The 72,089-nt window shown below is 38.9% G+C and overlaps 1 protein-coding gene across 1 annotated transcript; it reads left to right on the top strand.

The window, feature by feature from the left end:
- The first annotated feature begins 40,694 nt into the window (after positions 1-40,694).
- Positions 40,695-62,036, top strand: LOC122046976 (metal transporter Nramp5-like). Its single transcript, XM_042607962.1, has 14 exons — positions 40,695-41,205; positions 59,186-59,396; positions 59,480-59,558; positions 59,644-59,684; positions 59,772-59,850; positions 59,943-60,047; positions 60,114-60,223; positions 60,300-60,481; positions 60,562-60,631; positions 60,701-60,874; positions 60,977-61,081; positions 61,163-61,294; positions 61,396-61,491; positions 61,572-62,036. The coding sequence occupies exons 2-14, from the start codon at positions 59,250-59,252 to the stop codon at positions 61,899-61,901; spliced, it is 1,650 nt and encodes a 549-aa protein (XP_042463896.1). The 5' UTR covers positions 40,695-41,205; positions 59,186-59,249; the 3' UTR covers positions 61,902-62,036.
- The last annotated feature ends 10,053 nt before the right edge of the window (positions 62,037-72,089 follow it).

Here is a 72,089-nt window from a genome sequence, read left to right as displayed (position 1 = left end):
TAATCTAAACCTGATGACATTTATTAAAATTGTTTGGTTTTTGAAACAATGGTGAAATCCATGCATTCAAGTCCTGTGCAATTTTTAATGTAACTAAGTCCTGCTCCGAATTCATATGCTTTGTTAAAACTTGTTATAGTTAGATTGTAGGAATAGTTAATTATGTTTACCGGTGTTCTTTATCGTTCATTTATAGGTTATATGAAAGGAATTAAATTATAGTCGACAACCAAATGATTAAAGCATAAGAGGTATTTTTTTCCGCATGTGTTTATTAGAAATTAATTCCTTATCCCATTATAATAAAATTATCATCCTCTAATTAATTGAATATTTATAAGGATTAGAATTCATAATTAGAGAACAATCCAAGTTACAAGTTATTTTCATGACTCTATAGCATAGAATTAGGATTTTTGATAATTTTTAGTTTTATGCTGGATTTAGATCTATTAGTGTAAAATAATCTTTTTATCATTGAAGATAGAACAAGAAAACCTAGTATCAAACACTATTTTTGAGTTTCTTGTATTGTTTTTTTTTTGGCAAAGAACACAAAGAACTGAACAATAACGATTTTCTATAACTTTTGTCATTTTGTAGGATAATCGCTAAGTTTGATTGAAAAATTAAAATGCATCTTTATCAATTGACCGTTGTAGTGAAGTAATCGATTGTTGTGCCTAAAATAACAAACAAAAATATTTTGATTCAATTGTGACACTTGGCTGTTATTATTAGTCGATTATATATAATAATAGTTGACTATTGTGTATAAAATTATGTATAATTTTTTTTAAATCGATTGAGGCACTTGACTGGCTCAGTCAATCAATTATTATACAATAGCAATCGACTAATGTGTCCGAGATTATGTATAGAAAGTTTCTAGATCGATTAGTGTATTTGACTACTAACATCAATTGACAGGTGTTTACAAATAATCGACTGTTAGTTATAGATTCAGACATAGAAAGTTTACCCATCGACTAGGGGGTATGTTATTTTGTAACAAATGAATTTGTTATTAGAGACACATCTATTAAGGGATGTCAATTGCGAGTTTGTAAAACCTGAGACACATAGAAACTCTCTACATATTTTCAATGTACTAAGCAATTAACAGGTTTTACAAATAATCGACTGTTAGTTATAGATTCAGACAAAGGAGCCAAGGTCTCTCCAACGATCCAAGCATGTACTAAGGAAGTATCACCTCCTTAGAGAGATTGTGACATCTCGATAACAATATTTTGAGATTTAGGTTTTGCGGTCTCTTCCTCCGCTATCATTGTGTTCTAGGAAATAGTGTTCCCTTGGTGCATTTTGTCAAACAACTCTCGTGCATCATCCAGCATGTCCATCTTTGATAGCCCACTAATCATAGATAGTGATTCCTTGTCCTTGAAAAAAGACATCATTTCCTCTTTAAAATAGGTAGTGCTATTAGGAGGAACCACAACTAGTTCCTGCTTTGATTTGGTGGAGCCATATGCATATTCAGGTGGGATATTAACCAAGGCAATTTCTCCCTTCCTCGTGGTTTTAATTCCTTGATCCCATCCCTTTATTACTTGACCTTGGCCGAGCTTGAACTTGGAGGCTGTACCTCAATCGTGGCTGGAATCAAACTTAGTTCCATTGAGCAACGTCCCAGTGCAGAGCACTTCAGCCTCGTCTCCAACCTCGGGCATGTCCCAACCTTCCTCCTCCTTGACAAGCTTCTTCTTGAGCCCCTCTTTCCCAATCTCCTGCTTCTCCACCTTGAGCTACAGGTTAAAGTTCCTGATGAAGATGGTCTTGGTGGTCTCAACGTTAGCCACCTTGGCCTGGCGTAACCACTCCGACTTCTTCACGGTGAGTTGTGCATTAACAGCTGCAACCTCTGCCTCTCACTTGGCCGCCACCTTGTTACCCTCCCCCTCCTTCAGCATCGAGTATGCTTGTTCTTTAACCCCCTCTTCACTTTCCACTCAATTATCATGATTTATCTCTTTCGTGTTGGTCCTGAGGCGGATTGGCGGGGGCACTGGGGACAAGCATGATCATCTTTTACCACATGAGTATGCTTTGGCCTGCAAGTCAATCTTGGTGGCATTCTGCCATGTCTAGCCGTCGCGCTCCTTGGACCCCATCTCGTAGGAGCCTAAGCTTTATAATTTTGTTTTGACTTGTCAAAATTGTTTGTTTGAGCTAATTTTCTATTTTCCTTGTTATAAAAAAAATTAGGAAATATATCACATTGTTTGTTTTCATATTTAGAGGACAATCTTTCTTCTTTTGGCTATCCAATCCATGATTGACATCCACAGCAACATAATAATTATCTGTGAATAAACTTTGAATATAATTGGAGGGAAGAAATTGACTTTTCATCTTCTCCCAATCCTTGGTCTTAGCCTTGCCCTGCCTATCTCGTAAGCGCTACAAGTGCTCCCACCACGATGATGCTAAACATCTTCTCCTTCCACTCGCATATGACATTGAATCTTCTTTAGAATAGCTTCTCAGATTTCCTTGAACCCTAAGAGAACTCCAGATTGGGGATCCTCTTAATGGGGATCAAATCAACCTTTTATAAGCAAAGATGAGTTCCCCGACACAGGCCGTGTCGGCGGGCATGGGTGCCCATGTCGGATTCAGTGATTGTAGGGAGGTGTTGGCCGAACGGAGCACGACTTGTATCGGTGGGCATGGGCACCCATGTTGGGTTTGGTGATAGCAGAGGGATTTGGTTGAATGGAACACAACTTGTGCCAGTTGGCACATGCACCTGTGATAGGCTCGAGGCTTCAAATGCTTAATCTTCAATCACAATTTTCGCTCCATTTCGCGCTTTAACAAAAGAAAATATACAAGTGCAGTTCTCCGAAATAGAAATGTATTAAAGTGAAGTACAAAGATATAATATCGTGAAATATTTCATGTAAAGTAGGTCAAAAGATGTATCAAAACATATCAAAAATCTTATATAAAATATGCATATCAAAATCTCCCAGACTAATCCTTTGCTTGTCCTCAAACAAACATCAATATATAAATACATGTGAATAACTCTCTTCCTAAACTTCAATAAACTCATTTAACCCTATCAAATAATATGATTTTCAAGCGAAGGCTCTTAATCAGTTTCACCAAGCCTACAAGATAGTTACGTGCTCAATGCATGGTTTGTTCCTATATAAGGTTTCAAATTCCTTCTTAGTCAAGCCGTCATTCTATCATGTTCTCAAGGTTTTCAGTGTTAGGCACTTACCTGCCATTCGTGAGGTGTGCCCCCTCATCCTAACACAAAGTCTCAAAGGCATGCTCCGTGTTGAGAGAAATGGATAAATATTTTTCTAGTAACTTAACCCGGACTCAAAGGGGCATTTTATCCTTTCCATTCATGACAACTATTTTCTATCTCGTTTTGCTACTTTTTTCTTTTCTTTTTTATTTTCTTTTACTCAAATATTTATTGTATCTCAATTTTTATTCAATTTTCTTTTCTCTCTCTTTTCACATGGGATTTTAATTTTTCTAAATGGGCTAACACAACCCAAGCATAATTCAGTAGCTAAAATATTGAGAAAAGGGTCATCTATGTTCACCAAGATACTAGTCTAATACAATGAATCATGAGTATTGTACTAAATTCACCTTTCGAAAATAAATCATAAGTGAAGTGTAAAGGTTAAACTATCAAGTAGGCTTATGGTGAAACCAAATTAACTCAACAACGCTATTGTAAAATTCTACCATAAGATAGGAAGATATGAATCACCAAAATTTAGAGTACATTCACATGGCATCATCAAACACTAATCATGTAAATCATGCTTCAAAGGGCAATATCATGTTTAATATACTTCATCTCAATTCCAAAAGATCAATAAGCAGAAACAATTTTGATGAAAACTAAAAACAAAATCTTACTGAATAAAAGGAAATGTCTAAAGCAAGCATCACTAAACCATATTTACAAAAGAAAGGCTCACCATAAACCTCAAAGTGTAGGTGGAGGAGGAAAAGGGGGAAAAGGAGACCCTTGGCCACTCTCAAAGTTTTAGTAGTTATATGTTGGTGCCAAAGGTATATATGCTTAGTTTGAGTGGCTCTCGTCTCCTCCCTTTCACGATGGTCTTGTTCCCATTATCATTGGTCCTTTTTCTCACTCATGCATTGCCTCACTTCGCCTCAAAATTTTCTTTGATCTTTCCACTCAGTTGACTCTTCTTGTCTCCTCCTTTCCTCAGTTTGAAAGTACAACTTAACTTCATCATAATGCATCTCCACCCTCTAGAAGTACTCTATGAATCCATCAAATCCACTAGACCAAGCCCCTCCCTATCTCTCTAAATATTACCTTATAGCAACTTGTTCTACATGAATAGTATCAAGACTATAGTGAAAGTTAGAAAAATCATATAAATGAGATCCTGTGGGTTGCTTAACATGAGAAAAGGAGGGTCCATTCGGTTTAGTATGTAGCTCATCCCTAAATTTTGACTGCTCCTCTCTACTTAGGTGAAATGCGGGGGCATGAGGTATATTCGAAGGCGACAAGTTTGACTCTCTAGCTTGAGGGATAGGTGAGATTTGTGCTAGCCTCCAATTTTCATGGTTGGTTATAGTAGTGTATTCAACAATGGGTAGCCTAAATGGTGTCCGATCTTTAACCACAAAATCAAATGAATCTCTATCGTGGACAATCATCCTAATAGCTAGACACATCCCAATATCTAAACTCGAACTTCCCTCTATAATTTCCAACCTACTCAAGTCATATCCAAGTTTTTTAGTAATATGAGTTTTTTAGCAATGAGTAATAAACTCACCAATTATTATTGTCCTTGAAATGGTTTTCCCAACATTAACAATGTGCCTAACAAAATAAGACCCATAATCAATATCTTCTCTGTTCAGTATACATTATAAGCATAAAAGTTCACTAAGTCTTACAACTCCTTCATTATAAGCACAAAAGTTCACTAATTATTATTTTGGATTTCCTAATAGAGGAGAAAGAAGAATACCTAAGGACTTTTGTATCATGACCTTTTGGGAGGAACTGATTGGGATGATTAAGTATGACCCCTCAAGTGATAAAGTGTCTCATCTTTAAAATCTTGTCTTATGGTTAAAGACCGTGTTGGAGAACACGGATACTTGTGTTGCTTCAACAAAATTGGCCACGGGTCATGGCAGTGAGCCTGATATGATTCATATCAGGCCTAACGTGGAGGTTTTTTGTTGATTGTTTCTTCTTATATCTTAGCACATTCTAAAAGTTAAAATAAATAATCGATAGCATATTTAAACTCCTTGCAACATCAAGAATCCACAGGAACTGAAATGGGTACAATTGGAGCTCTCTAGGTCCATCAGTGGATTTTGACCGAAATCCACTAATGTACCTAGAGACCTCAGATTACATCCATTTCAGTTTTTGTGGATTTCTGAGGTTACAAGGAGTTTAAATATACTATTCATTATTTATTTTGGCTTATTAGATGTGTTAAAATATAATAAGGAAGAATCGATAAAAATCTCCACGTTGGGGTTAATATGATTCAATATCAGCCCCAACGTGGAGAGAATGAATGTACAATGCCTATTAATGGGAAATTCTATTATACTTCTTTGAGGATTTTTAAGAATTATGCTGAATTACTAACTAACCAAGGGCTTTTGACAACTGCATCGGAGTATTTAAAACTTTTGGAGCCAGATGAACCTTCATGCGAGCTTACCATATTGAGAGATCGGATTTCTCTAACCACAGAAGGTTTCTTTATAGATATTTTATAGCTTTTTATGCTTAAATAATTTTGGTTTATTTGCATAATTTTGTTGTTTTGTTGATACCCACCCACTTTTAACAAGTTGCTCTTATCTAAAATTTATGCCATTAACCCTTAGTGGACCATGAGTAATTCTATAGTATTTGCTTTGCATAAAATTTACAATTTCAGCACAAACCTGTTAGCTTGGTAGTTTAGAGCATTTCATTGTCAGTTAATTGTCTTTGTTTCTCTAATGAAGAACCTTATATTTGCACTTAATTCTTCCATACTTCAAATCATCATGGGTCTTAGCTGGTCCAGATGATAAACCTGTTGGTTTATTTAAATAGAATTTTTCATTATTAGGAATTGTATATTAATTCTCTCCACATTAGGCCTGAATCATATCAGGCCCAATGTGGGCCTAATATGATTCCATATCAAGCCCACGTTGGGCCTAATATGATACATATCAGGCCCAACATGAAAATTTTACCGGTTATTTCTTATTATATTTTAACACCTCCAATAAGTCAAAATAAATAATGTATAGCATATTTAAACTTCTTGCGATCTCAGAACTCCATAGAAACTGAAATGAGTGCAATCTGAGGTCTCTAGGTCCATTAGTGGGTTTTGACCAAAACCCATTGATGGACCTAGAGAGTTTTGATTGCACTTATTTCAATTCCTATGGATTTATGAGATTACAAGGAGTTCAAATTTACTATTCATGGTTTATTTTACCTTCTCTAAATGAATTAAAATGTTATCAAAGAATTAACTAAATTTTAAATGTCATTGGACTGATATGATTTGTATATCAGGCCTATGCTATGCATTCATGCAAATAAAAAAGAGGAAAAAAAGAAAAGGAAAAATAAAAGAAGCTGCATGCATAGGAGAGATGAGAGTGGAGATAGGAAAGAGAAGAGGGAGAAAAGAAAAATGACAGAAAAAGTTAGATTTGTCAGAAGGATAAAAAGGAAAGTGCACTTGACAAAATGTGTTCTTTGGTAAATACCAAAGTAACATACGCCTTTTGGTCAATTAAGATTTCTAGGTGCGTCATTTGGTAAATTGCCGAATTATCTAAATAAATTATTTCATATAATTTTTATTGGAAATTAATTTTTTCTTTAACTTTTTCAAGAAAGAGGATTTCATCACTTATATGTAGGAAAAATTTTAAAATTTTCTGATCCTTAAATTATTTTTTATGAATTTTTAAACAAAAATTATATTTTTCAATTTAAAAATAATTTGCAAAGTAATTTTTGCAAACTTTATTTTTTGTGAAAAGTTCTTATGTTATCTTTTCAAGAAAATATTTTAAATTTTTTTTGACTATTATTGAATTTTATATGAATTATTTATCCGAATGCTACCTTTTAATATTAAAATTCTCAAAAAGTAATTTTTTTGAAAATTTATTTTTTTGTAAAGTTACTTGTTATAATATATACTAAAAATTTTCAAGATTTTTCGAGCTTAACACTATTTTTAAGATTTTTTTTTACGAAAATACATCTTTTTATAGAAAATAATTTATTACTGCTCAAATTATTTTTAATTTTTTTAAAAAATTTATTACTACTTTGGATATGTCTGTTTAACTATTTTAAATTTTTTAATTAAAAATAATTTTAACATTTATTTCTCCAAAAATGAATTATTAATTATAAAAATTCCGATTTTCAACATTTTAAGTTCATAATATTTTCCGAATGTTAGTAAATTTTCCCTTAGCTATTCAATTTTCCCTTAGAGACTGCTTTATATTTATTTCTAATTCATTTTAAGATCACTCCTATTTTAATATGATCAAAGGGGGAGAATTAGAGATTAAGTATAGGGGGAGAGTATATTTTTTTTGAAAATAATGTACTTGCTATTTTTACTGTTATTTATTTTTATTTTACCCTAACTTAACTTGGGTTGTTCACATGAAAAAGGGGGAGATTGTAAGTACCCCGTGGTAGTTTTGATGTAATCAACCAAGTCAAGTTAGGTCATGTTATGGTTTGATCCTTATGTCTAAGTGTAAAGAAACTTAGGAGCATAAGAAGTCGAGCGAAACACGTAGCTAGCGAGAAGGATGTCACAGGAGAGAATCGACAGGCTTGGTGCATCCGAGGGACGAGGCGCTGTGGAAGAGTACGCTGGTAGACGAGAAGGATGCGCGCGATGTTTCCAAGGGACGAGAAGCCGGAGCGGAAGGTTGCTCGAGAAGGCTAGAAAATGAGTTCGGGTGAGCCCTATTCTGGCTGGCCGAAATCACCCAAGCGAGTGGAGTCGGAGCGGAAGATCCGGACGGAAGTCAACCTGAAGTTGATTGTGATCCGAGCGCTTGAACTAGTTTGGTCTAGCCGAGGGTGCCTTAGCGAGGCACCCCTGTGCGAAGGCGGTTCGGGCGCCCGGAGCTGAGCCAATTATGAGATGATTAGGCTTATGGAGTTATTGGGTTAATTGTTAATCCAATATAATAATCCAACCCATTAAAAGGAAAACAAAGAGACGTTTAATCCAAATTAGACTCATTGAGTTAGACTCAATTGGATCCAATTCAAATTAGATTCATGGAGTCAATTTGGATTGATGTTCATGGAGTCAATTAGGATTGATAAGGTTCAATGAGTTAGACTCATTGGGTGAACTTGAATTCACCAAGGAAGAGGAAAGGTCTTTTACATGATTTGATCATGTAAAAGAAAAAAAAAGACTAAAAGGCTCTTTATGGAAGATGAAAAGCTTCTTCATGAAAGATGACAATTCATTAAGGAAGATCAAAAGTCACAAGAGCTTTTGGTATTCCATGAGAATATAAAAGGTGGCGTGTTGATGATTTTTTGGTGAGAAAAAAATGAAAGATGTTCATTTGGTCTTCTTCTCCTTCCTCCTCTTCTTCCTCTTGGCCGTTCCTTACTCATGGTTGAACCTTCCAAGTGGCTAGCATCACAAAGTTGATTCTTCTCTGAAGTTGTGTTTGTGTGACAAACGGAACGTGTTCATGTGGATACCATAGAGGCGTGACCACTTGATCACGCTGAGATCTGCATCTGAAGAAAAGTTGTTGTCGAGATTGTGAAGGGCACACAATAAAGGTATACTCCCTATCATGAAACTTAGTATATCTATTTGTATTTCCCTTCGCATGAATCTTCTGGAGAGGAACTAGAAGTTTTCCGCTGCGCTTTAGTGTGTTTAGTGCCCTAGTTACCTACATGGACCACATAAAATATTATCTTTCACCCATTGCGTAGCCGTTGCGACACGAATAAACTTTTATCCACACCCAGGCGCCCAGAGCGTGCCATGTCAGCAACGGTCAATTTCGACCAGTGGGCTATAAATAGAGCATTGGTCTTCTCATTTCAGGACAACACACTCTGTACTTCAATTCTCTTTCAGTTTTTTCATTTCTGAGCATTATTTTTTGTGTATGAGGCTTCTTTGCCTCCAAGGTTCTACTCGAGAAGGAGATCTTGATAGTGAGCTTATATTCCTTGGAGTAACAATCCGCTGATTGCCAACCAAATAAAAAATTTGTTTGTCTTGTTTATTGCTTTATATTTTATTTAAGTGTGTAATTGATAAAGCCCGATCGAGTTGAGAAAGGTATTGTTGTTTAATTTTTTTTTACAGGGCAATTCACCCCTCTCTTGCCGACTGCAAGGGATAAAAAATCTTTGTTTTCCAAGTATCATATCAAGATTTTTGGAACTTAAAGTGAATCATTCCAATGATTCTTTAAGTTATTTAACTTGACTTTTCAAGAGAGAATTCTCTTGCTCAAACTGTTGGACTTGAGTTAAGGTTCCCTTTTGAACATGGTCAATTGAGGAACTTGGTTAGTCTTCTTTAAGAGATTCAACTTCCTTAATGAGTGACTTGACTCGGATATTAAACTTAGCCAATTTTCTAGTTAAGTAAGAAATCATGCTATATAACTTATCGACTAAAGCAGACTTACAGTGTGGTTTGGAACTTTTGAACTGGATACAGATCCATGGCTTGACTTGGACTTGGCCTCAGTTTTAGATCCGAAATCTAGCTTGGACTCGGTCTCGGATACTTGAACTTGTGCTGGTATTGACAATAAGCTTGCTTGAACTTGTTCTTCCTCATCCGACTCTTCCGATGATTCAGACCACATCATTTTCAAGGTCTTCCATCTTCTTTGCCTTTTGGTTTCCTTTATGTTTAGACATCCTGGCTTATAGTATCTTTTTTAATTGCACTCGTAACAGATCACTTGGACTTTGTGGTTTGATTTAGACCCGATTGTTTGTTATTTGATTGAATCTTCTTTTTCTTAAGCATTTTCCGAACAAGATTGACTAGTTCGAAGGCGATCTCATCATTGTCTTATGATTTCTATTGATTTTTGGACCCTGGCTCTGTTTGGGACTTGTGCCTTAGCTTCTTTGTCTTGAGTTTGGATCGAATCGATCGAGAACGGATAGGTAGGATCGGATCTTTAGGGGTTGAGACCTTTGGCAAAAAAAAAAGTCCTAAGATGACCCAATTTAAATGTCAACAAAATAACCCCAATAAAAAGTGTAGAATCGTTATAAGGTAGAATTGTATCGATTCTTCCGATTATACGATCTCATCGATCATGCTCCGATCCAATCGCAAAAAATGATCCAAGAGAGTTTTGGTACTTCCGGGTCGTATGATCCAAAAATCCGGATAGCAATTTTGTAAACTATGCTACAGTATGTCAGCCCAGGCCAGCCCAGCTCAGCTCAGCTCAGCTCACTGAAGTTTCACGGGCAGAAGAAGACAACGTAGTTGATGATGATCATCATCACTCAGAAAGCACAGTGGAGAGGACGGCGCAGCGTCCACAGCAAAGACAATCCAGCGGCCAGTAAACAGTTAGCAACCATCGAAGGAAACAAGGTGAACTGGCCGCCTCGAGCAATGCCATAGAGTCTCATCTTGTTCTTGTAGTCCTTTCATAATTTTGGGCACAAACTCTTGTTTCGTACTTATCACGAGATGCATTTGTGTGATTTAATTATAGTTTTGTATGTTAATGGACTAATTGAAAAAATATCAATTAATACCTCACCCACCTTGTCCCACTGACTCCCATCGTCGTCGATGGCACAGGGTAGATACCCGTCGCTGTCGCCACCACCTACATCGAGTCGTCTCCCTCGACTTATTCCAATACCACCACTATCACTTATCAGTCATCATTCCATCTTGGCTCCGTCCTGCATGTTGCTGTTGATGACATTGTTGTCAATTACATTGTGGCCTACACTATCCTATCCTTTGGATTCTTGTCTCCATTTTTTTGTTTTTTAATTCAGATGTCCAAATTTCAATCAATTAATTCGGGAAGTAGACCACCTATCACTATTCATCTATTGAATAAATTTGAAATATAATTTATACACATTTATAAGTCGACCTCAAGATTATTCATCCTAATTGACGAAATTCAAAACTTATGCATAGCTAGAAGTGACCTCGTAAATATTCGTCCAACAACCATTGCTAACTGAAGTAGCAACTGTCGTCTTCTACTGAAGGAGCGCCCACCATTGATAGTAATAGTCACGCCCCCACCACAATTTATGTGGTGGTCAAGCATTAACAAGCTATGGGACCAGGATAATGTGACATTAGTTTCAAGGATTAGAAAAAGTATTCTGTTTACCCCTCCGAGATCAGAGGTGTAGTTACAAGGATATAGCTTACTCATAAACCTACGCTTTTGTAAGCTTAATTTAATTTCTAAAAAAATGATCCTAGACCATTTACACATCAAAGGAAATAATTTGCTTTCCCTTCTCTCTCTAGTGTTATTAATTTGTAAACTTAATTTAATACACTTAGTGTTATTATGCAAATAAAGAATATAGAACGTCAATGTGACTCGAGTAATTAACTTTGATGTGTCATATAGATATATATCTCTTGGATTTTATTTTCATATTAATAAATCTCATAATAAATAGCTATGGTTTACAATGAAACATCAATATTTTGCTGCAATTTGTCCACTAGGCCGATTGTATTGTATTGTATTTCATTTATGATAATTTGTCATATTCCATTGATGTGGTGACGAGGGGTCCATTCGGTGGAAGGTCATTGTCACTGTGAAGATTAAAGGTCAGAGTCAGGGCGGTCAACGCCCATGTATTATCGACCGGTTGGGCGGCCCACTCGCCCGACCGGGATAGAGAAGGTCCGACCCAACATCATCATAGCTCGACCACATACCGAGCTTTTGACACTCAGAGAAGTGTCTGGGGAGCACACGCCGAGCGACCAACCCCGCTCGGATGTACCTCGGAATTAGCCCAACGGAGTCACGACCGAGTAGATTACATTCAAAGCAGAGCTCGGACAGTGGGTAGTTGACCGATCAACAATCCTGCTCGACCCGAGAATGATAGTGTCCGGACGACTGATGGTTGGTCGAACGGCTTACTCGCTCAGCCCAGTAACGGATAAAAGGAGGATCTGTGATATCTTTCTGGGAGCCCGTGCCACCGACAGACGGCATGGTCAGGCAATGCATGTATCGAGGAGCGTGCACGTCTCAAGGAGCATGCACGAGCACCCCTGAAGCCCTATATAAAGGGCCCCAAGCTTCAACGGAGGTATGCTAATTTTCACTGTAGCCACACTGTTACTCTGCTTCCTTGCTTACCCATCACCGGAGACTGACTTGAGCATCGGAGGGCCATCGTCGGGGAACACCTCCCTGGCTCGGCACTGACGCTGCTGTGGTTGCAGGTTCCTCTAGCGCGGAGTCCACGTACGGTCAACAGGAGCGCCACGCCCCCAACACCCATCGTCTCGACTCTCAGACAGGATCAAATTTAGCGTCGTCTGTGGGAAGTTTACCTACATCCGAGTCGAGAAAATGGAAGATACTAGACGCCCATGTTTTGCTCCTTCCACCAGTCGGCGTCACAAAACACACGTGATTATCTCGGCTTGATGCCGATCGCCCGACCAGCCCCGAGGGGCTATCATCGCCGATCTCTCTCTCCTGACCGGTGACACAAGCATCAATCCGTCGGGCGGCGGGAGGATGCAAGAAGATCACCCGAGCGACAACGCCACCATCAACAGAGGGAAAATATTGACCATCTCCTAGCCTCTAGTGAGCAAAACAGGTCATCCACTCGGGAGGAGGAAAATAGAAGCAATACCACTCGGGGAGAAATAAACATCATTACCGGCGGACCAACCAGCGACGACTCTAACTGAGCCAGGAAGTCATACGCTTGGCGGCTGGAGATTCACGCCATAGGCTACAGCCGAAAGAAGGCAAACGAGCCCGAAATCACCTTCGGGCCCCCGGACCTCGAGGGCGTAGAAGTCCCCCACGATGACGCTCTCATCATCCGAGCGGTAATCGTAAATTATACCATTCATCGAGTTTTTGTTGACACAGGGAGCTCGGTTAACATAATCTTCAAGAAGGCTTTCGATCAGTTCCAGATCGACCGAGGCAAGCTACTGCCGATGACGACTCCACTGTATGGATTCACAGGCAATGAGGTTTTGCTGATCAGCCAAACCAAGTTGGCCATATCGCTCGGAGAGGAGCTGCTCAGGAGGACCAGGACCATAAACTTCATTGTGGTAGACACCCCTTCAACTTACAACGTCATCCTAAGCCGACCGATCCTCAATGAGTTCCGGGTAGTAGTGTCAACATACTGCCAAAAAATAAAATTCCCGGTAGACAACCGGGTTGGGGAAGTCAAAGGTGACCAGTTGGCCGCCCGATGCTGCTATGTCGAGATGATCAAGACCGAGGCCAAGTCCACTCGGAAAACTCCCCGACTAGAGGTTAGTGCTATTACTGAGAAACCTCCTACGTACCCTAGTCTACGAAGAGAAAGAGGAAGTCCAGATTCACTCCGATCGAGCGGAGGCAATAACTTTCATAGCATTTGATCTGGAAGCCACTTAGAAGGCATAGCTAATCGTCTGCCTCCAGCAAAACCATGATGTGTTCGCATGGTCAACACACGAGTTCCCCGGGATTTCCCCGAGCATTGCGCAACACGAACTTCAAGTCCGACCGAATGCTCGGCCAGTAAAGCAAAGAAAGAGAGACTTCAACGCCGAACAAAATATGATCATCCGCGCAGAGGTAGAGAAGCTGCTGGAGGCCGGCCACATACGGGAAGTGTTGGTTAGTCCTAGGAAAACATACCGGTTCCACTGTACAAAAATTTTGTATAAGTGTCGAACCTTTTCTTAAATAACCTATTGTGCTCTTTAGAAGTTAAATTAGGAATCGCAGACGGAACTTAACATCATTGATTCCAAATTTAACTTATCTGTTCTTAATGGTTTAGATTTGAATCTCAAGCGGAACTTAATACTATTGATTCAAATCCACCTATGTTATTAATTCCATTAAATATTAATTTCCAAAATTGACTTCCAGGACTGCATGGCGAGACACATGACCTTCTTGGATATGGGAGCAACCATCACCGCCTAGACAAAGCCTTTTAAGGAAAACTAATATTTAATTTCCTTAAATAACTCTAGGTTAACCAAAAAGAACAATAGAATCACAAATTCGAAAAAGAAGAAAACACAAACTCGAAAAACTAATTCGAAAAAACTAGATCTAATGCCTCTTGTGTTTGGAATTCATACAAAGAAAAATAACTAGCATGATGCGGAAAACAATTGCTAATTATACCTTCTCTTTGTATGCTAATGACCTCGAGATCTTTTGCCGTATTCCTCGCCTCGCCTTGGACGTCGTGTGGGCGACGATCCTCCAAGATGAACACCACCCAAAACCTTTCTTCCTCTTCCTCTAAAATCCGACCACCACCACCACCAAGGAGAAGAGAGCAAAGGGAAAGGGAGAAGAGAGAGGGCCGACCACCAAGAGATCCTCCAAGCAAGAGAATAAGAGTTGTGTCTCATGAAGCCTCCTCACCCCTTCTTTTATAATACTTGCCCAAGGCAAATAAGGGAAGAATTTTTACAAAAATTAAAATCTTTCTCTAGTTTTTCCTTTTCCCTTTTTATTTTCCTTTTCTTTCCTCTTGATTGAATCAATCACCAAAAATTAATTGATGATTTTATTTTTTTCAATTTGGCCGGCCACCTTGCTTGGGCACCAAGCAAGGGTGGCCGACCCCCTTAAAGAGGAAAGAAATATTATTTTTTTTATAAAATTTTACAAGAAGAAATCCTCTTATAAAATTTTACAAGCTCTCTTCTAATTTCCTAAAGTAGGAGTTAAAAAATGAAAGTTCTAAAAATTAAAACCATGTTTTAAAATTTAAAACTTCTCTTATAAAATTTCCTTTTTTAACATGGTAATAGAAAATTTAAATTTTAAAATTTCTCTTCCTTTTTCTTTCTAAACCATGAGGATGGTTAAAAAAGGAAAGTTTTAAAATCTTTTAAAACATGTGGCCTAACTCAAATAAGAAAAGTTTTTAAAATTAAAATCTCTCTTTTAAATCTTATAGTTTTCTACAAAGAGAAGATTTTAAAAATTCAAAACAACCCTCCTTGTTTGATTAATGTGGCCGGTCCCTACTAGTTTGTTCATCAAACAATTGGGCCGACCCCCATGGAAGAGGATGTAGCCGACCCTTGCTTGGTCACCAAGCATTGGACCGACCCCCTTCTTGGACACCAAGATGGGCTTATATTTGGATGGACTTGAGGTTTTAATGAGGCTACGACAGGGACCTAGAGAAGAAATTGATTTTGGCCTTCCGATGAGCTTGAGTATCTCGTGCTCGCCCCGAACACACAACTCAAGTTCATCGATAATAACTCATTCCACTAGAGAGTTATTATCGCACTACCGCACCAATCCCAAATTACATTATGAGTTTCTTCTTATCATGAGTGTGTTAGTCTCCCTGTGTTTAAGATAACGAATGTCCACTAATTAAGTAAGGTACTGACAACTCACTTAATTAATATCTAGCTCCAAGAGTAGTACCACTCAACTTCATTGTCATGTCAGACTAAGTCTACCTGCAGGGTTTAACATGGCAATCCTTATGAGCTCCTCGTGGGGACATTCTCAACCTAGATAACTAGGACATAGATTCCTTCTATAATCAACAACACACACTATAAGTAATATCATTTCCCAACTTATCGGGCATATTGATTTATCGAGCTAAACCTCACCCTTTGATAAGTCAAAGAAATAAATATTAAATATATGTGCTTGTTATTATATTAGGATTAAGAGCACACACTTCCATAATACTAAGGTCTAGTTCTTTTATAAAGTCAGTACAAAAAGAACTTACCTAAAATGGTCCTACTCAATACACTTAGAGTGTACCAGTATAATTTATTAATCAAGATAAACTAATACTTAATTACACTACGACTATTCTAATGGTTTGTTCCTTTCCATTTTAGTCGTGAGCAACTGTTTATAATTTATAAGGTACTGATAACATCATCTTCTGTGTGTGACACTACACACCATGTTATCTACTTTATAAATTAATTGAACAACTATATTCAACAAATAAATATAGACATTTGACCAATGTGATTCTTTTATTTCAAAAATAAATGTTTACAAAAGCTAGGCTTTTAGTATACACTCTAACAATCTCCCACTTATACTAAAAGACTAAGCTGCCATATCTACTATCATACATCTGATTCCCATCCCCTCCACATGCCGATCAAAAGCTTTTACGGAAGGGTCTTAGTGAAAGGATTTGCTAGGTTATCTGCTGATGCAATCTTGGCGACGACAACTTCTCCTCGCTTGACGATGTCTCGTATCAGGTGGTACTTGCGCTCTATATGTTTACTTGCCTTATGGGCTCATGGTTCCTTCGAGTTTGCAATTGCACCGCTATTATCACAATAAATTGTGATGCTTTTTGGGCAAATCAGGAATCACATCTAAGTCCATTAGAAAGTTTCTGAGCCATACAACTTCTTTGGCTGCCTCAGAGGCTGCCACATACTCATCTTCCATGGTTGAGTCCGAGACGCATTTCTGGTTAACACTCCTCCATGCAATGACTCCACCTCCTAGAGTAAACACATAGTCTGACGTAGACTTACTATTGTCCCTATCTGATTGGAAATCCGAATCCGTGTAACCCACAGGGAGCAAATCATCTGCTTGGTAGACTAACATATAATCTCTAGTCCTTCTCAGGTACTTCAATATATGCTTTACAGCAGTCCAATGTCCTTGTCCAGGTTTACTCTGATATCTGCTAACCATGCCCACGTCAAAACAGATATCAGGTCTCGTACACAGCATTGCATACATAAGGCTTCCTACAGCCGAAGCATAAGGAACTGCATTCATATCCTCCATCTCCTTTGATGTCTTCGGAGACATCTCTTTATATAAGGCTACTCCATGCCTAAAAGGTAAGAAACCTTTCTTGGAGTTCTGCATGCTAAAACGAGCAAGGATCGTATCTATATATGAAGCTTGAGATAGACACAACATTCTTTTCTTGCGATCCCTTATGATTTTGATCCTAAGAATGTGTACACATTCTCCTAAGTCCTTCATATCAAATTGTTTGGACAACCATACCCTTACGTCTGATAATACCCTGACATTATTGCCAATTAACAAAATATCATCTACGTATAGTACAAGAAATACCACCACATTTTCGTTACACTTCTTGTATACACATGACTCATCCGGACACTGAATAAATCCATATGACTGAATTACTTCGTTAAACCGGATGTTCCAAGATCTTGAAGCTTGCTTCAGTCCATAAATGGACTGATTGAGCTTGCACACTAGATGCTCTTTGCCCTTTTCGATGAACTCTTCTGGTTGCTTCATATGGATGTTTTCTTCAAGACTTCCATTAAGGAAAGCTGTCTTGACATCCATTTGCCAAATCTCATAATCCATATGAGCGGTAATGGATAAGAGTATCCGGATAGACTTAAGCATGGCTACCGGTAAAAAGGTCTCCTCATAATCGATTCCCTCTTTCTGAGTATACCCTTTCGCAACAAGCCTTGCTTTGAAGGTTTCTACCTTCCTGTTTGTCCCTCTTTTCCTTTTGTAGATCCACTTACATCCAACGACTTTTACACCATCAGGTGGTTCTACAAGCTCTCAGACCTTATTAGAATACATAGATTCTATTTCAGAATTCATTACCTTTTGCCAAGATACTGCATCTATATCTTGGAGTGATTCGTCATATGTCCGGGGATCAGGTTCATGTTTGCCTGGGATCAAGTCTGAAGACTCTCCCAAAAACATGAATCTCTCAGGTTACCTTACAATCCTCCCACTACGACGAGGCACTGTCGGTGGTTGTGTATCATGTGCGACACGTGTTGCAGTCTCTTGTGGTACTTCATCTTGTACTGTTGGTACTAAAGTAGACATGTCCTCTCTAAGTTCTTCTAGAACAATTTTGCTACTAGACTTGTGGTCCATTATATAGTCTTTTTCTAAAAACTGGGCATTGGTGCTAACAATGACCTTCTGGTCTTTAGGACTATAAAATAAACGACCTTTCGTTCCTCTGGGATAACCCACAAACATGCGCACTTCTGTACGAGATTCTAACTTATCAGCATCTGAATTTAGCACATGTGCTGGACTACCCCAAATCTGAATATGTCTTAGACTGGGCTTTCGCCCATTCTACAATTCTGTGGGAGTAGAGGATAATGATTTAGAAGGTACTAAGTTCAGAATATGCGCTGCCGTTTCCAGAGCGTATCCCCAAAACGAATTTGGTAATTCCGAATAACTCATCATCGATCTAACCATCTCCATAAGAGTCATATTCCTTTGTTCTGCCACACCATTCTGTTGGGGTGTACCAGGGGCGGACAACTGGGATTGAATCCTGGTCTTTGATAAGTAATTCCTAAACTCTCCTAAGAGGTATTCACCACCACAATCAGACTGTAGTGTCTTGATACTTTTACCAAAATATTTCTCCACACCAGCCTTGTACTCTTTGAATTTATCAAAGCACTCAGACTTGCGGCGTATCAGGTAAATGTATCCGTATATTGAATAATCGTCTATAAAAGAGATAAAATATTCAAAACCACCTCTTGCCTGGATAGACATAGGACCACACAGATCAGAATGAACCAGTTCTAAGGCTTCTTTGGCTCTATACCCCTTGGCCTTAAAAGGTGTCTTGGTCATCTTACCTTCCAAGCAAGATTCACAGGTTGAAAAATTTTCCAACTCCAATGGACCCAAGAGTCCATCAGCTATGAGTCTTTGAATCCTACTTAAGTTAATATGACCAAGCCTTAGATGCCAAAGATACGTTTAGTTCATCTCCGAAGGTTCTTTTCTCTTATTAGAGTTAGAAGATGTGTTATTAATTTTCATATTTTACTTTGTGGGAAAAATTGGATTTAAAGTATATAAATTGCCAACCAATGTACCAGAACAGATAATCACCTTATTTCTCTTTATAACCACATTGTTACTAAAAGAAACAGAATATCCATCCATATACAGTTTAGAAACTGAAATTAAACTCTTTCTAAAACTGGGTACATAAAGACAATTTCTTAAAATCAAACTTCTATTCCTATCAAAAGATAAGTAGACGTCTCCTACTGCAACAACCGCCACCTTAGTAGCATTGCCCATGTAGACGGTTATCTCTCCATCAAATAGTCGTCGGGTTTCCTGGAACCCCTGCAAAGAATTATAGACATGATTAGTGGCTTCCGTATCTACACACCAGGTGTTGATAGATAACACCGCTAAACATGTTTCAACTACTAGAGCATGAGATATACCTTTATTGTTTTGATTCCTACGAGCACAGTCCGCTTTCCAATGTCCTGACTGCTTGTAGATGAAACACTTGCCCTTCGGCTTCTTCATTCCAGCTTTTTGTCCATGAGGTTTATTCACTCTCTTTACTGAAAAGACCTGTTTCTTCTTCTTCTTGCCTTTTGACTTAGAAGTAGAACCATTTTCAGCATAGTGAATCTAAGAACTTTGACGAAATATACCTTCTGCTGCCTGTAGTTCTGTCAGAAGTTCCGCCAACGTATACTCTCTTTTGTTCATGTTATAGTTCAAGCGGAACTGCTCAAAACTTCTGGGTAGCGTTTGGAGAATTATATCGACCTGGGTTTCCCCATCGATTTCTCCTCCAAGAACTTGTATTTCATTCAGATAGGCCATCATTTTGAGGATATGATCCCTTACGGGTGTCCCCTTAGACATGGTGGCTGTCATTAATTTTCTCATTGCCTCTTGCCTAGCAGTCCGACTCTGGTGCCCAAAGAGTTCTTTGAGATTGTTCATTATATCATAAGATGTTGGTAAATATTGATGCTGATGTTGCAATACATTTGACATTGATGTCAAAATATAACACCGCGCAATCTCATCTGCTTTTACCCATTTCTTATTATACTCAATCTCCTCTAGGGTAGAGTCACCGTCAGGTGCATCAGGGCAAGCCTCAATCAGTACAAACTTATAGCTTTCAGCAGTAAGAACAATGTCCAGGTTCCTTTTCCAATCAATATAGTTGGGACCAGTAAGTTTGTTCTCTTTCAGTATAATGGCTAGTGGGTTGAAAGTCATCCTAAGAATCACAAAAATAAACTTTGGTCAAGACTATAAATTTAGAATAATATTGATTCCTCAAACAATACTATTTTAAATTAACCAATACCTCAAATCACCGTGAATTTTACATGCCACAATAGTGTGGACGTATACAAAATCAAACATTTGTAAGAGAAGGTTTTACCCATTAATTTTATTCTTGTCAACCTAACTTTATGACAAATAAAATTAATAGTTGGTTTTCTTTCAGTCACACAAATAATAGCAGTGACTCCGATGGGGAGGATACTATTAGACGTGCCTAAAATATATGACAATTTCTAAAATATATTTCTTTTCTTCAACCACACTTACACATCATAATAATGTATTTATTTAAATCATTAGAACCCGTTTGAGTTACTGGTATAAATTTATAGTTGCCTATTTCCTCAAGAATGTCCTCTCCTAACTTGGTTACAGAGAAAAGTTTTCTAACCACTTCATTCTTTATGAACTCTTTCTTATTTTACCTGAAAGGGTGCTCTTTTGGAAAAAAAATTTACGAAATTATCAAATTAACCAAGATATCTTCTCACTTCAAGATAATGAAAATGTATCAGATCCTAACATGCAATTTGAACATGTTAACTTATCAGCTGTTCTCTATCCTAACAATATTGAGTATGTGAAAAAATTATTAATCATCCATAATAAAATAACATGAAATGTAAAATTAGTTTTACTTACAATATCATAAGTCTATGACCATACATTATATAATTCTTTCAGCTCGGCAATAAGAGGTTGTAAAAAATATTAATATTCTCTTTTGGATTCTTTGGACCTAGAATAAGTATAGTGAGGAACATGTATTCACCTTTCATGCACATCCATGACGACAAATGATATAGTGTTAATATTGTTGGTTGATACTAGGAATATCATACTGGTTCCCCTGTACAAAAATTTTGTACAAGTCCTGAACCTTTCCTAACAACCTATTATGTTCTTTAGAAATTAAATTTGGAATCACAAACAGAACTTAACATTATTGATTACAAATTTAACTTATCTGTTCTTAGAAGTTTAGACTTGGATTGTAAACGATACTTAACATTATAGATCCAAATACACTCATGTTACAAATTCAATTAAATATTTATTTCAGAGATCGACTCCCAGGTCAAACATGGTGAGGCACTTGCCCTTCTTGGGTATGGGAACATCCACCACTGCCTCAACAAAGCCTCTCAACGAAATTCAATATTTAATTTCCTTATAGTAACCCTAGGTTTAACCAAAAAGAACAATCGAATCACAAGATCGAAAAAACAAAAGAAACACAACTTCGAATCACAAATCCGAAAATCTAGAATCACTAGCCTCTTGTGTTTGGTATTTCAAAATCCATACAAAGAAAACTAGTATGATACGGAATAGAATTACTAGTTATACCTTTCTTTGTAAGCAACAATCTCTTGATCTTCTATTGTATTCCTCTTATTATCTCGGACGTTGTGTGGGCAACGATCCATCGAGATGAGAACCACCAAGACACCTTCCTTCTTGCAAGTTTCGGCCACCAACCTTCAAGCTCCAAGGGATGCTAGAACAAAGTCTCCTTTCTCTCCTTCTTCTCCTAGCAAGAACCAGCCACCACAAGAACTCCACAAGAGGGATGTACCGGCCACTAAAGAAGACGAGAAAAGGAGGAGTATAGGGCCGACCACACCAATGAAGAGAAGGGAGAAACAATAGAAGATATGTTGTGAGGTGAGGCACCTCTACCCTCTCTTTTATATTCCTTGGCCTTGACAAATAAGGAAATTTAATTATTATTAAAATTTCCTTATTTTCCTTGCCATTGGTTAATAAGAAAAATTTAATTAAAAATTCCTTTTAACCCTTCTCATGGTCGGCCCCTACAAGTGCTCCAAATAAGACAAGTTTTAAACACAAAATTAAAACTTCCTTATTTGTTTCCAGAAATTTTAAAAATAAAATTTCTCTTTAAAAATTCCCTTCATAGTTGGTTATAAAAGAAAACTTTTATAAATTAAAATCTCTCTATTAAAACATGTGGATAATTACAAAAAGGAAAGTTTTCTCAAAATTAAAATCTTCATTTCAATATACAAATAAGGAAATATATCAAATCTTTTCTCTTAATCTGTTGTAGAAACTATAAAAGGAAAGATTTAATTTTAAAACTCTCTTTTAAAATCATGAGGATGGTTACATAAAAGGAAAGTTTTCTCAAAAATTAAAATCTTCCTTTTAACTACAAATAAGGAAATATATCAAACCTTTCTCTTAATCTTTTGTAGAAAACTATAAAAGAAAATATTTAAAATTTAAACTCTCTTTTAAAACCATGGATTCCACATAATTTAAAAAATAAAATCTTTTTATTTTATATGGTCGGCCACATCAAGCTTGGGCTCCAAGCTATGGCCGGCCACCCTACTTAGTTCAAGCCTTTGGCTTAGCTGGCCCAAGCTTGGGCTCCAAGCTTGCTTGGCGGGCCACCTAAGGGTGGGTAGGAAGTGGATATTTGGTGGATATAAATCTCTATAAATAAGAGGCTACGATAGGGACCGAGAGGAGGAATTGATTTTGGTCTCCCGATGAAATTAAGCTTCCCGTGTTCGCCCCGAACACCCAACTTAATTTCATCAATAATAATTCATACCACTAAAGAATTATTATTGAACTACCGCGCCAATCCCAAATTACATTTTGGGCTCCTTCTTATCATAAGTGTGTTAATCTCCCTGTGTTTAAGATGTCGAATGTCCACTAATTAAATGAGTTACTAACAACTCACTTTAATTAATATTTTAGTCTAAGAGTAATATCACTCAACCTTATCATCATGTCGGACTAAATCCACCTCCAGGGTTTACATGACAATCCTTATGAACTCCTCTTGGGGACATTATCAACCTAGATTACTAGGACACGTTTTCCTTCTATAATCAACAACACACATTATAAATAATATCATTTCCCAACTTTTCGGGCCTTTTGATTTATCAAACTAAATCTCACCCATTGATAAGTCAAAGAAATAAATACTAGATATATGTGCTCGTTATTATATCAGGATTAAGAGCACACACTTCCACAATAACAAAGGTCTTGTTCTTTTATTCAGTCAGTATAAAAAGAACTTACCTTAAATAATCCAGCTCAATACACTCTGAGTGTACTAGTGTAATTTTATAGTTTAGATAAACTAATACCAAATTATACTACGACTATTCCAATGGTTTGTTCCTATCCATCTTAGTTGTGAGCAACTATTTATAATTTATAAAGAACTGATAACATTATCTTCTGTGTGTGACACCACACACCATATTATCTACAATATAAATTAATTGAACAACTACACTTAGCATAAATGTAGACCTTTGACCAATGTGATTCTTTATTTCAAAATAAATGTTTACAAAAAGCTAGACTTTTAGTATACACTCTAACAATCTCTCACTTATACTAAAAGACTATGCTATCATAAACGCTGCCACACATCTGATTCTCATTCCTTCAACATGCCGATCGAATGCTTTCGCCGAAAGGGCCTTAGTGAAAGGATCTGCCAGGTTATCTACTGATGCAATGTTGGTGACAACAACTTCTCCTCGCTTTACGATGTCTCGTATCAGGTGGTACTTGCGTTTATATGTTTACTTGCCTTATGGGCTCATGGTTTCTTCGAGTTTGCTACTACAGCGCTATTATCACAATAAATTGTGATGATTTTGGGCAAACTAGGAATCACATCTAAGTCCATTAGGAAGTTCCTAAGCCATACAACTTCTTTGGCTATCTCAGAGGCTGCCACATACTCAGCTTCCATGGTTGAGTCTGAAACGCATTTCTACTTAACACTCCTCCATGTAATGGCTCCACCTCCTAAAGTAAACACATAGCCTGATGTAGACTTACTATTGTCCCTATCTGATTGGAAGTCAGAATCCGTGTAACCCACAGGGAGCAAATCATCTGCTTGGTAAACCAACATATAATCTCTAGTCCTTCTTAGGTACTTTAATATATGCTTTACAGTAGTCCAATGTCCTTGTCCAGGGTTACTTTGATATCTGCTAACCATGCCCACGGTAAAACAGATATTCGGTCTCGTACATAATATAACATACATTAGACTTCCTACAGCTGAAGCATAAGGAACTGCCTTCATGTCCTCTATCTCCTTTGATATCTTTGGAGACATCTCTTTAGATAAAGCTACTCCATGCCTAAAAGGTAGAAAACCTTTCTTGGAGTCTTGCATGCTAAAACAAGCAAAGATTGTATCGATATATGAAGCTTGGGACAAGCACAACATCCTTTTATTGCGATCCCTTATTACTTTGATCCCAAGAATATGTGCACATTCTCTTAAGTCCTTCATATCGAATTTCTTGGACAACCATACCCTTACTTCCGACAACACTTTGATATTATTTCCAACTAACAAAATATCAGCTACGTATAGTACAAGAAATACCACCACGTTTCCATCACACTTGTTGTATACACAAGACTCATCCGGACACTGAATAAATCCATCCGACTGGATTACTTCATTAAACCAGATGTTCCAAGACCTTGAAGCTTGCTTCAGTCCATAAATAGACCGATTTAGCTTGCACACTAGATGCTCTTTGCCTTTTTCAATGAACCCCTCTGGTTACTTCATATGGATGTTTTCTTCAAAACTTCCGTTAAGGAAAGCTGTCTTGACATCCATTTGCCAAACCTCATAATTCATATGAGCAGCAATCACTACAACAAAAATGGCTTTTCGCAACACACAAATTCACTTTTCGCAGCGCGCATTGCACGCTGCCAATTAAAAGCTGTTGAAAGTCATAAATTATCCGCAGCGTGCTTTTGCGCGCTACGAAAAGTATTTTCTGCAGTGCGCAAAGCACGCCGCGGATAATAGTATCCGCGGCGTGCTTTGCACGCTGCGGAAAATACTGTCGCAGCACGCAAACGTATGCTGTTGATGATCTTAACTATATTAAAAAATAATAATTTGACGAAAATAATATATTAAAATTTTACAACAAATTTAGTGCAAATCAAATCCATACAAAATTAATAAAAGTCATAGCTTTTCATTATACCACAAAAACTCAAAACATCTAAAACAATATATGAAATCTCTAACAAACTAGCAATTACATAACAACAATTCAACTTACAATCCAAACAAATTAGTATAATATGTATCAATCACATAATATTATAAATTTAGACAACCATGCGACCGTGCTTCCTATTGCATCATCAAGAAATTGCATTTCATCATTTGGTCGAATTAGGTCCACCTGAAATTGAACACATGTACCAACTCATAAGTAAAAAATAACTTGAACACATGTACAAGGAGGTATAGAAAAAACATTTTAGGCTGTATAAATAGAGATCTTAAGTATAAATTCTTATGAAAAACAAGATCAGTGGAATAAAATACTAAAGAAATCTAAAATGAGTGGACATGCTTACTATTTTCTCTCCAACAGCTTGAGTACTAGGCTCCCCATTTTTTTTTCTTGTGTCCTTCAATCCAAACTTGCGATCTTGTAATTTTTGTATCTACCGGACTTGTCTTTTCCTTAAATATAGAAATATATACAAAATCATTACAACACAATTCAAAAGATACATATATCATTACTTATTACTTAAATTATAAAAAATTAAAAATAATTACCATAATGTGAGTCAAACGAGCATAATCTACCTGAATGGAGAAGCCTCAAATCATGTTACAAGAAATCTACTGATATTTTGAGCTGGAAAATCCAAATTGGATACGCTTCAGCTGTTACCGATAAGAATTAAATCCACGTAATTATTTAACAAAGAACATACAAGAAACTAAGATGGGAAAGTGAAACTGTTCGACCAGAAGGAACAACAACTACATAATATCTTTCCGATCTTGTAGCAGCAAATCAAACTCAGAAAAGCAGGTAGCATGGAAGTTCCATCTCAGATATGCTCGTTGAGAAGAACTACCTTAGCACAAATCATGGAGCTTTCCAGATATGTAGCAAGCCAACAAAGACCAAGCCAACACTCAGACGTCATCACAATGCAAGACCAAACACTACTGTGCTGAAAAGAATTCGTGCTATCAATTCTACAGTACATTAAAGACATGAATCTAGTGGCAGGCTTATATATAACATGCTTGCGAATATAAGTAAATACCTCTTTGTTCAAAACACCATTTGAAGATTATCTAGGTCTGTGTATGCCATCTTAGGGTCCTCTGCCATTTTAGTATCAAATAGAGTAGCCAGCTTGGGAGGGTTCTAAACAAAGGTGAATCACTCATTAAGACGAAAAATCTCCAAAACAATCAAACATGCAAGTTAACTTTTTGATTACCAAGAAAGAAAATCACATATAAAAAATTGATTCCTACATCATTATATTTTAAACAAATAAATATCATGTATTATTCACACAAGTTTTACAAAACTTGTAATTACAAAACTTGAAAAAACCTATCATTATTTTAATAGGTAGAGGTAACTGACAAAGTTTTTTCTTGGTATTATGCCCTTCCATCATGTAATTGCCACAAAGTTATTTTTTTTTATGGATAACAGTATATAAATATGATCATTCTTTGGCCTGTGCCAAACAGATTTGCTATTGTTATAAGAGAGATAGTTCAATAAACTAGATTGCAAATGAATCATAGAGATTGCTGGAACCTAAGTTGAAAGAAAACGTTTAATATGTCATCAAGATAATATGCATACTAAACCTAGAACTCTATCATAGAACAAAACAAAAAAGAAATTAAAAAAAAAAAAAAATAAAGTATGGAAAACCTAGAACTCTATCATAGAACTCTTATCAAAACCATACTATTCCAATACTTAGCACCACTTACCTTTGAATTAGATTCGTGATATCTCTCGAAGGAAACCAAGATGAGGTTGTGGCGATGAACAGAAAGCAAATGACAGCGATAATGTGGCGTCAACAAAATCGACAGGCGACGCCAAGTAAAGATATGACGCAATCAAGCAGCGCTAAGGAGTGGAGGAGGAAGGGGTCGGCCGGAGCAGTACAACCCGAAGATCGGAGATGTGATAACCAGAGACAGCGAGGAAGATCGATGCTAGGGCTTGCCCTCACCCTTTCGCTAAAGACCGGGCTGTGCGGAGCGGAGCTCTGAGGAGGGGTATACCTGGCGGAGCTGTAGATGAGAGGTTGAGGGAGTAAAAGGCTCCGACGAGCGGCGCCCTGAGCAACGCCGTGCAATTGGGTGCCCTGGCGCGCGTCTCTGGTGCTCGCGTGAGGGAGGAAAACCGGCGACTGTTGTGGGGTGCTCGCTTGAGGAGGAGAAGTCGGTGGTCGTGGCTCGGCGGCTGTGGCTCAACGGAGAAGAGAAGAGTGATGGCTTGGGGAGAAGAGAGGCAACTGTGACTCGGCAGCTGGTGTCCGCGGGAGAAGGAGAGGCCGACGGTGGATTGGGGAGAAAGGATTCGATGTGAGGAGAAGAGAGCGGCAGGTTTGGGGAGAAAAGCGTCGCGAGAGGGAGAGGGCTCGGGAAGAGGTGAGGATATCGGCGTGAATGGGAAAAGGAAACTAGGTTAGATATTTTATACCTAAACTTTAATTAACCAACTTTAGGTTAATTTAATCAATCAACTCCTAACTTAAATGAGGATATATAAACGACCATTTACCCAACCTATAGATTTATCCCCTTAAATTTATCATACGAACTCCAATTAAATCCTAGAAAATTCCTAAAAATTCTTTAAAATTTCAATAAAATTATTTGTCAAATAACCCTATTTTTAATTATTATTTTGTTACCGTATTTTACACGTAAACCTAAGAGGAGATGAACAACGGCTTCGGCGCGTTGCAGGACAGGGCAAAAAAATCTGATCAAGCAGTGGTGTGCGGCGTGAGAAAGAATGCGACGGCGTGCAGTGTAAGAAAGAAATGGGGCGGCGTGCGGTGTGAGAAAGAAATGTGATGGCATGCTGGCTTGAGAAAGAACTTCAGCAATGTGTGAAAATCAGATGTGCAGCGTGTGAAGTTTTTTTGGCGCCGTAGGGAAAAGTGCGAAGGGTGTGACAAGTGCGGACGAGGGTTTGGATTTTTGCTAAGGCTAATTATTAATAGATTAAACTAATTATTAATGGATTAATAATGACATTTATTAGAAATGTCAAGATAAAGGATCTAACATGATATTTTATTTTATTTTTTGTTATTTTTAGATAAATGTCATTATAAGGTGTTTATTATGACACTTAGAAATAAGTGTCATTAAGATAATGTCACAATAGATCAATTTTCCTGTAGTGGGAGAGGAAGTGACGATGGCTTCGACGGCTTTGATCCGGTTTATGTTTTTAACCTAGCGTTTTTTTATTTTAATTGTGTTTTTTTTACTTATTGCATTTTTATTTAATTACTTACTTTAATTTTTTCTTTACTTATTTTTTTTAACCACGTTTATTATTGATCGGCTTTTGGGTTTGGATGCATTTTTTTTATTATTTACATATTTTTGTTTAATTTAATTTTTTTAAAGATAACTTTCTTTTAAACTATAATTTTAAAAAAAATTGAAGTTGGTCAAAACATGCTTGGTCAAAACACATTCCTTTTAATCATGGTCGTAAATAATAATTTTTTTTAAACTAATCGCAGCATGCTGCATGCCGTTAATAATTTTAAAAAGTATTCGCAGTGTGCCTATTTTTGTATGCCGTTATTATTATTAAATATTTATAGTATTAACGGCATACTTTTAATGTGCGCTATTAATATCTAGACGTAATTTTTTTCCTTCTTTAAGTTTATACTATTAACAGCGCGCACCAATATGCACGCCGTTAATAATACTATTAACGACATGCTTTTAATGTGCGCTGTTAATAGTAAGCTACGAAAAGCTATTTTTGTTGTAGTGAATAGATAAGAGTATCCGGATAGACTTAAGCATTGCTACTGGTGAAAAAGTTTCCTCATAATCGATTCCCTCTTTCTGAGTATACCCCTTCGCAACAAGCCTTGCTTTGAAGGTTTCCACATTCCCGTCTGTCCCTCTTTTCCTTTTGTAGACCCATTTACATTCAATAGCTTTTACACTATTTGATGGTTCTACAAGCTCCCCGACTTTATTAGAATACATAGATTCTATTTCAGAGTTCATCGCTCTTTGCCAAGATACTGCATATTTATCTTGGAGTGCTTCGTCATATGTCCGGGGATCAGGTTCATGCTTACCAGGGATCAAGTCCGAAGACTCTCCCAAAAACATGAATCTCTCAGATTGCCTCACAACCCTCCCACTACGATGAGGCACTGTCTGTTGTTATGTATTATTTGTGATACGTGTTGCAGCTTCTTGTGATATTTCATCTTGTACTCTTGGTATTAAAGTAGACGTGTCCTCTCTAATTTCTTCTAGAACAATTTCACTCAAGGGCTTATGATTCATTACGTAATCTTCTTCTAAAAATCGGGCATTGGTGCTTACAATGATCTTCTGATTTTTAGGATTACAAAACAAACCACCTTTCGTTTCCTTAGGATATCCCACAAACAGACAAACTTCTGTACATGATTCCAACTTGTCAGTATCTCCCTTCAGCACATGTGCTGGACTACCTTATATCCGGATATAACTCAGATTAGACTTATGCCCATTTCACAATTCCATGGGAGAAGAGGGTACTGATTTAGAAGGTATTATATTCAGAATGTACACTGTTGTTTTCATAGCATATTCCCAAAATGAATTTGGTAATTCTGAATAACTTATCATCGATCTAACCATTTCCATAAGAGTCATATTCATTTGTTCTACTACACCATTCTGTTGGGGTGTACCAGGTGCAGACAATTGGGATTGAATCCCAACCTTTGATAAGTAATTCCTAAACTCTCCAAAGAGATATTCGTCACCACGATCAGACCGTAGTATCTTGATACTTTTACCATGATGTTTCTCTATATCAGTCCTGTACTCTTTGAACTTATCAAAGCACTCAGACTTGCGGCGCATCAAGATAATGTATCTGTATCTCGAATAATCGTCTATAAAAGAGATAAAATATTTGTAACCACCTCTTTCCTGGATAGACATAGGACCACACAAATTAGAATGAACCAGTTCTAACGCATCTTTGGCTCTATACCCCTTGGCCTTAAAAGGTCTCTTGGTCATTTTACCTTCCAAGCAAGATTCGCAAGTTGGAAAGTTTTCCAACACTAATGAACCCAAGAGTCTATCGGCTATTAGCCTTTGAATCCTACTTAAGTTAATATGACCAAACCTTAGATGCCAAAGATATGCTTGGTTCATTTCCGAAGGTTCCTTTCTCTTATTAGAATTAGAAGATGTATTATTAATTTTCATTTGTTGCTTTGTGAGAGAAATTGGATTTAGAGTATACCAGTTGCCTACTAATGTACCAGAATAAATAATAACCCTATTCTTCTTGATAACTACTTTGTCATCAAAAGAAACAAAATATCCATCCACAAACAATTTAGAAACTGAAATTAAATTCTTTCTAAAAGTTGGTACATAAATATAATTTCTCAAAATCAAATTTCTATTCCTATCGAATGATAAGTAGACGTCTCCCACTGCAAAATCCGCCACTTTTGTAGCATTGCCTATGTAGACGGTTTTCTCTCCCTCATATAGTCGCCGGGTTTCCTGGAGCCCTTGCAATGTATTACAAACATGATCAGTGACTCCTGTATCTACACACCAGGTGCTGGTAGATAACACCGCTAAATATGTTTCAACTATTAGAGAATAAGATATACTTTTATTGTTCTCTCTCTTACGAGGGTAGTCCGCCTTCCAATGTCCAGTCTGCTTGCAAATAAAGCACTTGCCTTTCGGCTTCTTTACTTCAGCTTTCGGTCCAGTACCTAGAGATCTATTCACCTTCTTTGCTGAGCCAGCTTGTTTCTTGTTCTTCTTCTTGCCTTTCGACTTAGAAGTAGAAACATTTTCAGCAAAGTGAATTTGAGAATTATGATGAAATAACCCTTCTACTGCCTGAAGTTCTGTCAGTAGTTCTGCCAATGAATACATCCTTTTATTCATATTATAGTTCAGGCGGAACTGCTCAAAAGTTCTGAGTAGCGTTTGGAGAATAATATCAACCTGGGTTTCCCCATCGATTTCAGCTCCAAGGATTTGTATCTCGTTCAAGTAAGCCATCATTTTTAGGATATGATCCCTTACGGGTGTCCCTTCTGACATGGTGGCTATCATTAATTTTCTCATTACCTCTTGCCTAGCAGTCCGACTTTGGTGTCCAAAGAATTCCTTGAGATTGTTCATCATATCATAAGCAGTTGGCAAATCCTGATGCTGATGTTGCAGCACATTTGACATTGAAGTCAAAATGTAACACCATGCCATCTCATCTGCCTTTACTCATTTCTTATAATATTCAATCTCCTCTTCACTAGAATTACTATTAGGCACTTCAAGGCATGTCTCTAACAGTACAAACTTATAGCCTTCAACAGTTAGAACAATGTTCAGGTTTCTTTTCCAATCTATGTAATTGGGACCAGTAAGTTTGTTCTCTTTCAGTATAATAGCCAGTGGGTTGAAAGTCATCCTAAGAATCACAAAATAAACTTTTGGTCAAGACTCTAAATTTAAAATAATATTGATTCCTCAAACAATACTATTTAAATTTACCAACACCTCTAAACACCGAGAATTATGCATGCCACGTTAGTGTGGACGTATACAAATTCAACATTTGTAAGAGGAGGATTTATCCATTAATTTTATTATCTTATCATCCTAACTTTATGACAAATAAAATTAATAGTTAGTTTTCCTTTGGTCACGCAAAACAATAGAAGTGTCTCCGTTAGGGAGGATACTATTGAATGCGTCTAAGTGTATACCATTACTTGATACTTAGTCCATTAAATAGGATTGTGCCCCTTCAATTGGAGAAGATCACACGCTCCTAAATAATTTCCTATAACCATCCACAAAGGAAGTTTGATCTAGTGATCCGCAAACAAACTCATCCGTTGTGGAGGGAGGCACTCAGAGCCAACACGCAAATTTATTGCATCACTTACAAACCAGTAATAGAGATCATGGAATTTATTTACTAATCCCTCTCCCACTTAGTTTTTTAAGATGAGGATTTTTGACTATGCAAGCATACATCACATGCACACGCACATCACAGTAAATAAAGCAATAAATATGGAAATTAATTTTTCAACTATTATGACTTCTTCCATCACTGTCCTCCGTATGCTGCCAGCCCTAGGGTCCATGTCGTCGGGTCCATCGAGCTTCCTTTTCTGCTGCACCTCTGGTGCTCCAATAGTACCATGCCTTGCAAGGATACGATCCGCGATAAAAATAGAATTTTACATATATCGATCCTATATTCCACAAGGGAATGTACATAAAGTCTAGATCGAACAAAAAAGTAAAATCCTAGGGCTAATACAACTCCTGCTGTATTTAATAAATTCAATCATGCACACATAAAAATGCCTTTGACATGTCCAAAGGTCCAATCACACACAATCACATTTAAGCTATAATAGTTAGAGCATGCAACCACAGAGTTAGCATATCCTACTATTATCCTGCCTAAAATATGTATGACATGTGCATAATTAAACTGAAAACCAAACACACAGAGGCAAACCCTAGCTCTAATACTAATTGTTGGTTGATACTAGGAATATCATACTGGTTCCCCTGTACAAAAATTTTGTACAAGTCCTGAACCTTTCCTAACAACCTATTGTGTTCTTTAGAAATTAAATTTGGAATCACAAATATAACTTAACATTATTGATTATAAATTTAACTTATCTGTTCTTAGAAGTTTAGACTTGGATTGCAAACGATACTTAACATTATAGATCCAAATTCACCCATGTTACAAATTCAATTAAATATTTATTTCAGAGATCGACTCCCAATTCAAACATGGCGAGACACTTGCCCTTCTTGGGTATGGGAACATCCACCACTGCCTCGACAAAGCCTCTCAACGAAATTCAATATTTAATTTCCTTATAGTAACCCTAGGTTTAACCAAAAAGAACAATCGAATCACAAGATCAAAAAAACAAAAGAAACACAACTTCGAATCACAAATCCGAAAATCTAGAATCACTAGCCTCTTGTGTTTGGTATTTCAAAATCCATACAAAGAAAACTAGTATGATGCAGAATAGAATTACTAGTTATACCTTTCTTTGTAAGCAACAATCTCTTGATCTTCTATTGTATTCCTCTTCTTATCTCGGATGTTGTGTGGGCAACGATCTATCGAGATGAGAACCACCAAGACACCTTTCTTCTTGCAAGTTTCGGCCACCAACCTTCAAGCTCCAAGGGATGCTAGAACAAAGTCTCCTTTCTCTCCTTCTTCTCCTAGCAAGAACTGGCCACCACAAGAACTCCAAGAGAGGGATGCACCGGCTACTAAAGAAGAAGAGAAAAGGAGGAGTATAGGGCCGGCCACACCAAGGAAGAGAAGGGAGAAACAATAGAAGATATATTGTGAAGTGAGGCACCTCTACCCTCTCTTTTATATTCCTTGGTCTTGACAAATAAGGAAATTTAATTATTATTAAAATTTCCTTATTTTCCTTGCCATTGGTTAATAAGAAAAATTTAATTAAAAATTCCTTTTAACCCTTCTCATGGTCGGCCCTATAAGTGCTCCAAATAAGGCAAGTTTTAAACATAAAATTAAAACTTCCTTATTTGTTTCTTGAAATTTTAAAAATAAAATTTCTCTTTAAAAATTACCTTCATGGTTGGTTATAAAAGAAAACTTTTATAAATTAAAATCTCTCTATTAAAACATGTGGATAATTACAAAAAGGAAAGTTTTCTCAAAATTAAAATCTTCATTTCAATCTACAAATAAGGAAAGATATCAAATCTTTTCTCTTAATCTTTTGTAGAAACTATAAAAGGAAAGATTTAATTTTAAAACTCTCTTTTAAAATCATGAGGATGGTTACATAAAAGGAAAGTTTTTTCAAAAATTAAAATCTTCCTTTTAACTACAAATAAGGAAATATATTAAACCTTTCTCTTAATCTTTTGTAGAAAACTATGAAAGGAAATATTTAAATTGTAAACTCTCTTTTAAAACCATGGCTTCCACATAAGAAAATATTTTAAAAAATAAAATCTTTTTATTTTATATGGCTGGCCACACCAAGCTTGGGCTCCAAGCTATGGCCGACCACCCTACTTAGTTCAAGCCTTTGGCTTGGCCGGCCCAAGCTTGGGCTCCAAGCTTGCTTGGCCGACCACCTAAGGGTGGGTAGGAAGTGGGTATTTGGTGGATATAATTCTCTATAAATAAGAGACTACGATAGGGACCGAGAGGACGAATTGGTTTTGGTCTCCCGATTAAATTAAGCTTCCCGTGTTCGTCCCGAACACCCAACTTAATTTCATCAATAATAATTCACACCACTAAAGAATTATTATTGAACTACCGCACCAATCCCAAATTACATTTTGGGCTCATTCTTATCATGAGTGTGTTAATCTCCCTGTGTTTAAGATGTCGAATGTTCACTAATTAAATGAGTTACTGACAACTCACTTTAATTAATATCTTAGTCCAAGAGTAATACCACTCAACCTTATCGTCATGTCGGACTAAGTCCACCTGCAGGGTTTACATGACAATCCTTATGAGCTCCTCTTGGGAATATTATCAACCTAGATTACTAGGACACAGTTTCCTTCTATAATCAACAACACACACTATAAATAATATCATTTCCCAACTTATCGGGCCTTTTTATTTATCGAACTAAATCTCACCCATTGATAAGTCAAAGAAATAAATACTAGATATATGTGCTTGTTATTATATCAGGATTAAGAGCACACACTTCTACGATAACAAAGGTCTTGTTCTTTTATTCAGTCAGTATAAAAAGAACTTATCTTAAATGGTCCAACTCAATACACTCTGAGTGTACTAGTGTAGTGTAATTTTATAGTCAAGATAAACTAATACCAAATTACACTACGACTATTCCAATGGTTTGTTCCTATCCATCTTAGTCGTGAGCAACTGTTTATAATTTATAAAGAACTGATAACATTATCTTCTGTGTGTGACACCACACATCATGTTATTTACAATATAAATTAATTGAACAACTACACTTAGTATAAATGTAGACATTTGACCAATGTGATTCTTTATTTCAAAACAAATGTTTACAAAAAACTAGGCTTTTAGTATACACTCTAACAAATATGATTGGCCAAGATAATATTGTTGTCCAAAATGACTGAATTCCATCTGCTGAATGACCCAATTTTACATTACATGATTCAATTGTAAAGAAGGAAAATATTGTATTAAGATGTTTCCATGCAGGGGGAGTCAGAAGGATGACAAATTATATCTCCTTCATGTACATACTCATGATGCCATCTCATATGGCTTATTATTGCCGCAGATGCATACAAGTGTTGAAGTCTAGCAATTAATAGGAAGTGATACATTACTTTCCATGGTAAATTCTTTTTCTTATTCCCTAATATGCGACTACGCTACTTATAATGAGGATGATTACACATTCTGCATTCAATAAGTTTACTATCTTCATTCCAAAATATTATACAGTTATTTATAAAACAACCAATTTTTTCCATAGACAAACTTAAACCTCTAACCAATTTTTTTAAACTATATAAGCTATCAGTCATTATGTTATTAACAGAGAATAACTATGATATCGATTGACAAATTCTATCATAACAGGGTTCTGAGAAATGTATTCTACCTTGTTATTCAATAGTCTTGCAATAGATGATAATTGGGAATGACCAGAAGAAATGTCTTCCAGCACTTCTCTTTCATTAGCCTTTAATATGCCAGTAGTTTCTAAACTTCAGGTGTTGGTATTTTATTTATATTCGAATGATTAACTGCATTTATCTCATCGTAAACCATTAATTGTATTGCATTATCATTAGATGATGATTCCAATCGAGCAATAAAGTCATATGATGAAGTAGCAAAAGTCTAATTGCCTCAAACAAATAAGATTCTCGATGATAGTACAATTATAGTAATTTAGAACAAAATCATGTTTACCTAGATGTACTTTCACGATATCCTCATCTTGAAAAGTTGTATTTCTACATTTGTAATAGTTACACGGACAATGTAACTTGTCACCATCAATACAATTTGGATGATGCTTAGCATAGTTCATAAACTCTTTAACTCCATTAACATATTTTTCAATAATAAATCTATTTTCTAACCTATTGTATATACAAACTTTATTTATATACATTATAACCTAAAGAAAAATAAATTTGTAATACTATTAAACGTGTAAAACTAAACAAGCTTATAGTTATAACTTAAACTTAATTAAATTATTAAAATATAATACTATCAATAGCACTTAAACTTAAACTAATCATGAAGTTTGAACCTTAAAAGAAGCATTAGCACTTTAAGAAAAGATCGCAAACGGGATGGAGATAGGAACTAAGAAATGATGTTGCCTCCACTCCATTGCTATAATAGGTAAGAGCTCAGAAAATATAGTATACCTGAAGATAATTAAAAGTAAAAAGAAATGAGCTAAAATCAGTCAATTACATAATATCTTAAAAACAACAATGAAATTCTTTCGATATACCACTTATCCTCTTGAACCTAATAATGAAACAAGGATCTAGTAATAAGCTTTATTAAAGAATCTAGGTGGAAAGTCATCTCTTACCATGAACATATTTTAAGAAACTACAATTGAAGCATTATGCATTACGATGCATCACATTATGTTCTCTAGAAACTCACTTATTGAGTCCGGGGTTGATCTCATGGCTAGGGTTGAGGTCGTAGGCGGGTCGCGGTGGCCTGGGCTTGCAACTAGGGTTGAGGGCATGGCTAGCTAGCAGCTGGTACAGCTCACGGCCAAGGTTGAGGCCTCGGTTGAGCTAGCTGTCGACAGAGCTCACAGTCGGCTGAGCTCGTGGTCGACCAAGCCTGCGAGCTAGAGGTTGGCCAAGCTTGTGGCTTGGGATGAGAGAAGAGGGAAGGTGAGAGAGGAGAGGAGCGTATTGACGCTATGCATACCTAGATAGAAGAGGAGACAAGGTGCGCATGCTGAAGATTAGAGATGAGACAAGCGTATCGGAGCTACAGATTTCACTCGATCGGAGAAGAGAGTGGATGCAAATAGGAAGAAATTAGGAACGAAATCCTAATTTTAATCGTCAATTAGAGACGGAATTTTAATTTCGTCGCTAATTTGAGATGAAATCTTAATTTCATCACAATTTATAACAGAATCTTAATTCCGTCGCTAACTTAGCGATAAAATCTTAACTCTGTCTCTAATTTAGTGACCTAATTTTAATTCCCTCTCTAATTAAATACGATAAATAAGAATAGCCACGGAAATTAAAATCCGTCACTAAATTAGTGACCGATTTTTAAATCAATCGTTAATTAAACACAGATTTTATATCCTATCACTAATCAGAGATGAATTTTAATTTTCATCACTAACTGTGAGTATTCTTGTAGTGGATATATATCTCCTAGTTTTTATTTTCATATGAATAAATCTCATAATAAATAGCTATGGTTTACAATGAAACATCAATATTTTGTTGTAATTTGTCCACACAAGCCGATTGTATGTATTCAATTTCTAACCATTTGTTATATTTCATGTTTTTTAAAGTTAGAAAAATCAAGATTAGAAGTATATCATCTAACAAATTTGAGATTTAATCCTATCAAAATTATTCAAATTTGTGTTTGAGAATCCTCTGAAAATCATGAGTTAGGCTAGAGTATTATACAATACAATATTATATAGTATAGTGTCAAAATATATATATATATATATATATAAAATCATTATCTTCTAGGGCCCAATGTAGGCAGCGGTCCACACTGAGCCAATTGCCGACAATTTTGTCCATTAAAATTGCTCATTATTATTGGTGGCTTGCTTTGTAGTGTTATTAAGCAAATAAATAATATAGAACATCAATGACATGAGTTATAATTAACTTTGATGTGAATAAATCTCATAATAAATAGCTATGATTTACAATGAAACATCAATATTTTGCTATAATTTGTCCACACTTGGCCGTACGTATTGTATTCCATTTCGAATCGAGATTAGAAGTATGTCAATACAATAATATATAGTAAAGTGTCAACTGTCAAATATAATATTTTGTGTGATCCTTTCACTTCAATGTTAGGGAATGCTCCAAAAGCAATAGACGAGGGACCGCGCGAGTAGACTACTCAAGTAGAACATTAAGAAATATTCCTTCACAATAGGATGTCTCAACCATTTTTGAGGCGATAAAAAAATATTTAGATCTTTGATATTTTTAAAAAATAATATTATTTTTTAAAATAATAGTTTCTATAAAATTTAATTTTTCTATTTTTTTAAATAAAAAATCTAATTAAAATTTTATATTCAACCTTTGATAATAAATATTTTTTCAAGTACTAAAATTGTTAAGTTATTTAAATTTTTTAAAAAACTATTGATGAACATAAGTAAGATTTTATTAATTTTAATTTTAAAAAAATCAGTTTAAAATATACTAAATCAGGTGTTTTTTTTATTGTGACAAAGAATATCTAAAATAATAATTTTTAAAATTAATATAATAAAATAGGAATAAAATTGAAACATATTTTTTTTAATTCTCCTTATCCTTCCGTACATCTCAAATCGGAATGTAAAAAAAAATTTCGTTTCATTGATAAGAAAGGTAAAATTTATTCTTTCTTATCTTTTCTTTCTGTAGCTCACTTCCTCCCAAACAGAATTTCAAATTTTCCTTCCCCTTCTTTACCCTTTCCTCCCCTTCCCTCACTTCCTCCTAAACAGTGCTTAAGAAAGGAAAAGGACAAAAAATCACTAGGTAAGAGAAAAAGAGAACAAGATCATTAGCGATTGGGAGAACACACATTTTTGAAAGATCAATGCAGAAAATAAAAAATAGATTATGTTTTAAAAACATGATATATAATTAAAAATAAAATTAAAAGGATCTAAAATTAAAAATTAATATTTATTAAATTAATCTAAAATTAAGAATGAATATTTTTTACATTAAAATATAAAAAATTATAGGCCAATTTTATTGGAGTTCTAAGCATAAGCTATAATGGCCTATGCCTTAACCGTCACTGCTTCACAGCATCAGCTTTTGGGGTGGTAGGTGGCATTAAGCTTTCACTCTTTCTACATCCATTCAGTTTATTGTTTTCCTACACATTAACGGCGATAAAAATAGCAATCAGGATAAAAATAAAAAATTGATATAAATTGTTGATGACTTTGCCGAAACGAATGTGCTCACCGCGCCTCCTCACGCGCCCGCCACCCGCCCTGCCCACCAGCCATCTGCCCACCGCCGGCGGCCTCCGGCCGCCTGGACCCACCCACACTATAGCCCAAGGGGTGAACCCGTCGGGGATCGCGGCCGGACTCCGGACGTTATCGCGACTGGACGCGATCGTGCCAGATTCCGGCGAGATCACAGCCGGAATCCGGCGCGGCCGCAATCGCGACCGGAATCCGGCTGCGATCGCGCGCCGGATTCCGGTCGCGATCGTGTCCGAAATCTGGCGTGATCGCGGCCGAATTCCGGACACGTCACGACCGAACGCGAGGCTGCCGGGCCAGCAGCGGAGGCGGTCGGTCGGCGACGGGGCGCGAGGCCAGCTGCAGGGCTGCCGGTCGACGGTGGGGCACGAGGAGGCGCGAGGGTGGAGCCGCGGTGAGCTTCGGTTGCAAGAACGAAGGAAAGAGAAAAAGTTTCATTAAAAAAAATGAAAAATAAAAAGCGGTATTAAAAAAAATGATGTGGAGCTTAGTCCGTAGCAATCCGTAAAATAAGGTCCGTAGCATAACAACATTGATATATATATATATATATATATATATATATATATATATATATATATATATATATATATATATATATATATATATATATATATCGTTATTTCTATAATAATTGAGGTCGTATATCATATTTATTATAATATTTTTCATATATTATCTTAATCATTTATGTAAATAACTTATTGAAGGAGAGCTTTGATGCAACGATAAAATTATTATCATATGATCAAAAGGTCGAATCATGAAAATAATCTTTTACAAAAATCAGGATAAAATTACGTATAATGGATCCTTCCTCAAGATCCCATATGACAAAAGCTTCGTACATCGGACTATCTTTTTTTATTTATATAAATAACTTGTTAGCCTACGACAACTATAATATCAGAGCTATGAGACTCCTAAGCAGCCACCCCATCTTGTTTCTTTGATCTTGCATATCAATTTCTTTTCCAACATCTTCTTTCTTCTTCTCCAAAACCCTTTTTCTCCTGTTTTTATTTTTTTTTTATTCCTTGCATGGTTTCTCCTGAATCTGCCGCCACTGCCTCCTCCTTCCTCACCCACACATTGGCTTCACCACCCACGCCTATCCCTATTGTTTCTTCTCCAAGAACCAGCAACAATGGGTTGCTCTACAACTCCTCCCTCTTCCTTTTCTTGCAGCCCTCTCTTCTTCTCTCAAGAAATCCAGCAGTAGCAACAAATTTCCTTTCTTTTTTCATTTCCAGTAATTGCCTCCTCTGCTGCTTTAGCCGCCGCGGCTCTCTCCCTCAGCTTCTGTCAGAGGGGAATAAGATCAACTTTGAGATCTAGATCAAAGTGTAGCACCAAGGACAAGTTTGCATCGACGTTCAACGTTCTTAGATTCGTTAAGACGCTAGTACCTGTGCACCGGTGATTCATCCTTTCACTCTTTATTTCTTGAATTTTGTTTCTGTTCCTTCGTGCTCACAGAATTTTTTTTTTCTTGTTAGATTGTGATTTGTAGTGCTAGAAAAAAATATCTAAAGAAAAATAATAATAATAATAATAATAAGGAAAAAAAATATGAAATCTTTTCAAATCTTGGGGAATAATCTGGTTGAGATCACCACGAATAGGTCAGACGCGGGTCAGATGGTTGATGACTAAAGACTTCTTAGCCCGGTCGGTTCCTTATTGGTTCGGCGATTAGTCGAGTTTGTAGTGAATCAGGTCGGCGATTGGTTGGCGATTATTCGGGTCTGTGTTGAATCGGATCGACAATTAGTCAAGTCTGCGGTGAATCCCGGGTAAGTCTGTGGCTGGCCTAGGGCGATGAGTGATGTTTGCCGAGGCTCGACCGACTCCGATGAGGATTCTTACGAATGGAGAACACTTGGCAGCCGGTCTGGAACTCTATTTAGAACTGACAACTAAGCTGGGAAGCTGTCAGTACTTAAAGTAACCGCAAACCTAAACTTATAAACCCAACTTTATCGTGGGACCTACTATGTTACATCACTACCACATCAAAAGTAAAAACTCTACAACTTTTATAAACCTCTTCCTACAATCATAAACCCAACAAACAACGTTATATTGGACCCACCACATCATTATCTATATTTTCTATTTACTATCTTATTTACTATTTATTTATATATTATCATAAATATATATTTATAATATACATGTTAATTAATTTATTAATAATATATATTAATTTTATTTAATATTTTTAAATAAATTATTAATTTAATAATTAATATATAATAATTAACTACATTTTTTGTTCACTAAATTTATTTACGAGCAAAATAATTTCATAAAAATATTATTGAAAATTTAATAATTTGTAACATTAACAAATAAATCATTACAATGAGATCATAAAATAAAACATAGTACATAATTAAAATAGAATTAAAATACAAACGAACTATAAAGTACAACATAAATAAAAAACTTACAAATCAACGAACTATAAAGTACAACATAAATTTAAAAAAATATAAACATCCACAAACTACAAAGACCAACATAAATTAAAAAACATAAATGTCTACAAATGACAAATCTATTGTAGGTCGTGATAGAAATATCGTGGTAGAGAAATTATGGAGAAGGTTTTAGATAATGAGTAGAGAAATGAAAAATACTTCTCTATTTATAAGTAAAAAAAAGTTATTATTAAAATAAAAATATATTAAATAGCCGTTTTTTTTACCGTTATCAAAAAAATAGACGTTGCCAAACAACGTTCATTTTTGCTAAAATGAACGTTGTTGTGGACGTTGTCTGGTAACGTTCATTTGATTAAGTTTTTTTTAAAAAAAAAATTAAACATTTGCTTGACAACTAGCATGGGACCCATGTGTATTAAATATTTTATTCTTAAAAGCACCATGAAGCCAACATCCAAAATTGGATGTTGACTTCTTTAGTTCTCAGCTTTTTAAAGTGGTGCAATGCAATTGGATTTACAAAACCCAACTTCTTGGGTTTTGTAAATCCATCATTGCAGACACCCTTAGAATAGTTAGAAGAGAGGCCAAGGTGGCCTGGCAAAACTCCTCTGACACGTAAATCAAATGTAAGACGTAAGGAAGAAGAAGGAGAAAATGAAAAGCTAAAGGGTTAGTCGAGAAAAATTGCCTTGCATACTTGATCCCGTCCATACGAGCACCCTGTTTTATCAGCATGGGAGAGTGGGAGGGACTATTGCTGCACATTCCGCACACGTCAACCCACATCCTCAAATCTTGTCCGCACCACTCCCCCTATTTGCCTACCTGCTTGTTCGAGCCCCATGTCGAGTTCAGTTCAGGTCAGATCGTGGTTGCACAACTTTACCTTTAAGTTTGTTGGCTTGATCTGAGCTCAGTTTTAATCGGGCCAGCTTGATTTACATTGACTAAGTCCTGAGCCCGCCACGTGGTCTTCTGCTATCCCTGCCACATCACAAGCTCCTCTAAATCTAATCGAAGAAGGGTATGCTCTGACTGACTAGATAATTGTCACGTCAACGACTCCAAGACTCTTGACGTTAGGATCCACGTGGCTCTTTTTACTCGGGCTCTTCTCGCTGCCACCTCAAGGATTTAAAGATGATGTCTCAGGATATCTCCAATGGTTAGAATTCTAAATGAGTTTTTTTTCAATATTCCAATATGTCACATTAACAATATGAAAACTTATTGAAATATCTTCAATGATTAAAACTCTAAATTAGTTTTCTTATGATCCATGTCATAACATGAGTTGCATGACTTCATACATATTACATCAAATTTGACACAAAAGAATAAATTTATGTTTTCACTACTACTCTTAAATTATAAAATTCAAACCTCACATTTATAATGATTCAAGATATTTTATTCAGTTTTTTTAATTTTATAAATTTTTTATAAATCTTGTATCGAAGATGCCTTACTAACTCATCCCATCCGCCGGGAAATGAGATGCTATCATTGCCGACAATCTACCTCGGGAACTCATGATCCTTTTCCGCACATGCAAATGTCTCATCAGCTATTAATTAATCCGAGCCTGTCGCCCTGAATCTCCAAGATTGCGGTGATTCCCCACTAATCTCATTCAACGGTGCAATCGGGCGGCCCGCTCTTTTGTCTTGGATCCAACAACTGTCGAGTTGGACACATTTTGTTTACTGGAATTTAGTTATCAACTAATGCTTTTCGGTCGAACTGGTCAGTTGGATTGGTAATATTTTGTTTGCTCAGAATGAAGCATCGATAGCTACATCATACTAATCAACTGATGCCACTAAGTCGAACTAACCAAGTGAATTGGATACATTCTATTTGATCGCAATCAATTGCTATGTTACAACAACCGATTGTTAGCGTTAGTGTACAAACCCCTGATTCAAGGTTTAGCTAAGTAATTGATTGTTATTCCTTAGCAATCGATTGTTATGCAAAGTCTTTCCCCATTTAGGGTTTAGCTCATCAATGGATTGAGGGTTGCAACAATCGACTGATGAACTTTGATGTGGTGATGATGAGGGATCCTACTCCACGGTCACTATGGAGGTCAAAGTCAAGACGATCAACGCGCAGAACGTATCGGCCAGTCAGGCAAAGCATGCCCGGATCAGGGGAGAAGGCCCCGATCCGCCGCCACCTTCAACGCAGGGAGGAGTCAAACGATTGACGCCCGATGGATTATTGGACGCCCAACGGAAGAGGATACGAGGTGCAGAAGCCGGGCCAAGCGGCTACCCCGCTCGGCCAGACAGCAGAATTCGACATTTGGTAGAGTTCAACTTCGGCCGAGCAGCTGCTCGCTCAGCGAGGTAGCAGGATTTACAATGGAGCCACGGTCGAGCGGACGTGATACTGGCACACTGATGTTTTGGCCAAGCGAACGTAACAAGAGCTGTACAGAGGAGTTCCAGCCGAGCTGACACATGTAACGAAGTCCCGGTCGAGCGGACGGGACACAAGGACAGTGGAGTCCCGGCGGAGAGACCAACTCGCTCGGCCCAACAACATACTCTCTCTAATAACCATCGACATCCTTTAGGGAGTTGTGCCGCCGACACCAAGCATGGGCAACCAGAAGATTGTACGACGGAAACTTCCACTGTCACTTCTAAGATATGCTTGGCCCGTTGCAATACTGAGTCAGGGACACTTTACTGACATATCTTTTCAAAGAAAACTTTGGGAAGCGTGCTCGTCTTGGGGAGCGTGCACGCATGCTACAGGAGCTCTATATAAAAGGAGGTCCAAGTATCGGTGAAGGTATGTGATATTGACTGTTTGCGCTATAGTTATCTTGTTGCTCCGCGAGTCAACGCCGAGGACCCTTCCTTGGCTCGGCACTGACATAGTTTTTGTTGCAGGTCCGAACGGAGTCTACAAACGGTCAACGGGAGCGCCACATTCCCAGCTTTCCATCTTTTTGACTTTCGGACAAGATCATATTTGGCGCCGTTGGTGGGAATATCACCTGCATCCGAACTGAGAAGATGGAAGGCGTTGGACGACTCACCATCGTGACGCTCACCTAGGAAGATCTCGATATGCTCGTGCAAGCCCGAGCGGCAAAGATGATCGAGCAGCAACAACAATAGACATTAGTCGATCGGCAAGTGTTGCAGCCTGCAACATCGGCAACCGCTAGACGAGCGGGGAAGGAAGACTGAGCAAAGCAAATCTCCGTATGGGGGAAGAATAGAAGGTCGACCGACACACAGGGGAAAGTGTCGCCCGCGCCGACCCCCTTTCATCACGCCTTGTTCCAAACCTCCTCGAAAATAACCCAGGTGAATCAAGAGCGGGGATCGTCTTCGAGTGATGCTCCCGTTCGGGATGCACGAAAAGGCAAGGCGCCCCGAAGCAACGTGTCGCCCGAACGGATCAACTGACAGTTCTCCGAGGAGATCTTACAAGACCCTTTGCCCAGACACTATGCCCCACTAGCGATCGGGGAATACAACGGGACGATCGATCCAGACGATCATCTGGATAAGTTTGACAACGCAGCCACACTACACCAGTATACAGATGGGCGAAGTCCCGAGTCTTTCTTACTATTCTCTCCGGCTCAGCGCAGCGCTGGTTCCGAAGACTACCAGACAACTCAATATGAAGCTTCAAAGACTTCTGAGCCACATTCCAGCACCATTTCACTAGCAATCGACGTTATCAGAAAACGAGCGTCAGCCTCTTTGCCCTAAAGCAAGGGCCCAAAGAAGCGCTCCGAGCGTACATCAAGCTCTTCAACCATGTAGCCATGGATATCCCCTCGGTCTTATCCGAGATGATGATGAACGCCTTCACTTAGGGCTCGTCGAAGGAGAGTTCTTTCGATCGCTTATCAGGAAACCGCCGAGGGACTTCGACCACCTATTCAGAAAAGCCAATGAGTACATAAATGTGGAAGAAGTCAGACAACAAGGAAGAAGGAAATGTCGGCCGAGCCCACGCCGGAGCCCGAGAGGCGATTGGTATGCAGTCACCAATCGCCCAAAGGGCCAAGAGAGAAGGGAGCGCGACCACACCAGGAGGCTAGGACACATGCCGTACAGCATGTGGCCGCTGATCGGCAAAAGACGACAAGAGGCAAGGTATGGACGCTAATGTTCTATTCCTTTCACCAGACGGCAATGCACAACACGCGCGATTACTACGATCTGACACCGATCGAAAGCCGACCAGCTCTGAGAGGATATCACCGCTGATCTACAACACCCAATCGGCGACATCGACAACAATCTACCGAATGACGAGAGGACAAAAGAAGAGTGCCTGAGCGGAACCATCAGCATCAGCGGAGAGATGACATTGACCCCTCCCGAGTCCCGGTTGAGCAGAATAGACACTCCGCTCGGGAAGAAGAGGACAGAGGCAACCTCGCCCAAGGAGAAATAAGCATGATTGCTGAAGGACCGACCAGCGACGACTCCAACCGAGCCAAAAAGTCATACGCTCAGTGACTATAGATCCATGCCATAAGGTGCAGTAGGGAAAAGGCAAAAGGGTCCGAGATCAGCTTCGGCTCTAGCGATTTATAGGGAGTGGAGATCCCTCATGACGATACGTTGATCATCCGAGTGGTAATTGTTAATTACACTATTCACCGAACTTTTGTTGATACAGGGAGTTCGGTGAACATCATCTTCAAGAAGACGTTCGACCAATTACAAATCGATCGGAATGAGTTGCTGCCCATGACGACCTCACTCTACGGCTTCATGGGCAATGAGGTACTGCCGCTCGAACAAGCCCGACTGACCATCTCACTCGGGGAAAAGCCACTGAGAAGAACCAGGACCACAAACTTCATTGTGATGGGCGCACAGTCAACCTACAACATTATCTTGGCTCGACCGACCCTCAACGAATTCCGGACGGTGGTGTCTACCTATTGTCAAAAGATCAAGTTCCTGGTGGACAACTGTGCGTGCGAATTCAGAAGCGATCAGTTGGCCGCTCGGCGAAGCTATGTCGAGATGGTCAAGTCCGAAGTGAGAAACGCTCGGAAGAATCCACGCTTGGAGGTGAACGTCGTCACCAAGAAACTTCATAGGTTGATCTACGAAGAAAAGGAGAGGTCCAAATTCACCCACACCGGACAAAGGCCACCATATTAATCACGGTTGATCGGGAACCTAAGAAGAAGGCAGAGCGGTCGTGGGGCGCGAATAATCTCCAACCCTACAGGGTTGGATGAGAGGTGCGTGAGTGAATACATATATTTTTGTATGTTTCATGAACGCAGGGCAAAATATAAATAAAAGCGAAGGTCATTTTTGAGATGTGTCGTCATCAACGGTCGAACGAGGACCTTAAACTCGAGTCATCATCAACGGTCCAGCGACGACCTTAAACTCTTGTCTCCGTCAACGGTCAAGCGGCGACATTAAACGCTAGTCTCCACCAACGGTCGAGCGGCGACCTTAAACGCTAGTCTCCGTCAACGGTTGAGCGACGACCTTAAGCTCTTGTTTCCACCAATGGTCGAGCGGCGACCTTAAACCCTAGTCTCCGTCAACGGTCGAGCTACAACATTAAACTCTTGTCTCCATCAACGGTCGAGCGGCGACCTTAAACTCTAGTCTCCACCAACGGTCGAGCGGCGACCTTAAACTTAGTCTCCACTAACGGTCGAGCAGCGATCTTAAACTATAGTCTCCATCGACGGTCGAGCGGCGACCTTAAACTCTAGTCTCCGTCAATGGTCGAGCGACGACCTTAAACTCTAGTTTCCGTCAACGGTCGAGCGGCAACCTTAAACCCTTGTCGTCATCAACGATCGAGCGACGACCTTAAACCCTAGTCTCCATCAACAATCGAGCGACGACCTTAAACCCTTGTCTACATCAACGGTGAAACCGTGACATTAAACCCTAGTCTCCACCAACGGTCGAGCGGCGACCTTAAACCCTTGTCTCCATCAACGGTTGAGCGGCGACCTTAAACCCAGTGTTCGCCTAATTTCTTCAACGATCGAGCGGCGACCTTATACCCTTGGCTCAGTGAGCGAGCAAGCGTAGATGAAGAGCCGACCGTGAACCCGAGCTACTCAAAAACTCGAAGTCTTCAAAATATAGTGATTGTTTGGCACTATTCTTCAAGATACTCCTAGGACCGATTGGAAGTTCGCAAAATTATAACGGAACTCTGAATACAAAAAGGATTGATCGACCAGATAGACTAATCGTGGACGATCAGAGGAGTCATGAGGCCACGAGTTCTTGCAATGCTCAGAAGACAAGTTGAAAACACATATTCATTAAAACTTCAAAATTTTACAAGAGCTCTCGACCTCACTCAAGGTAGTCCAAGGCGTCGTCAAGCAGCGACGCAGTAAGTTTAACCCGGCTGATGATGTTGCTGGCTAAAGCTGCCGATAGGTAGTCATCCTCTCTAAGCTGGTCGATCGTCCCGTCGATCGCCAGGTCGAACAAGCGGAGTGCCCGCTCGGTAACCTTGTCGTTGAAAGCATCCGAGCGAATGAAATTCTTCTTCATAGTCTCGAACCGGCCAGCCTAGGCATCTTGATATGTCTTCAAAGCCGCTCGGAAGGCCTCCAGCTCGTCCTTCGCGATGGACAACACATTATCTTTGGCGGAGAGTTGGCCGCGAAGGGCAGCTTCTTCGGTTGACTGGCTGTTCCGCTCGGCGACCAAGAAATCCTCAGCTTCCTTGAGTTTCTGGGTGAGTCCAGACCTCCTTATTCTTCAGTTCGAGGTCTTCGATGGCCCGAAGCTTCCTCGCATTGGCCGACTCAATCTTGTTGTCGAAGGTGGTGACCAGCTTATTGAGCCGAGCCAGTAGAGTGGCCTGCTCTGCACTCTTTCCCCGCTCGGTCTCGAGCAGCTTGGTGCTCTTCTCCAGATCGGCCCGCAGTTTAGCCACCTCGGTGTTCGTCTGCTCTTGAGAGGCGGAGGATTGGCCACTCGACGCCTTCATTTTCTTCACTTCCTCCTCCAAAAATGCGAGCCTTTGACATATGGTCAGACTCTCCACCAAGCACTGCAAGCAACAAAGAGAATATAAGCGCCGATCGGAAATAAACTATGAAAATACAAAACTTATCCCAGTAGACATCTGGGTGTGGTTGTCCGTGAGCGCCCCCGGAGGTATCATCGCTGCACGGGCCCAGGTATCAGCCCATATTTGGGCGAGCGACCCTTGGATGATGATTTGGTGCTCGGGAACTCAGGATGCAATGCCTGCCGACTCGCGCCACTCTTCGGTCGGCAGGTGAAGAATCACCGTAATATGGCATTGGCCACTCGGGGCTGATTGTGCAGAAGTAGCTCGTCCGGACGGCCGGGATGAAGACACCGGACGGATGTCAGACTTCTTGGCCTTCAATTTTGGTGGCAGGAAGGTCATTGGTGGCGCGCAGACGGTTCCTTGTGGCAAACCGGAGAGGGAAGGAGTTCGATTTGACGACTCAGGAGTAGTGGACTCTTGGACGAGAGCGGGAGTCGACGTCTCGACCTGTTCAGCGGATCGCACCCCCGAAGTGGCGAAGCGTGATGAAGGCTCCGCACGGCGCCTCTTGCGCTTGATTAGTGGCTCGGTTGAGGAGGTTGAGCCTGAAACCCCCTCAACTTCAACGACCGAAAGCCGTTCGGAAGGAGGTTGTGAGCCACCAGTTGCTTTACCACTGACCAAGGCTGGAGCCACCTCGCTTTCATCTTGGGGATATTCTTGGGAGCCGACCGGCTGCAGGCCACGGCTCTCCAGCTCCTCCGCAGCAGCCGCATTGATCGCGACATCCACAAGCTTCGCCTTACCAGCCAGACGCCCACGTAGCATGACTTCGGCTACAAAAGAGAAAGAAAAATCAGTTAGAATCAATAGAAGGATTGAAGAAGTTGCATACCTAGGCTGGACGGAAGCCGGGTGTCGATTAGACTCATGCCAAAGATGTAGAGAACACCCTCCAACAGCAGTTTGCCAACATAGAAGCGGCGTTGAGATAGTCCGACCGGCTTTTGTACTATTTCAAGGGAGGCTAAGGCGCCACTTCGAGTTGCCAGTGGATCGGGAAGTCTAGCCGCTCGGGAAGGCGTACAAAAAAGAAATATTCCCTCCAATGCTTGTTGGAGATCGACATTTTGTCGAAGAAAACCAAGCACATTCGGGCTTGGAAAAGGAAAGTCTCTGGATCGGACAATTTTGGATAATAAAAATAGTGGAAGATCCAGGGGTAAGAGGAATGTCGTGCAGGCGAAAAAGAACGACGACCCCGCACAACAGCCGAAAGGAGTTTGGCACTAACTGGTGAAGGGAGATATGAAAGTATTTACAAACGGCGGGGAAAAAGGATGAATGGGAAATCGTAGACCAACGGTAAACTGATCTCTAAAGAAGGTGAGACAGCCGGGTGGCGAAAAATTTGGCCGATCGGAATGAGAGGGAAGAAAGATTTGATAATTAGGAAGAAATTCAAAGGTAACAGTTAAGCTCTCAACATCACCGACGTCAAACTGGTATTCGGTAGAGGTGTACCAGAGCCCAAGGAAGCCAGCGGGAGACTGTGAGGAGCTAGCCATCGCAAAAACAAGGGAAGGATAAGAGATGCGAAGGAAAGGAAACCTACTGGCAGAATTATCGCTGGAACACTGAGACGCCGAAAAACTCAAAGACGAGGAAGTACAGACGCCGAAAGACGAGAAAGCAAGGGACGATGAGAAGGAAACTTACCGGAAAAAAGGTTGCTGGAGGAGCAGGTAAAGAGGAACGTCGTCGGAGCACAGAAGGAGCATCGACGAAGAACTCGAAGAAGTGTGCAAAGGCGGCGACACGCACGGGCTTATAAGCCTCGGGGTCGGCCCACCGGAGTCGTCCGATCTAGGTTGCAGAAACTCAGGCCAAGATCTAACCATCAAATTTGAACCACCAAATGTCACATCACCCGCGGATATCTGCCTATCACATCAGGCATACGACGCCAGTGGACAAGACACGTGGTGCATCGCCATGGGTCGACATTTAATGAAGGCAATTAAAAGGCATGGGGCGCGCTTAGCCTTAATGCAAAGAGATTTGCACGATTTCCCAGAAATATGGGTGACATAAGCCTAGCTCGCGTTCACCCAAGACAACCCAAGAAAAGATTTCACAAGTATAAACCTTTGTTGTGCCGATCAGATTGAGGGAGCATACCTACGGCCGAACGACAAGCTTCAACAAGCCGACCGGCAAGGATAGGTCGCATCGCGATCAGAAACCAAGTAGTGTCGAAGGTCGGTCGGGTGGATAACTGCTCAGACAATTGTCTAGTCAGTCGAACTTGCAGCTTTCTTCGACTAGACTTGAGGGGGAGGCATGTGATGCGGTGATGATGAGGCGCCTCATCCCATGGCCACGATGGAGGTCAGAGTCAAGATGGTCAACGTGTAGATAGTATCGGCCGGTCGGGCGAAGCATGCCCCGCCGGGGGAGAAGACCCTGATCCACCATCGGCTTCGACGCAAGGAGGAGTCAAATGACTGACGCTCGATCGATTATTGGACGTCGAACGGAGGAGGAGACGAGGTGTAGAAGCCGGGTCAAACGGCTACCTCGCTCGGCCAAACAGCAGATTCGACATTTGGTAGAGTTCAACTTCGGCCGAGCGGCCACCCTCTCGGCGAGGCGGCAGGATTTACAATGGAGGCACAACCGAGCGGTCGTGATACTGGCACACTAATGTTTTGGCCAAGCAGACGTAACAAGAACACAAAGGAGTTCCGGCCGAGCGGACGCATGCAACGAAGTCCCAATCGAGCGGACGGGACACAACGGCAGTGCAGTCCCGGCCAAGCAGCCAGCCTGCTCGGCCCAGCAACATACTCTCTCTGATAACCATCGACATCCTTTTGGGAGTTGGTGCCGTCGATATCGGGCACGAGTAGCTAGAAGATCGTACGGCGGAGGATTCCACTATCACTTCAGAGATATGCTTGGCCCGTTGCGGTACTGTGTCAGGGACACTTTACTAACATGTCTTTTCAGGAAAACTTTGGGAAGCGTGCTCGTCTTGGGGAGCGTGCACGCATACTACAGGAGTTATATATAAAGGGAGGTCCAAGCATCTGCAAAGGTATGAGATATTCACTGTTTGCACTGTAGTCTTCTTGTTGCTCTGCCTTATACTTCATTGCCGGTGACTAACTTGAGCATCGGAAGGTCAACGCCGAGGACCCCTTCCCTGGCTCGGCACTGACGTAATTTTTGTTGCAGGTCCAAACGGAGTCTACAAGCGGTTAGTGGGAGCGCCACATCCCCGACTTTCCATCTCTTGGACTTACGGACAGGATCAAACCCTATTTCAGGATTTGCACACTTAACCTCTCAATCACAAAACCCCCCTTAATATATCAATGAATTGTTAGATGCTACTAATCGATTGGTACACTATTTTCAACCATTATAATGGTCAAAACACGCCTAACTTCACTACCCTTGTTCCACGAGTAGCTCATACCAGATGAATCTCTTGTTCTCAATGTTAGAGCAGCGGAGGCCGGCAAGAGGGGGGTGAATTGCTGTAAACAAAAATAAAACTACCCTCCTCATTCTTTCAACTCAATTAATGCAATAGTAAATAAAATAAAGGCAGAAATAAAAGTAGAAACCGAATTTAACCTGGTTACAACCAAAAGGGTTGTTAATCCAGGGCAGTAAGAAAACACACTAAGAAAATTCTCCGTTGCTGAAGGCGGAGAAGCCTTTTACACTCTAATGACTCAGAACTACTGCTAGGAAATGCTTACAGAGTTGAATGTAGAAGTTGTTTTAAATTCCTAGCTCCAGGGGCCTTTAAATAGCCTCTGGAAATATGATCTCGAAGGTCCAAGGCGCCTCCAATAGGGGTCCAAGGCGCCTCCAAGGGTTCAGCGGAAAAAACTTTATTCGCTGCGCAAACGGTCTATATGACCAGGATTAAGGCGCCTTCATCAACCTGAAGGCGCCTTTAAGCTGAAGGCGCCTTCAAGGCAGCTTGAAGGCGCCTTGAGCTGTTTTATCCAGCTCAGCTGCTTTTGCGTTGGCTTTCTTCAGCTTCCGACACTCCGTTCTTTTGGGTGATTTCGGCCAACCGAAGTAGGATTCACCCGAACTCAATTTCCGGCCTTCTCCTCGAGTAGCCTTCCGTCCTGACTTAACGTTCCTCGAACGCCACGCACGCTCTTCTAATCCACCGGAGTACTCTTTCGCAGCTCTCTCGTCCTTCGGACGCACTGAGCCCGTCGGCTCCATTCTCATGTCGTCCTTCTCGCTAGCTGCGTCTTCCGCTCGACTTCCTGCGCTCCTAAGCTCCTGTACACTGAGACACAGGGATCAAACACAAAGCAGGACCTAACCAACTTAGTTGACCACATCAAAACTACCACGTGGTCTAACAATCTCCCCCTTTTTGATGTGCATCAACCCAAGTTCAAGTTAGGGTTAAAATAGACATAAATAGTAATTTTAAAAAAATTACTAAACTAACATATTTAAGTATAAATTTACAATAAATAAAATTACAACTCAGTTTAGAAAAAATAATAAAATTTTTTAAAAAAAATTTCTAATTTTCCTAACTCCCCCTAAACTTGTACCTTTCTCTCCCCCTTTGATCACAGCAAAAAATGGGATGCCAATAAGAGAATATTAAGCAAATAATTAAGGTAGAAAAAATTCTAAGTAAAAATGAATTTTTAGAAAAAAAATTCTAAGTTAAATTAATTTTCAGAAAAATTTTCTAAGCAAAAATGAATTTTTAGAATTTTTAAAAAAATTTCTAAGTTAAACTGAATTTTCCAAAAAAAATTTCTTAGTCAGGTGAAGTTATTTAGAATTTCTCCAGGACAAAAAAAATTTCTAAGTTAGAATTTTCAAGAAAAAGTTCTAAGAGAAAATGTTTGATAAACTTTCAAAACACTATTTAATTCTTGTTTTTAATATTTTTTCAGAAAGTTAATTAAACATTTCCTTTCAATATTTTAGCTTCCAGGTCGTGGCAAGGCACTAGGCCTTCTTGGTTATTAGAGCAACAACCACTTCCTTAGACAAAGCTTTCATAAAGAATTTCAATGTTTAATTTTCTCATTTTAAAGCTTTTAACTTAAAAGAAAAAATTAAACCAGCAAAGATTTTGAAACCCAATAAAGGTTCTTTCCTACAGGATTAGTCAAAAATTTAGGGGGTACATAATACTTGGACACTTTTCTAAGTTGACCCTGATGGTTTCTAATGTACCAATTTAATCTACCATAAATCCTTAGTTTTGATTTTGGAAAATGATTTAAGCATGCAGCAGATTTCAATTTTTCAATTTCTGATTTTAAACTTTCATTTTCTGATTTAAATTTATCTAAGATATTATTTAATTCAGCATTTTCTTTTTCTAATTGATCTAATTCTTTGGACAGAGACTTGATAAATTTAAAAGACCGAGTCGGTGTTAGATTGTGTACCTTACTTACCTGATCTGGTGACGCTCCCCCTTCACTGCTGCTTTCTTCTTCTGATGTTCCTCCCCCTTTATCGATGCTCATCTCTGAGTTAGACGTTTCTTCTAGCTGATGGTTAGCTAGTAGAGCTAATCCTGAAAATTCTTCGACTTCTGATTCAGAGGATGAAGAGTCGTCCCATGTCGCCTTCAGGTTTTTGTGCTTGGGTCGAGCTGGCTTCTTGCTTCTTTTCTTATCTTTCTGTTTGCTCTTCAATTTTGGGCAATCATCCTTGATGTGCCCTTCTTCGTTGCAATTGTAGCACCGGACTGTCCTTCCTTTTTAATGACGTTTACTTGACTGCGATCTAAACTTGTTAGATTTAAAAAACTTATTAAAACGTCTTACCATTAACGCAGCTTCGTTTTCGTCGATTGACGCTTCGGAGTCGGGATCGTCCTTTTCAACTCGTAGGGCAACGTTGAGGTTCGACTTCTCTACTGGTTTTTCTGCAAGTCGAGACTCGTGAAGTTCGAAAGTTGAAAATAAGTTTTCTAAACTACTTACCTCAAAGTCCTTAGAGATGTAGTAAGCATCTACTAAGGACACCCATTCTGAAGTCCTTGGGAAGGCATTGAGCGCATATCGGATGGAATCCCGGTTGGTTACTTCTTCTCCAAGATTCGTTAGTTGCGTTATCAGCTCCTTGATTCTCGCTTGGAGTTGCACTACCTTCTCGCCGTTGTTCATCTGGAAGTTTGTTAGTTGTGTCCGGAGGATGTCGCGTCGCGCCAGCTTCGCTTCAGAGGTACCTTTGTGAAGCTCCAGAAATTTCTCCCAGAGATCTTTCGCTGAGTCGTAGCTTCCGATCCGACTTACCTCCTGAGGTGGCAGAACGCTGAGGAGGTGGAATTCAGCTTTTCCGTTGGTGACGAAATCGGCTTGCTCCTTCTTGCTCCACGTGTTTTCTTCTTTGTCTTTAGGAGCTGCAAAACCATATTTCATAGTAATTAAAATATCAAAGTCTGTTTTAAAGAATACCTCCATTTTTCGCTTCCACGTAGCGAAATCTCCGTCGAACTTCGGGGGATGGATGTTTGCTCCGGCCATCGTCTTAATCGTAGTGCTTCAGTTGGCGGTTAGTCCTTCTGAGGCGATCAGACTCTGATACCAATTGTTGGAGCAGCGGAGGCCGGCAAGAGGGGGGTGAATTGCTGTAAACAAAAATAAAACTACCCTCCTCGTTCTTTCAACTCAATTAATGCAATAGTAAATAAAATAAAGGTAGAAATAAAAGCAGAAATCGAATTTTACTTGGTTACAACCAAGAGGGTTGTTAATCCAGGGCAGTAAGAAAGCACACTAAGAAAATTCTCCTTTGCTGAAGGCGGAGAAGCCTTTTACACTCTAATGGCTCAAAACTACTGCTAGGAAATGCTTACAGAGTTGAATTTAGAAGTTGTTTTAAATTCCTAGCTCCAGGGGCCTTTAAATAGCCTCTGGAAATCTGATCTCGAAGGTCCAAGGCGCCTCCAATAGGGGTCCAAGGCGCCTCTAAGGGTTCAGCGGATAAAACTTTATCCGCTGCACAAACGGTCTATATGACCAGGCTTAAGGCGCCTTGCCTTGAAGGCGCCTTCAAGGCAGCTTGAAGGCGCCTTAAGCTGTTTTATCCAGCTCAGCTTCTTTTGCGTTGGCTTTCTTCAGCTTCTGACACTCCGTTCTTTTGGGTGATTTCGGCCAACCGAAATAGGGTTCACCCGAATCCAATTTCTGGCCTTCTCCTCGAGCAGCCTTCCATCCCGGCTTAATGTCCCTCGAACGCCGCGCACGCTCTTCACGTCCACCGGAATACTCTTCCGCAGCTCTCTCGTCCTTCGGACGCACCGAGCCCGTCGGCTCCCTTCCCGTGCCGTCCTTCTCGCTAGCTGCGTCTTCCGCTCGACTTCCTGCGCTCCTAAGCTCCTGCACACTCAGACACAGGGATCAAACACAAAGCAGGACCTAACCAACTTGGTTGATCACATCAAAACTACCACGGGGTCTAACACTCAAGACTTTCGTTCTTCATCTCCGAGTCTTTATTCATCCTCGCATCTGATCTCATGATCTACTCAGACTTTTAGACCCTCGACCTTTTTGAACTTCTACACCTTGCATCCGATCTTTCAACCTACAAGGATTTCTCCTTATCAAGAATCCAGCTTCCAGTCTTGTTAGACTTTTCCTCCTCACTTACCACACAAGCGAGATCCACATTTACCTAAACTTAAATATACTTGTCAAACATTGAAACTTCACATCTAGGACATGATTGCACCAACAAACCTAATATTTGACTTTAGATGTCACACCCCGTATGAGCTAAGCTTGTCGCGACGCTAGCTTTGCTCATTGCACATGAACTGTAACAATATTAGAGCAAAATATATACAAAAGATAACTAACCCGACTGCATGTGTATCTCTAAAGTAACTTTACTAGTGTTATGTATATATCTCAACAATTAATCTGGAGGTCAAAGAAAAAAAAGAGAGTGAGCACAAAGTACAAAGAGAATATAAGAAAGATGAGCATGAAAATATAATCAAAGACAGTAATAATATAATTTACAATTTATGTTTTCATGTTATTGATCTTGTATTCTCTTTTTAATCAGTTTTCCTTAATTTATCATTTTCCCAATATTACACACATTATAGTATTATTTTATCCGACAACTAACATAATTTTATTTAGTAAACAACATACAATACGTGTTCGTGTATCTTTTCTTAATCAGTTCTTTTTAATTTCGCATTTTTTTTTCTAAAATTACACACAATAGTCTTACTTTATCTTTGTTAAATGGGTGAACGATGTACAATACACTCATCAAAGATGTGTTGTATAAATAAAGATGAATTACCCACAATCCACCTAATATGAACACATCATGTAAAAATATAAAAATAAGGGTGAGTGACTTGCAACTCACCCAAAAGAGATGCATCATATATAAGAGTAAACAACTCGCAAGCCACTGACAACAAAATAAATCATATGTATGCACCTATACATACATTATATATACATAGATAGGGTGAACGATCTGCAATCCATCCAAAGAGATGTATTATATTTCCATGGGATGAGCAACCCACAATTCACCTAATACAAAATACATTATGTACATGTACCTATACATACATAGGGTGAATGATTCGCAAACCACCCAAAATATGCCTCATATAAAAAAAATGGGATGCACAACCCACAATCCATCAAGTGAGGTGTTTCACATAAGAATAAAGTGAACTATCCGTAATTCATCTTGTTGAAAAAATCATCTAAATTTGGCAGAAACCTATGAACGAGCGAAAAGACTTGAAAGCCCTTTTTAAAGGGCAGAGCAAATGCTATTTATAAAGAGTTATTTTATTACTAATTTAGCATAAATAATTACATATTTTTAGAACCGAAGTTCTATGACATAAGAGTTATACTCGTGTCTATTAATTTAGTTGAGAAGTTAGATACTTCTTACCAGTGTTGAGCCAAAGCTCTCTCGTATTATTTGATTTTAGGTAATTACTTCAATAAAATTATCTTCGTTATTTACCCTTTTAAATTCTCATAAGAGTCTGTATTATCTTTAAGGAAACTATCCTAAGTTCTCCTATGATATCTCTAAATTTCAAATTGTATTATAAATCTCAATAGTAAATTTTGGAAGAACAACAACCAATATATTATGAAAAGGACAAGCAAATAGAGATAAATAAGAGTATGCAATTAAATTTTCTTATAGAAAACAGGGGGGAAAAAACTCTAAAGATTTATCCCTGATATTTTCCCTAATAAAGTCTAATTTAATTCTCAATTAAATCTATTTCTTGTTTACTAACATCATGTGCTAAAATTAATTTATAGAAGTAATCAGACACATATAGTATAACTTTAATCCAATTCCTACTTCACAATCGAGCAATCGAAAATGATTATCTATGGTGTATGTTTACACATGCACAAGATAGTTAAAAGGGAAACAAGCAAGAAAACCCCACCTAAATCGAAAGTTTAATTGTGCTTGCTGCTGTGGAGCGTTGCCGGCGCGGCGACGGCGACGGCGACGGCGGCGGCGTGAGGGCGACAGTGCTGCCAATGGGCTTGGGCGACAGCAACGTGAGAAGCGGAGGCAGTGGCAGCCGCGACGGCAGCAACGGAAGCGGCGGCGGCACTGACAGCTACACCAGCGAAAGGATTCGGGGGTAAAAGAGGTGGGTTAGGGTTAAGGAAAGTATAGAAAGAGAGGAGGAAGAAAAAAGTCATGGCACGGGAGGAGGAAAGGTTCGGGTGGACTTTTTTAAATCACGCTTTTTCGAAAAACTCGAGAAAAGTTTAAATTTTACAAGACGCCCCTTTTTGTTTTTATTATTTTCTATGTGGCAAAAGACGCTCGGCCAGGACGTGGTCTATAAATCAGCTGACAGGAGGTTGCCATTTGGTTTTTTGAATCAGCCGGACGAGGTCTATAAATCAGCTGAGGTGGCTTACTCGTGTAGGAAGGCATTGATCAGTATCCATGGAAGCAGCGAGAGAGATCACAAGAGAGAGTGCTCATGAAAGGGGCAGTAACATAGTTGCATGTGTTCAAGAAGAGCATGGTGAAAACATTAACGTGAACAAGGAGAGTCCATGCAAGCGAGTTGATGAGCAGCAGCAACACCAGGTCACATACAAATCGACTTATGAATGAATTCCTTCTTCTTCACTCTGTCTTATGAATGAATTCCTTCTTCTGAATGAATACAGAAATCTGGATGGAAGAAGTTCCTTGCTCACGTTGGACCCGGATTCCTGGTGTCGATGGCTTACCTTGATCCTGGAAACTGTATGACAAACCTCTTTTTGTTCCTAAATCTTCTGTGGTTAGTAGTTGAAAGTTTCATGTGAATTTTACGTGGATTTTTTGACAGTGGAAACTGGCCTACAAGCAGGAGCAAATCACAAGTACGAGGTAGATAATCATGATCTTTCGTTTCTTTTACATGTTTATCTCACTCAGTTCAACTGACTGATAATAATGTCAAAATTATGGAAACAGCTCTTGTGGGTGATACTGATTAGTCTCATTTTTGCACTGATTATACAATCATTATCGGCTAATCTCGGCGTGTCCACAGGTATATGATAGCTTCCAAGAACAAATTGAAGCTTATTAGTTACGTTATTAAAACTTTAGTTTACTAATTTTTGTGTATGATAATTACAAAAGGAAAGCACCTTGCGGAGCTGTGCAAAGCAGAATACCCCAAGTACGTTAAGTACTGTCTTTGGGTGCTGGCTGAGTTAGCTGTGATTGCTGCTGATATACCTGAAGGTTCTTCCTCGAATTTAATTCTTCTTTAATGATGTTTAACTAATTAATCGTTTCTTTTTAATGCAGTGATAGGAACTGCCTTTGCTCTCAATATCTTGTTCCATATCCCACTGTGGGCAGGTGTGCTTATCACAGGGCTGAGCACTCTGATGCTTCTTGGCCTTCAGAGATATGGGGTAATTTTGAAACTCAAGTTAAATTTATAATCTTTCTGAAGAGAATTTTGTGTCACATCTAACTAATAGCTTGCAGGTCCGGAAGTTTGAGCTTCTAATAGCAGTGCTGGTGTTAATCTTAGCCGCCTGCTACTTTGGAGAGCTGAGTTATGTAAAACCCCCAGCTGCTGAGGTGATGAAGGGGCTCTTTGTGCCTCGGTTCGGCGACGACAGTGCTACCAGTGATGCAATAGCTCTCCTTGGCTCCCTTGTCATGCCGTAAGTAGTCGATCCATCTCGGAATGCTTCCTGCATTGGATTTCACTGAAAAAGTATACATATCTTCTTGATTCATGTAGGCACAATCTGTTCCTGCATTCGGCTTTGGTGCTCTCAAGGAAGACTCCCCCCTCTGTCAAAGGCGTCAATGTAGGAAATATACTGCTTAATGGCGTGACGACACCAATTAGGCTCTTATGTTTCGTCTCCCTCCTGTAGGATGCATGCAGATTGTTCTTCCTCGAGAGCGGTTTCGCGCTGTTTGTTGCATTGCTGATCAACATTGCTGTGGTCTCTGTCTCTGGGACTGTCTGTGCTGCTGATAACCTCTCTGCTGATGATGCTGATAGATGCGATGATTTAACTCTCAATTCAGCATCATTCTTGCTCAAGGTCTTTTGTTGTCCCATAAAATTAGTTCTAAATTTTTTCAAGATCACAGGAGGATCACACTAACCATGTGCTGCTACTTGAACATCTGTACTCTGTACTCAGAATGTCCTGGGAAAATCTAGCTCAATAGTCTACGGGATTGCATTGCTGGCCTCCGGACAAAGCTCTACAATAACAGGCACATACGCTGGTCAATATATCATGCAGGTTTAAGCACTTGGATGGCCCAGATCAATGCCTTTTTAAAGCAATTTTGTTTCTCATCCACCTTCAACACTGTAAATGCAGGGTTTCTTAGACATCAAGATGAGGATGTGGGTTCAGAACTTGATGACTCGATGCATCGCGATCGGTCCAAGCCTCATCGTCGCCATTATAGGAGGCTCTGCTGGAGCAGGAAGGCTTATAATTATCGCATCGGTACTAAATAAAAAAAAAAAACTCTCCTTTTCCATTTCTGCATATCAAGCTCATCTGAAACCGAATGATCATCAAATGTGACCGACTGTCAAATCCTGCAGATGATACTTTCCTTTGAGCTGCCTTTTGCTCTCATCCCTCTGCTCAAGTTCAGCAGCAGCAGCACGAAGATGGGGCCTCACAAGAACTCAATTTATGTGAGCCTATCTGAAAGATAACACATAGACCGAGCATTAAACTATAATCCAATATTCTAAAAGTGAAACTCATAACGCAGGTGATCGTGGTCTCGTGGATCCTCGGTTTTGGAATCATAGGAATCAACATCTACTTCCTGAGCACAAGCTTCGTGGGATGGCTCATCCATAGCAGCCTTCCGAAGGCTGCCACAGTCTTCGGTGGCATCGTCGTGTTCCCGTTCATGGCGGCCTACGTCCTGGCCGTCTTCTACTTGACGATCCGAAGGGATACGGCGGTGACATTTGTGGACAAGCCCGATGAGTCACAGATAGAGATGGAGAGTGGAGTGCGTAGTTCGGATGGCAATAAGGGCACTGAAGTGGCGCCGTACAGGGGTGACCTTGCCGATATTCCCCTTCCTGACTAATGTCTGTCCGAAGCTTTGTGTACTGTATTGCCCAGCGGTGGCTTAATAAGTGGGATTTGCAATGAGTTGTTTGTGGAAGGTGGGCTTCTTATTTATGCAATGATTATTCAGGCTTCATAACTGATGAATGGCTAATCTCCTGATCTCACAGACACTAAATAAAATAAAATAAAACCACCACGCCCCACGTCTTATCGAGGGAGCAAGCACAAGTGGCAAGTATATGATGGAGCCTCAATAGACGGTTAAATCCTTAAATCGACCTCTATCCCATTTAGACGGAATACCGTGTGTTTCTTTGTTAGTATCTTCCGTAATTTATTATAACTTAACTAAATTTAAAATTATAAAATTTAAATTTAACTTATAATAGGGATAATCTGAACGGATAATCAATAGGAGTTGATTTTTACTATGTGTAAAAAAACAGCATATCTATGTTGCCGAGCGGATAGATCAAGCAGTATTAGTGGACGCAACGGATCAGAAAGACCGACCGAACAACACGATCGGATGACAAAAAGGTCAACCGAGCGGATAGAGAGAGGCCGACTGAACAATAAAACTAACCGGGCAAAATAGACATCCGATGAGATAGATAGAAAGTCCACCGTGTGAGTAGACAGGCTAGCCGAATACCAATGAAACAATTCTGTTAGCCGAATACCAATTCGGTTGTCCGGCAGGGACGATTGACTTTCGTGTGGCTCTGCTCAATGTAGTAAAATGAGTTTTGGTTCTTTTGTTGTCGTGCTTTTCTTTCCCGCATGTGACAAAGAAAAGTGAAAAATTTTAATTTGGATAAAATTGGAATTGGACAAGTATATAATTCTGGTTGAGTTTTTGTTAGTAAAAGTATACAAGTTGAGAGTTGAACTTAGTTATGTTTAAATTTATTTATTTATTTATCAAACTTATTTATTAAAATTTTTATAAGTTTAAATTTTTTTAATCAAATTTATATTTATAAATTAAATTAAATGTTTATTTAATTTGTTGATTCCTTCATTCCTCATGTTTATATAAATTTATGGGTTAAGTGACAGATCCAGAAATTTAAGAATGGAGGGATGATTTTTACATGGAACAAGAGACGGTATTCTCTATCTCCATCAATGAATTCTCATAATACTAGGGGTTCCATTGCCGATAAAAAGAGAGGGACCGCCGATGCCCCCCTCCACTGGATCCACCCCTTGTTATATTTCTTAAACTTATCCTTCGTACAATTCCTCTGCTATTTCTTAATTATGCACTAATTAGTTTTAGTTTCTTTAATTGCATAGGTTACTAGCCAGCAAATTGTCTTATTAGTCGTAACTGCAAGTCCCGCCCCGGCTTCGGCTGAATGGACTAGACCCTTAGCTCGGGAGGAGGAAAATCGAAGCAATGTTGCTCTGGGCTAAATTGGAATAATCACTGGGGGCAATTGTAGGATCGAAAAAAATTTAGATATCTCCACAATGGTATGATATTGTCCACTTTGGACCTAAGTCCTCATGATTTTGCTCTTGGGCTCTACCCAAAAGGCCTCATACCAATGGAGATATCTTTTCTCTTATAAATCCATGATCTTTCTCATGTGTTTTCAATGTGGGACTATGTTTGCAACCTTGCAACCCCAACAATCCCCCCTCAAACAAAGGACCACATGCTTCTCATGTCCGATCCTCGACCCACCAAGTCTTCCTGCCCCTCGATCCACCCGACCTATTAGGACTTCCTTGCCTAGCCGCAACTAGAACTTTCTGCTTGGTGTCTGGTCCTCTTGATCCGAACATAGGAGCCCTCACTTTCTTTGTTCGAGGTCAATATTGTATCCACATGGCTCAATCAGACCATAGCTCTTGTGCACAGTCGGCGGTTAAACCTTCTGACAGTCCGGGCTCTGATACCAATTGTAGGATCGAAAAGATTTTAGATATCTCCACAATGGTATGATATTGTCCACTTTGGGCCTAAGCCCTCATGGTTTTGCTCTTGGGCTCTACCCAAAAGGCCTCATGCCCTTTTCTCTTATAAACTCATGATCTTTCTCATGTGTTTTCAATGTGAGACTATGTTTGCAACCTTACAACCCCAACAGCAATCGACGATGATTCCAACCGAGCAAGGAAGTCGTCCGCCTGGCGACTGTAGATACATGCTGTGGAATGCAACAAAGAGAAGACCGAGGGACTAGAGATCAGTTTTGGCACTTAGGACCTAGAGGGAGTGGAGATCCCTTATGACAACGCCTTGATCATCCAAGTGGTAATAGCTAATTATACTATTCACTAAACTTTTGTGGATACAGGCAATTTGGTGAATATCATCTTCAAGAAGACGTTCGACTAGTTGCAGATTGAGTATAGAAAATTGCAACCCATGATGACCCCACTGTATGGGTTCACAGGCAATCAACTATTGCTTATCGACCAGGTTCGGCTGGCCATATCACTTGGAAAAGAGCCTCTCAAGAGGACAGGACCACAAAATTCATCATGATTGATGCGTCGTCCGCCTACAATGTAATATTGGGCTAACTCGCCCTAAACGAGTTCCGAGTTGTAATGTCTATGTTCTGACAAAAGATCAAGTTTTCGATGGACAATACGATAGGTGAAGTCAAAAGCGACCAATTGGTCACTCGACTATGCTACGCCAAGATGGTCAAGTCAGAGGCAAAGGCCGCTCGGAAGACTCAGCGTTTAGAGGTAAATGCACCTAGGCATCTCGTCGAGCATGGCGTAGCATGAGCTTTACGTCCGACCATATACTTGGCTGGTGAAACAAAGGAAGAGGGACTTCAACTCGGAGCAAAATTAGATCATCCGAGCGGAGATAGAAAAGTTATCGGAGACCGATCACATCTGCGAGGTACAATTTTTGAACTGGCTGGCCAACATCGTACTGGTCTCCAAGCCAGGAAATAAGTGGTCAGTCTGCATCGACTTTCACGATTTAAACAAAGCTTGCCCGAAGAAATTCTATCCCCTACCTCGAATAGATCAAATGGTGGACTCCATAGCGGGCTGCGAGCTGATCTAGATGCTTGATGCACACCAAAGCTACCATCAAGTACTGCTCACCAAGGAAGATCAAGAGAAGGTCAGCTTCATTACGATCGACAAGATCTACTGCTAAAACATTATGTCATTCGAATTGAAGAACGTCAGTGCCACTTATCAAAGATTGATGAACAAGGTGTTCCAGTGGTAGATCGGTCGAAATATGGAGGTATATGTCGATGATATATTAATAAAATCACTTAGAGCCACTGACCTTTGCGCAGATATTGAAGAAACCTGTCATACTCTGAGGGCATACGGAATTAAGCTGAACCCAAACAAGTGCCTGTTAGGAGCGAAGAGTGGCTAATTCCTTGGGTACATCGTGATTGAGCAGGGAATAGAGGCAAATCCAAGTAAGATGAAGACGCTACAAGACATTCCCCTACTCCGCAACTTGAAGGAGGCTCAACGGTTGACTGGAGGGATCACTGTGTTGTCAAGATTCATCTCCAAATCGTCCAACCGGAGTCACCCATTGTTCAAGATCCTGCGACGCATAACGAAATCCAGTGAGACACGGAATGTGACAAGGCACTGAAGGAACTTAAGAAATACCTGAAGGAGATCTTGTGGCCGGCTAGAAGGGAGTTGAATAACTTGGATACCCCCAAGTCGATTACTTCTCTATAAGGTTAGTGCACAAGCAGAAATACAAAAAAAATCAATGAAAGCAATAAGTAAAGAACATAAAACCGCTAACACATTTGATGTAACATGGTTCGGAGATTGCTTGCTCTTACTCCTCGGCTTGTCCTTGAAGTAGACGATCCCTTAATCCTTCGGTGGATTAGTCCCCGGTAATCTCCTACTAGAGCTTTCTCCTTCTCGGTGGAGCAAACCTCTCACAATGATCTTTTCCTCTTTACAAGATAACACTTAGATTTGGAGAGGAAGAGAAGACTTGGAAGCTTGGAGGCAAAGACTATGAGTGTATCAACAAGATCAGTAACCTCCTTCAATGCTCCTAGCTTCCATTATATAGAGAGGAAAGAGTTGATCACAAGACAACTCATTTCCTGCGCACCAGTCAATTGCCACTTCATTCAGTTGACTGGTGCAACCGTTGGACACAGCCAACGACTACTTGGCAAAATCAGGGTTTCTGCCAATGGTGTTGGATCGAAAGCGCTAGAGGGGGGGGTGAATAGCGCTCGTGGCTTTCACACGTTTCGTATTCGAAAATTCAAGTAACGCGGCAGAAATTAAAAACACACACACAAGAAGACCAAGATTTACTTGGTTCGGAGCCTAGGGCGACTCCTACTCCAAGGCCCGCGATCGTAGATTGCTTTCGGTGGGCAATCACTATCAATCCGTAAATCTTTTACAATTTAAGAGTACAAGTGTTGAATAAAGAAATATAATATCGACAATACAAATGATTGAAGAACGGAGTCGTCAGTTGTCGGAGTAGCAGAGAGTAGTTGAAGCGTTCGGAGCAGCGTACAAGAGCACAAGTTGTTCTGTTCGAGTTGATGATCAAGCTGCTTCCCGAGGCTTCTTTTTATAGGCTCTACAAGACTGATCCAGATCCTCAAGTCTCGGGATCAGGTTTGACCCAAGGTGGATTGGTCGACCGATCCCCGCGTTCGGTCAACCGATCAGACGATCTCCTCCTCATCCGATCCGCCTGATCCGCTCGCTCCGCTCGCTCCGCTCGCTCCGCTTCGATCTGGTCAAGTCTTATCCCCAGTTCGGTCGACTGATAACCAGGTTCGGTCGACCGATCCCCTGGTCGAGCCTGGTCCACTCGCTGGAAATCTGATCTACGACTTGGGGGTTCGGTCGACTGATCCAAGCGTTCGGTCGATCGATCCCGGTCAGTTCTACCCTTGCACAAAACTGTTAGTCTCCTGCAAAATAGAGTTAGAACAGAACAGATAATATATATATAAGAAAGATAAGTTCGACAGTTCTTGGACTGTCTGGTTCTGACTTCAGATTTCCAACCGAAAATCCTAGGTCGAACTGACGCCTACTGTTCCCTCTTCTGGGGAACGCGTCGTCACCTACTCCACTCAGGAGAAGTTACTTTTTGCCAGTTCGATCCTCCAGACCGACTGGACTTTTGCTCGGTGCTCAAATCTTCCGGTCTTCAGCTGGACGCCCGCTCCACGACTCGTCCAGACTTCCACCTGGTTCGCGACACCAGGATTTCCACCTAGGGTTACCGTCCCCTAGGATTGTTGCCCAAGACTCCGACCCGCCAAGACTTTCCTCCTAGGGCTACCACCTCCTAGGACCTAGGGTTACCTCCCCCTAGGATTTTCCACTTGTCTAACCGCAGCTAGGACTTTCCTGCAAACTCATTGAGCATATCAGATAATAAGTAACCTTAACTTTGAATCCTTTTGCCATTATCAAAACTCAGGTTCTATCATTGGATGTTTCCCGCACCAACAATCTCTCCCTTTTTGATTATGGCAACAAAAATTCAAAGTTAAGTAAAATAATGCTATAAAGAATTTTCAAAGAACAATACAAGCATGATAGTATAAATTAAGTATAGTAAGTGAAGAACTCCCCCTTAATAAAAACTTTAAGTACACAAAGAACTCCCCCTCAATAAAAGCACCTCTTAAAATTCTTTTAAATTTTCTTAATTTCATTTGAATTTTCTTATACTCTCCCCCTTTGCCATATATCAAAATTTTCTTATACTCTCCCCCTAAGCTTAGGTGACCATTGGCCTTAGCTAAAAAGGATATTTGATTAACTTAGCCTTAAAAAAAATGTTAAACTTAGAAAATTTTTATCACAAAATCCTTTAGCTAATACTTAAAGAAAAAAGATATGTAAAATATTAAAACACCTAGCTTCTAGCTAAGTGAACAAACAAAAATGTTTATCAAAAATAAGAAAATGATCTTAAGATAATTTGATTTTGGAGAAAAATTTAGCTAAATTACACTTAGCTTTTTAGAATAAATTTCCTTGTAACACTTTTTAACTAAGTGAAAAAGTTTTATTATAAGTTTAAAAAGGCTTTTGAAAAATACTTAGCCAAAGTTTGAAAAACTTTTGCAAGAATACTTAGCTTTTTAGAGGAAATTTTTGGCCAAGTAAACTAAAAATTTCAAAACTTAATTTTAGAAATAAATTTGGCTAAAGGAAAGTTTTGATTTGAAAAATAATTTAGCTAAAAAGTTTGAAAAAATAGATGAGAAAACTTTAAGATAAAAGATGTTTAACAGATATTAAAAAAATTTGATTTTAAAACTCCTTGATTTAACTAATTTTAGCTAAGGTCACTCTCATAAAAAAACATTCAAAGAGTCCTATAGTCCAAGCATGAGTAACTTCAATTCCTTAGCCACATGTCTAACCATTAGCTACTAGCTATTCACCTAGAGGGCAACAATTTTCACTCGGTTAGTCAAGTTAAGTTAGTGATCCAGTTAGATTTGACTAAGACAGGATTACTTAACTTTATTAATATATTTTTGGTATTTAACGCCCAGACTTATGTCGATGCACTGACATAAGAATTCTTAAGTCCAGGCACTACCCTATGCATCTCACACCATTCTAAGTATTTTCAAACACAAGCAAGTTAGTCCTAGTATACTTGTGAGATGCTCTGCTGAAACTAGGGGTACATGATTTCTAGTGGTAAAATCCTAGGCTAAACCGAATTTTTGAAAAACTAACAAAATTTGGAACTTTGAAAAATATTTTTCCTAAGATTTAAAAACCAAAAAAATTTTGTTTTGTTTTTTTTTTAATAAGTTGTGAAAAGTAAAAGATAAGTTCTATTCTACCAAGCACATCCCCATTTGTCTTCTAAGTGAACTGAACTCAAGTTCAGGTAAGGGCTTTGTGAATATGTTAGCTAGGTTTGATTTTGACTCAACATAGTTAAGTACAATATCACCCTTAGCTGCGTGATCCCTTACAAAGTGATGTTTTACTTCTATATGTTTAGTCTTTGAGTGGTGAATTGGATTTTTCGTTAGATTAATTAAACTTAAATTATCAATTAAAATTTTATTTTCTGATATTCTAGTTGATAGTCTTTAAGGATATGCATCATCCATAACAATTGAGATGCACATTCACCTAGGGCTATATATTCAGCTTCGGTGGTAGATAAAGTAACACAGTGTTATTTTCTCCTTGACCAACTTACGAGGCACTGACCTAGAAATTGACAGCTACCACTTGTGCTTTTTCTATCTAGCTTGCACCCGGCATAATCTGAGTCAGAGTAGTCGGTTAGGTCAAGGGTGCAAGATCTAGGGTACCATAGTCCTACATTTAGGGTTCCCTTAATATACCTAAGGATTCTTTTGACAAAGGTTAAGTGAGACTCTTTTGCACAAGATTGATATCTTGCACACATACCTACTGTGAAAAGAATGTCTGGTCGGCTCGCAGTTAGGTACAGTAGACTCCCTATCACACTTCGATAGTATTTCAAGTCTACTGGTTTACCTTCTAAGTCTGAGTCAATTTTAATATTAGTAGCCATTGGTGTATTAATATTTTTTGAGTTTTCCATTCTAAATTTTCTAACTAATTCCTTAGCATATTTAGTTTGATAAATATAAATTTCATCTTTGGTTTGTTTAATTTGTAAACCTAAGAAGAAGTTAAGTTCACCTACCAGACTCATTTCAAATTCATTTCCCATTAGTTTGGTGAATTCTTTTAAAAATTTGGAGTTTGTTGATCCAAAAATTATATTGTCTACGTAAATTTGGGCTATAAAAATATCTTTTTCTAAAGTTTTTACAAAAAAAGATTGGATCTATTTGACCTTGGTTGAACCCTTTTGATATTAGATAATTGGACAGACGTTCATATCAAGCCCTAGGTGCTTGTTTTAGTCTATATAAGACCTTTTTTAGTCTAAAGACATGATTTGGTTGTTCTATGTCATCAAATCTTGGGGGTTGACCTACATATACCTCTTCTTTAATAAACCCATTTAAAAATACGGATTTTACATCCATTTGATATAGCTTGAATCCCTTGTGTGTTACATAGGCCAGCAGCATCCTAATGGATTCAAGTCTGGCTACAGGGGCATAGGTCTCATCATAGTCTAACCATTCTACTTGATTGAACGCTTTAGCTACTAATCTAGCTTTGTTTCTAACTATTTCGCCTTGATCATTTAATTTGTTTCTAAAAACCCATTTAGTATCTATTATGGTCTTGTTAATGGGTTTATGCACTAATTCTCAGACCTGATTTCTTTCAAATTGTGCCAACTCTTCTTGCATAGCTAAGGTCCAGTCTGGGTCTCGTAGGGCTTCATTTATAGTTTTGGGTTCAATTTTGGAGATAAGGGCTATTTGCCTTAGGTTCCTATAAGATGACCTAGTTCTGACTCCTAGAGTTGGATCACCCAAAATTTAGTCAGATGGGTGATTGGTGCTTATTCTTGTTGGTCTTATACTTGGGTTAGTAATTGGTTCTTCAGATTCATTAAGTTCAGGTTGAATTTCGTCATCATCTTCTGTATTTCTTGAGTTAACATTTTTTGTATTATTATTTTCATTTATTATATTGGGAGGTTTATTTTCTTCATCAAGTATTACATTTGTTGTTTCTTCAACTTTTAGGGTATTTTTGTTGTAAACTCTATATGCCCTACTGGTTGTTGAGTACCCTAAAAATATTCTTGGGGTTGTTTTTGACGAAAATTTCCCTAAGTAGTCTTTAGTGTTTAAAATAAATACTTTGCACCTAAATACTTTTAAATAGTTTAAGTTAGGAATTTTATTATAGTATATTTCATAGGGTGTTTTATTCTGAAATTTATTAATTAAAATCCTATTTTATATATAACAAACTGTATTAATTATTTCAGCCCAAAATTGATCAGATAATTTGTATTTGTTTAACATGGTCCTAGCGGCTTCTTATAGGGTTTTTGTTTTTACGTTCTACTAGACCATTTTGTTGGGGGGTCCTAGGGCAAGAATATTCATGCTTATACCCATTAAGTTCACAAAATTCAATAAAGTTATGATTTTCAAATTCTCCCCCATGGTCACTTCTGATTCTTTTTATCTGAGTGTCTTTTTCATTTTCTATTAATGTACAAAGGATTTTAAATACTTCAAAAGTTTCATCTTTAGTTTTTAAAAATTTTACCCAAGTAAATCTTGAGTAGTCATAGATGATTACTAAGCAATATTGATTTTTGCTTAGTGACTTGGCTCCATGTGAATCAAACAAGTCTAGATGAAGGAGCTCAAGTATTGAAGTTGTTCTATTTAAGTTGGTTAACTTGTGGTTTGACTTGGTTTTTTTGCCTTGTTGACAAGCATCACAAGTTAAATTTTCAATAAATTTTAATTTGGGCAGACCTCTAACTATACCATTTTGACTCATTTTTGAAATGAGTCTAGTATGAGTGTGACCCAGTCTCCTGTGCAACAACTCAGTTTTCTCTTGTTGTGTTAATAAACACTCTAGTGAGGAAGTTGGTAGGTCTATAGTATAAATGTTCTTTTTTCTAATTCCCTTAAGTGTGGTTTCAGGATTTTTAATATTCTTAATTATACATTCAGTTTTTGAAAATGTGACTAAATAATCTGAGTCGCATAATTGGCTAACACTAAGTAAATTGAAACTAAACTATTCAACCAATAACACTTTTCGAATATAAAAATCAGAATTTAATTGGATATTATCTATTCCGATTACCTTAAGGGTTCTGTCGTTGCTAAATGCAACCGACCCTAGGTTCTTGAGTTTCAGCTTACTGAATTTCAATCTATCTCCAGTCATATGTCTGGAGTATCCACTATCTAGCATCCATTGATCCAAATCTTTATGTTCCTATATAAAGTATTTGATTTGGATCAATTTAATGGATTTAGAAGATAGTTTGATTGAAATCAACTTAATGTTCCATCTCATCCATTCTAAATGATCAAAAACATGGTATCCTTATGGGTGATTGTGAGATGGTATATTAGATTAATTGGGGTTAAGTTAATTTTAGTTAAGTTAATTAAATTAATTAAGTTGATTAAGTTGAATTAATTATTTGAATTAAGTTGAATTAATTATTGAGTTGAATTAATTATTAAGTTGAATTAGTTAGAATTAATTACTAAGTTGAATTAATTATTAAGTTAAATTAATTAGAATTAATTATTAAGTTGAATTAAGTTTA

Source organism: Zingiber officinale, chromosome 2B (genome assembly GCF_018446385.1).
Source record: "Zingiber officinale cultivar Zhangliang chromosome 2B, Zo_v1.1, whole genome shotgun sequence".
Lineage (NCBI taxonomy): Eukaryota > Viridiplantae > Streptophyta > Magnoliopsida > Zingiberales > Zingiberaceae > Zingiber > Zingiber officinale.
Note: the sequence above shows the minus strand (reverse complement) of the source record. Positions and strands in the feature narration are given on the sequence as shown.

Excerpts from the sequence above, each read along its gene's own strand:
- LOC122046976 (XM_042607962.1), top strand. The coding sequence starts at position 59,250 with ATGGAAGCAGCGAGAGAGATCACAAGAGAGAGTGCTCATGAAAGGGGC. Across the intron at positions 59,397-59,479 it reads ATGAGCAGCAGCAACACCAG|AAATCTGGATGGAAGAAGTT; the intron begins GTCACATACAAA and ends GAATGAATACAG. Across the intron at positions 59,685-59,771 it reads GAGCAAATCACAAGTACGAG|CTCTTGTGGGTGATACTGAT; the intron begins GTAGATAATCAT and ends TTATGGAAACAG.